The sequence below is a fragment of the Tuber melanosporum genome (assembly GCF_000151645.1).
Source record: "Tuber melanosporum whole genome shotgun sequence assembly, scaffold_40, strain Mel28".
NCBI lineage: Eukaryota > Fungi > Ascomycota > Pezizomycetes > Pezizales > Tuberaceae > Tuber > Tuber melanosporum.
This window is the reverse complement of record NW_003299085.1, coordinates 361,878-430,799: the sequence shown is the minus strand read 5'-3', so window position 1 is coordinate 430,799 and position 68,922 is coordinate 361,878. Positions and strand designations below refer to the sequence as shown.

At 47.6% G+C, this 68,922-nt stretch overlaps 10 protein-coding genes; 5 read left to right on the top strand and 5 right to left on the bottom strand.

The window, feature by feature from the left end:
* Nucleotides 1-955: 955 nt before the first annotated feature.
* Nucleotides 956-2,055, bottom strand: GSTUM_00007962001 (uncharacterized protein; the record flags this gene model as incomplete). The annotated part of the gene is made up of 2 exons (XM_002839764.1): nt 956-1,266; nt 1,425-2,055. 2 exons carry the CDS (start codon nt 2,053-2,055, stop codon nt 956-958), a joined length of 942 nt encoding a protein of 313 aa, XP_002839810.1.
* Nucleotides 2,056-26,622: 24,567 nt separating this feature from the next.
* Nucleotides 26,623-27,455, top strand: GSTUM_00007961001 (uncharacterized protein; the record flags this gene model as incomplete). Its single annotated transcript, XM_002839763.1, has 2 exons — nt 26,623-26,977; nt 27,037-27,455. 2 exons carry the CDS (start codon nt 26,623-26,625, stop codon nt 27,453-27,455), a joined length of 774 nt encoding a protein of 257 aa, XP_002839809.1.
* A 295-nt stretch (nt 27,456-27,750) lies between these two features.
* On the bottom strand, nt 27,751-28,642 carry GSTUM_00007960001 (uncharacterized protein). XM_002839762.2 has 2 exons: nt 28,506-28,642; nt 27,751-28,452 (listed from the first exon to the last, which is right to left on the bottom strand). The coding sequence occupies exons 1-2, from the start codon at nt 28,563-28,565 to the stop codon at nt 28,015-28,017; spliced, it is 498 nt and encodes a 165-aa protein (XP_002839808.1). The 5' UTR covers nt 28,566-28,642; the 3' UTR covers nt 27,751-28,014.
* A 4,527-nt stretch (nt 28,643-33,169) lies between these two features.
* On the top strand, nt 33,170-35,778 carry GSTUM_00007959001 (uncharacterized protein). XM_002839761.2 has 5 exons: nt 33,170-33,964; nt 34,189-34,315; nt 34,377-34,899; nt 34,959-35,198; nt 35,256-35,778. The coding sequence occupies exons 1-5, from the start codon at nt 33,770-33,772 to the stop codon at nt 35,410-35,412; spliced, it is 1,242 nt and encodes a 413-aa protein (XP_002839807.1). The 5' UTR covers nt 33,170-33,769; the 3' UTR covers nt 35,413-35,778.
* A 5,341-nt stretch (nt 35,779-41,119) lies between these two features.
* GSTUM_00007958001 (uncharacterized protein) lies at nt 41,120-43,306 on the top strand (the record flags this gene model as incomplete). The annotated part of the gene is made up of 1 exon (XM_002839760.1): nt 41,120-43,306. The coding sequence occupies one exon, from the start codon at nt 41,120-41,122 to the stop codon at nt 43,304-43,306; it is 2,187 nt and encodes a 728-aa protein (XP_002839806.1).
* Nucleotides 43,307-45,354: 2,048 nt separating this feature from the next.
* On the top strand, nt 45,355-47,733 carry GSTUM_00007957001 (uncharacterized protein). XM_002839759.2 has 6 exons: nt 45,355-45,798; nt 46,275-46,419; nt 46,600-46,672; nt 46,797-47,041; nt 47,094-47,159; nt 47,213-47,733. The coding sequence occupies exons 2-6, from the start codon at nt 46,345-46,347 to the stop codon at nt 47,297-47,299; spliced, it is 546 nt and encodes a 181-aa protein (XP_002839805.1). The 5' UTR covers nt 45,355-45,798; nt 46,275-46,344; the 3' UTR covers nt 47,300-47,733.
* Nucleotides 47,734-52,843: 5,110 nt separating this feature from the next.
* GSTUM_00007956001 (uncharacterized protein) lies at nt 52,844-54,400 on the bottom strand. XM_002839758.2 has 7 exons: nt 54,163-54,400; nt 54,089-54,101; nt 53,941-54,033; nt 53,613-53,872; nt 53,176-53,562; nt 53,048-53,121; nt 52,844-52,996 (listed from the first exon to the last, which is right to left on the bottom strand). The coding sequence occupies exons 1-7, from the start codon at nt 54,301-54,303 to the stop codon at nt 52,903-52,905; spliced, it is 1,062 nt and encodes a 353-aa protein (XP_002839804.1). The 5' UTR covers nt 54,304-54,400; the 3' UTR covers nt 52,844-52,902.
* A 1,809-nt stretch (nt 54,401-56,209) lies between these two features.
* Nucleotides 56,210-58,257, top strand: GSTUM_00007955001 (uncharacterized protein). XM_052355797.1 has 2 exons: nt 56,210-57,880; nt 57,935-58,257. Exon 1 carries the CDS (start codon nt 57,064-57,066, stop codon nt 57,319-57,321), a length of 258 nt encoding a protein of 85 aa, XP_052211763.1. The 5' UTR covers nt 56,210-57,063; the 3' UTR covers nt 57,322-57,880; nt 57,935-58,257.
* Nucleotides 58,258-60,948: 2,691 nt separating this feature from the next.
* GSTUM_00007954001 (uncharacterized protein) lies at nt 60,949-61,386 on the bottom strand (the record flags this gene model as incomplete). The annotated part of the gene is made up of 1 exon (XM_002839756.1): nt 60,949-61,386. The coding sequence occupies one exon, from the start codon at nt 61,384-61,386 to the stop codon at nt 60,949-60,951; it is 438 nt and encodes a 145-aa protein (XP_002839802.1).
* On the bottom strand, nt 61,386-62,805 carry GSTUM_00007953001 (uncharacterized protein). XM_002839755.2 has 2 exons: nt 62,496-62,805; nt 61,386-62,429 (listed from the first exon to the last, which is right to left on the bottom strand). Exons 1-2 carry the CDS (start codon nt 62,603-62,605, stop codon nt 61,862-61,864), a joined length of 678 nt encoding a protein of 225 aa, XP_002839801.1. The 5' UTR covers nt 62,606-62,805; the 3' UTR covers nt 61,386-61,861.
* Nucleotides 62,806-68,922: the final 6,117 nt, after the last annotated feature.

Here is a 68,922-nt window from a genome sequence, read left to right as displayed (position 1 = left end):
TGCTCCTAGCAGACTTTCCACGGCCGGAACCACAAACCTTGCTCCGATCACTGCGAGTTAAAGGGACTGGTGGGATCTATTGCGTGGCCGGATATAACCCTACGACGGCTCTTCAACCCCGTTGGGGGGATGTTCGATGTGGAAGCATCTCTATACTTTTGAGAAATGTTACTGTACTGCGGTAGTGCGGTCTAGCGCAGCGCATAGCAGTGCTGCACGGTGAAAAATTGGTATCGCTCTTGGGCAAGAATGGTACTTGGGTAGTACAGCAATTCCTGCATCGTCTGCTCTTGCGCTGCTCTACTCTTTACCCGTCAAAATATTTATCCCCATTTGGCACTCCGCCCATTTCACGAATAGCACGGGGGTGTGAAATTTTTTAAACCACCAGGAAACTCGTCCGGATGGCATCTCATTAATTTGCTGTAGGAAACTGAAGGTTTCTTCTCATTTGGACCCCCCTCTAGAAATGATAAATGAAAGGAGAAAACAAAAAACCTAATGGCACGAGCGAAGGGAAAGATGAGAGCGAAAAAATGAACTCCTGTAGCAAATTGTGAAAGGGAATAATAAATGACATGGCAAGAAAATTCCAGAACAACCATGCCAACTAAGGCACAGTCCTAGTAGCTTCCCAGGGAGTAGACACTAGGGATAAACTTTTCTCCTGTGAAGGAATCAATGCCTCTAACAAGCCCTTCGAATTTAATAAAAATAAGAAATGAAAATATGAATGAAATATAAACCGCGAGCGTAACGGAAGAAGCCTAGCTTAGAAGGGTCCCGCGTCTCGCAGTACACTGGCCGGACTTGGGGCACAAGGGTATTGAGAAACTGTAAATGAAAAACACCTAGCAAGACATAAAAACCCCGAAATCCTCTCCCACTGTCCTAAGGACGAACACAGGGGAAAAAGCAAAGAAAAAAAGCAAATTGCTTGTGGAATCCGGACCGATCAAGCGTCCTCCATCACTGCATTGGCGACATTTTGGACAACATCGGATTCACAGTCCTTGGTTGTGGAGTTCCCGTTGGCATGGCAGCGTCTGGAGTCACAGCGGCTCAAATCATCGTTGGCCTCCATCTCCTTCGGATAGAGTCCAGCCTCTGATTCGTCCAGCGGCTCACCGCTAACCCAGCCAATTCCCGCCTTGACGATTTCGAGGACGAGACCAACCTCCTCTTCGGTGCGTGGAGCATAGATCATCACAAACCCGACTGGCACAAACCGTCTGCACCAGCCGCCTCTGGCAAGTGGATGTCTCTCTATATGTAGCAGTACAGCCAGTCAGAATTCTTTTTCTTTTTCTTTTTCATTCCTTTTTCCACTTTTTCACCTCTTCGGGGGAACCGGGCAGCGGGGACAGAAGCAACTTTTGTCGAGCATTGCAGTGCAGGGCAAGGGTTCTTTTTGTTACACGTACCTCCCCATCCAGCCTCGATAACCATCTTGGCATCTGCCGGATGCAACGTCATATGCATTGAGCCATCACTAAGGTGGGCATGAACAATTTCGCCATTGCAGGTCTTGTTAACTGACTTCTTGGAAAACAGCCCCGGGCAATGTTTCTCGAAGCAGCTTTTGGCGATTCTTAATCTTCTTGGATAATCGTCCGCTAAATTCTGTAGCGAGCTGGAAAGAAGGTTGAATATTTCTCTTCTCGGCCTTTGATTCATCTGTCTGTGGGGTGCGATTCCTGTGACGATTGGGCGAGAGGCATTCCTTTTAGCTACCCCCGACTTGGGGAGGTAGCCATTGTGTTTTAGACCTTCCGGTACTGGTCCCGGAACACGGGGGTTTCGGAGAGCGAGCAATCGGAGCGAGGTTATGGTACAATAGCCATAAAAGTTGTAAGGAGTACCCCCTGGACCAAGCGAGAGGAAAGAGCGGTAGTCCTTGTAGGTTAAATAGGCCAACGGAGGCAACAAGAGCAGCGCAGCACAAAGATAATTGTAGGTGAGGGCGAAAAATGGAGGCAGCTGATCAGCCGAAGACGATGGAGAAGAGGGGATTGGGGGAGATATAAAGCTCGAGAGCAGCTGGGCGGTTGCCATTGCTATGGACTTCTGTGGTCTCTGCTTCCCGGAAAAGGTAAGCTTTTACAATTCATAAAGCCTTGAAAACACACAGGAGACATTGAGGTGGACATTAGACTTGATATAGGTTAGTTCGGGAGGTGGGAGATAGAAGCCACTCGTGATAGAATCAATGGTTATAGGAATGGGCATGGTGGGGTCAGGGTGATGCGAAAAGGAGAGCGAGTAGAAATAAGTGACGTACGCTTTTAATATTGAAGCGGGAGGCCCTGGGGATCGCGATGAGGGTTGAGGACAAATAGCGCCTCCGAACGAGTGTTCGTTCGGTAAACCAATGGTAGGAGATGGGCCTAGAAACTGCTATGAGACGGAGATCAAGAGCGAAGAAGTGCAATCCCTAGAGATTGCACCTCAGACAACAGGCACAAGGCGGAATGCTCAATAGGTGGTAGGTAGAGTAATGTTCTGGGAGGCTTGATAGGAAATCTAGGTTAGAGAGGGTGACACTAGCCGCCAAATATGCAAGAAGCGCGGGTGCGAGAACAAGACAGCACGATGCAACACGGCAAGTGAATCAAGAGGTAGAGGGAAAGGAGATATTCAATGGTGAAGATGCAAATAGAATTGAATTCCAACCCATCAGCATTGGGGGATAGGACCTTTAAATACATTTGACAGGGAGAGGGGTGAAGCCAACAAGGGAAGGAAGAGGAAGGGGATAGATTAGGAGTAAAGGCTCCATAACCGCAGCACTTACATAACAAAGCAATACCAATAACTCCTGAGCTGATCGCCACAATCCACGCAGGAATACTCCGGAATTTTTGCCAGCACGACGGTTTGCTAAATTTCTAGATTTCTGTCCTGAGCGGGGGGGGGCGAGATGAACGATCAACCCACGATGCATTGGAATTTTTTTACCTTCTTAAACTACTATTCCTTTAGATCTTCTCTCACCTTTTTCTCTCTCCATAGTATATCCCATGACCCCTCCCCCGTAACTCGCCCTTCCAGAATTCTCTCCCGTTTTCCCTCCTCTCCTGCCTACCTTAGCCCTTCCCTTCATCCTTCCTTATATCCCACCCTCGCATCGCTCGCAAGGGCGGATAGCAGGACGTGGAAGGGCAAGCAACCAGGAAGCGGGGGTTTGCTTCTCATCTATGGAATCCTGCTTCCAGAGACACTCTCCTTCTTCTGTAGGAGCCTAAGTCCTGCTTGGGAGTCTGGTCAAAGCTCTCGCCTTCGTGCACCGGGAACGGTAGTGGGTATTAGAATTAGGGAGATAACATGAGTAGGCGAAATCTCGAGAGGGAGCAGATATTGACTTGGATGGTAACGATCTAAGGAATTTCAAGCAGTCCAAATAGATATTGGTTGCTCTAATTTGTGAGTGACATGCGTTTGGGCATCTAATAAGATAGGGCAAGCAAGTAAGTACATCCCCCATTGGAGAACTTCACGGATACAAGTTCAAGGGGAACAATCGAAGACATAGGTCGGTAGCCGGTGAAACCGATAAAACTTCAGAACGGAGCCCTGCGGAACATGGACTGTTCTTTGCTGGGTCTAGGAAAATATTAATAAGGAGAAGAGTGAGGATTAACAGCAGGAAAATAGAAGGACAAACCCGAATGCCAGTGTGCTCGACTTTTAGAAACGCTATTTCGAGCGATGTCAAGAGACAGGAGAACTTGCCTCACGCGGACATCCGGCCCCCCACCACGCCATTGATTGCTTGCGAGTATTGGGAAGCGATCTTGGTTGGGTACGGCGGGGGTGAGAATTGGCAGTTGTACTGTACAGTACTCGTAGTTGTAGTGGTGGTGGTTGATTAGTTGGTAACACCTTTTTCCGGAACAATACCTCCCACTGCTTCTCTCTCCACTAACACCACATCCCCCATCACTCTCCCTCGGTTTTTTATTTACCCACCTCTTCCTTCCCCTATCATCCCGGATTGCCCCTTTGAAACTTGCAGTAGAGTGCAGCACACTAATTACGCTTTACAAGATTCTGAGATTTCCCTCACTCTGCGGAAAGGGTTCGTATTCGCTGGAGGTACAGACAGCACTACAATCAACAACGCGAACGGCCCGTGCTGTGTCAACGTGTTGGTACACCTGTGCTGCTGGTAGTGAGGCAGAGGTCGAGAGACCACGACCTTGAATTCTAGCACCTAATCAGAAATCGGCTCTTGCGTTTTGGCACCCTAGAAGTGGTGGTATGACCAAAGAGGGCCTCCTATAATGGGTACACAGCCACCTTTCCAATTGGTAGCTTCAATTGAAGAGCCTATCGTCGGGGTCGCTACCATAAACTTAATCACTGGCTCGGTTGCGACCACAAGTGAAGGGCGCATTCCTCGCAAAAGAAAGGTGTAGCATATTTTACGCTTTCCAAATAACCTGGTGCTGAATTCAACGCTGGCACTCGCCAGAATAAATGGCTTGAAAGACTACTCGGAATATTAGTCGCATGTAAAAATCCGGGTGTGTTTTTTTTCAGTCGGCGTTATTGATTTCCGACTACCCAACAGGTTTTGTACGAGTAAGAGTGCAGCAGCCTTATGAAGAAAGGGTAATGCAGCAGGCAGTACAAGCAGTAATAATCCTAAACCAGGCCAACAGCTACTATCATCATCGGTAAGACCACCCGAAAGCACTTGGTGTTTAGAAATAGGTTTAGTATCAGTAGGAAGTTTCTGCGTTACTATGCCCCGGACTATATCTAACGGGTCGTAGAATCTATCCCGAAGTCAAGACACCAGTCAATGCCAGGTACTGACTGGTGGGGCACACGACAACATACCAAGCTTGTGATGCCGGAATATCAGGTCTTATCTCCTTGCGCAGTAAATACTTGAGTACTTCTTGGAGGTTTGGGGGGCTTGCGCTTGTATCTTTTTGGCAAAACGATGAGCGCCCCTGTTTACTTTGGAACTTCAAGATGGTCAAGTGATGGGAGGGCCCTTGCGGTCTCCGGATGACCCACCTCGAACACAGTGACAAGCACACCCTTACACCTAGCAAGACAATCAAGGGAAGTGTGGGCAAATCAGTGGAATACTTGTGCTCGCCAGTGAGGTATCCCAGCAATCGCTCTACTATCAAACTCACCATGCGACAAAATGTTTTGCTAGAGTTTTGTCCTGAGCATAGCGGACCTTAGATATGGTGGCAGGTGGGGAAACCTTAAATGGGACCTCTAACGTCTTTCATTTGCTTAGTAATACATGTAAACTTCGTTTCATTGTGGTTAACCGTTAGTTAATCCTTGGAGTAGCAGTTTGAGTTTGGGCATTTTTTCGGGTCTGAAGTTCTCCGGCGAAAGAAATTCCCCCATCGTATGTTTATTGGCTGGCTGGTCAAGTGCTCGAGCACACTTTGTTAAGCGAGACCAAACGAGCGGAAAAATCGAACCCAGCAGGGAAAAAAGCAGGGGCCGCATAGTGGACGGGGGGCATCCACTGGGATGGACGTGGGATGACGAGCGAGGGCGTTAACCGTAGACTAATAGCAGGCATGATATGATAGCAGCTCAGTTTTCGACAGCTCCACCATAATTGGAAACCAAGGGGCCAAAAATTGCGCGCCAAGAGGACTGCTCTTTTGGAGCAGAATTATATGGGCACCTGAAAAAAACAATTGGAGTTCTACTAGCAAGGGTCAGTCCTCTGAAGGATGTTACGCCTTCCTTCCCTCCCCCACGGGCCTTGACTAACTAGAAAATAGCCTTCAGCACTAGATTTCTTGAATAGCGCTTGAGTACTTGAGCAGACTATCACACAGCTACCATACCGGCACTAGCAAGCCTTTATCTTTCCCACCCAAGGAGTAATTCTGAGTTGGCCGACCGGTGATAGGCCGTGATGGCCAGCCAGCCCACCGTATACGGTACACTACTTGAATTGGCCTCTCAACTATTGTGGGGGCTTTTCTTTTCTTTTGGCCATGTGACATGCAAGAGCTCTAGATCTCTTTTCCCTTTCGGCAAGAAGATCCTCATCTGTCTGCAGCTACACTCGAGGGACGCTCGCGAGTGCTAGTACAGCACAGTACACAGGCAAGCCGAATTACAGTACAGTACTGTACTGTACTGTACAAGTATATATGTGTCGCTACACTTTGGACAAAAGTTGCTTGCTGCCGGAATAAGCCCACACCCGTATTTGACAGGCGATAAACGAAAAGGGAAAGAGGGGGGGGGGAATGGCCATTCACAATTCGATAGCTTCCAAGCTTTCGCTTCAGGCCAAGGAGTGCTATACTCGAGTATATCACACCGTATTTAACCGGCGACGGACAGGATAAGTTAATAGCGTGGCCACCAGGCAGCAAAGGGTGGCTTAAAAGAAAAAGGCATTCTGTGCTTTCCTTTTTTCCCTTTTCATTCCTGGAAACCATGCTCCGCAAGGAATACCCGGTAAATCGTGGGGCTCCCATTACCATGGTTTGAAGGGTGGAGCACAACTCCACTTTGCCTCGTCCAGGACTGGCTTGAGGTGTATCCGGGCAGAGACAAGTTCTGCTGTGATCCCTTATATTTTTTATCTAACTGGTCTTTGTTTCTCTCTTCCCCCTCTGACCTTCGGTGTAAGGAAGAGGTTTGGAACCACGTAGGTGTTAACTTAGCCCCAGAAGGGAGACTGAACAGATTTTCCGGAGGCTCTTTGCTCGAATTTTCCGATCAACCGATCCCAAGAGCGAATTAAATACCAGCGAACCTTACACCTGCGGGCTGAGTACGGGTTTCTCGCCTCGCGGTTGGATTTTACCCTGAAGACTGCTAAATGTGGAGAAATACCGCCTTGAAAGCGTGTGTGGTTTTAGGTTCCGGCAGACCGTTGATTTTCGGAGCGTAAACCTGGGATTCTTTTCTGAAAGTTTCCAGCGCACAGACCCCAAAACAGGAGGACATCAAACTGCGATTTGAAGAAATCCAAGCGGGGGAAAATGGAGGGGGAAAAATGTACGAAAAAAGGTGATACGACATGGGAAGCCGGCGAAGTCTCAAGACCTTGTCTAATGCACTCCAAGTAATACAGTGCAGTGCTTGTCTATGAGTGGGTGGAAAATGATAAGCGGGACTTCGGATAGGTGGAATTGCGCTGAGGGGGCGGACATAAAGCACTTGGAGCCCTTTCTGGACGCATGCACACATCCAACAGTCTCTTTCGCCGATTGAGCTTGATAACCGATACGCCAGACTGAGATTGATACGGGGTGATGGGAAGGGGTAGGAATGGGAGAGGAAAAGGGTGAAGGGAGTGTGCATCTTGTAGGTTACGCTCGCAATGACGGGAACAAGAGCAAACGTTCTCCCTCTATCTGTAATATCTCCTAGGAGCCTGAATTCTGTGGGAGCTGCGATGGGGGTCTGGGAGTTCAGCCGGGTAGGGACCGAGGATCGATGAGATTTGGAATTTAGTTTGCCGATTGGCTTGCTTTTTCCTGCCCTACGGGGCCGTCTCCACGCCAGAAGAACAGACAAGCCAATTAGAAACTTCGATACATGAGTAGGCGTGCTCAATTTCTTGCAGATTTTGCGGATTTTTTTCTTTTTAATCGAGGTATTTTTATACTTAGCTCGTGGTGAGGAAAAAATGTTTATGTTGTTCATCATTAATAGCTCCATGATAATCTGCCCATCTTGCTGCTCTCGACCATCAATTACTCTACTCCGTAGGTTGTAACACGGTACTGTCATCGCGTCAGCCCATGAGCAGCCTTTGAGCTAGAACTCTGCGGTCCGGAGCATAAATCTGGCGGGGGACTGCCTGGATAGTGACCTTGCCCATCCCTAGGGAACATGTGAGCTAGGATACTCGAGTACGAAGAAAAGAAAGCGCGAATTTCACAAGAGAGAATATTCCAGTCAAAAGAACGATCTTTTCTGTTTGAATCCATTGATCACGCATTCCGAGCATCATCGTAGCTCCTGGAGCCGGGTCCGCACCCATGCCACAACTGGTACTTCAATTCGAGCACTCTCTATTACTCAAATCAGCCTTTGGCTCAACAAGAACAACCGCCCATTCCACAACAAAATACGGCGACCTAGCCCGTAAAAGGAGAAAGAAAGAAAAACCGAAACCCCCCGGTAGAGATATCACCTTTGCATATGAAAATCTTATCCTCGGTGAGTTCAGGAGAGCTAATTGACTTAAGCGGCAGTCGTCGATCCACACGCCCCTCTCGCTTACTCCGCGCAAAGGCGAGGAGGGGTTTCGCTACACATGTAAGCAAGCAGCAATGTCATTCCTCTGCGTCCCCGGGACCTGCATTTGGTGCGGTACTGGTCAGCCTGTATGTGGGAACATATGTAGGCAAGCTCGATTTGAGAAACACAGGTGATGGAAATATATTCCAATTTCATTTCATCCCAGCCTCTGAAAACCTACCCCGAAGCCTACAATTTGGGGGGGGGGGGGCATTCCATTTTGCTCTTCAAATTGTCAATCCCGCTAGGAGGAAGGAGAAAGCGCAAGGAACTAGCAGTCTATGTAGGTAATATAGCTCCAAGTTGGTGTCGTCAGGCTTCCCTGAGAGGATCGCCATGGTGATAAAAGTCGAGGCTTTTCATAGCCTAAAAATCGTTCAGTGGTCTTTCACGTATTCGTGCAGGTTCTAGGCCGTTCATGGGATTTCCTCTTTATCTTCGGATTTTCTATTTTGGGCTTTTCAATGTAGCTTATAGCTTTGGTGGGCTAGCTCACCATCTAGAAATGGCCGTAAAATTTAGTGGGGTGTTTTTTTCGGTGTCTTCTGGAGTAAACGTGGTAATGTCCATGCTAACACCTGGTCCCTTCAGTCCCCGGCATCATCCAACGCAAGGGGATAGAGAATCAAAGAGAGAAGTAGATAAGAACTCAGGGTGAGGGAAGATGGAAGTTGATGATAATTTTTTTTAATAACATATTTGGCCACCCCAATAGCTGTCGGGAGATGAGCACAGTAGATCGAATGTATTCCTTTTTCTTGAATTCACTCATCTCATGGCTCCACGAACCTTCTCGGGCAAATGCTCATATCCTCCGTAAGCCACCTTCCGATGAAAAGGTTATCTTCTTACTGGCGATTCTTCGAGACCGCCTTTCCGATTTAACCTGAGTAAGGAAAACGAGATGTGTTCTGGGCAAAAAAGGAAAAGGAAATTCCACAAACGCAGACTTGGTGGGCGCCGTGCGACAATCAACGCGGATAAAGTTGACATATCTCTAATCTTTCACAGTAACCTGATTCCTTTGCATGTCATCCCAATATATTGCGACTTTTTACCCGTTATCTAGAAGTGGCTGAAACCGCTTTCGTTCTATCGTGACATCCCGTGCAGCAAAAAAAGGAAAACTGCGCGAGTGAGGATATGTGAAGAGGGTATGAACCTACTGCAGTGCCCCTCCTTCTCTTCCACACAATTTCCCTCTATCGGCCTCTTCCCCCCGCGGAACACAAGCACTTTGTTAGCAACAGCTTACAGTACGATACCTCCTAGGCCAGCAATACATTGAAAACTTTGTGCTATCACACCCCTGCCAGTTTTAGAGACATGGATTTCAAGGGGAGATTGACCCTCTAGAGTACCTCAGCATTCATCGATGATTATAAGCCCAGGTGTGCTCACGCATAGTGAATGTTAATTACGGTCCGAAGTCTGAACACCCACGGGCGGCCGTATACTAGGATTGGCTGTGTTATAGGCTATTAGCTGAATATTAAATTGAATACACATCTACGAAATTTCGGTTTCGGCGGAAAGTTGCTTATTAACCTTTTCCTCAAACACTGACAGGGGTGGCACAAAATCCTCAATGTCCTGCCAGTCTACATACCCGTACTAACTCTCGCGGTTTGCTATCGCTAGCTCGCTGACCCCGCGACCTAGAGGCACGGGTTCTTGAGATGGATTTGTGCTTTCCGGACACGGTATGGCCTTAGCACTTTGGGCGTGGTGTATCTCATTAAGAGGGTTTTCTCTACTCCGTTAACTCGCCAAACTAAACCTATCATGGGCCGGCTCGCGCGATCCACCAGGATATTAGAGACCTAAGTAAATAGCAAATTGAAAGGGTTTTCACTGGAGGGGATAAGGGCTGGGGAAATCGAAATCTTGTATGATACTGGTATCATACCTTACAACCTTTTTGCCCCCTTTGACAATTTATCATACTTGACAGGATTCGCTAAAACACCGGGAACGTAGAGTCATCACCTCCGGGAATCTGCATGAACTTCCGCGATGAGAGCCATTTTCCTCCTTGATTCTCCGGTCAGATCTCGAGAATGGCGCCTTGCCGAGATTACCTCGCGTTCGGCGCTCACCGCGCCGAGCGGCTTGATCAATCAAGCCGTGAGCACGGCATGCCGCTTGCCTGCTTGTTCGAACCCATGGATACGCACGCGACCGTAACGAAGAGTCAGGAAGGTTTTTTATACTATACTGAAATCCGCATTACGCTTAGCTTCGGGTTCTTTCACTCTTCCCCGTTGGTGCGGATAGTTGACATGGACTCTACCGAGAAAAATTGAACCAACGATGGCCTTGAGCCCAAACAGCTGATATCTGCCAGATGTTTCCCGTAATCAATGCCGTGGAAAGGTGCAGGTTGGGGAATAAAATTCCTCACGTGGGGCTGATTCCCTTTTTTTTCTTCATCAAATGATCTGGGCTTTGTTTGGGGGAAAATTGAGCCGTTTCTGGCATATTTCTGATTTACAGGTGTTGGAGGGCTGTGGTGATCTTGTAAAACCTCTCTATCTCGTTCACAATCACGTGCTATCACTCGTCGATTTGTGCAATGGGTTTGTTCGGGCCGACCAGCTGATGCCAACAGGATGCTTATTGGAGAGTTCCCCGGCCCGGATGGGGTAAAGCCGGTACCCTGCTGTGATAGAACTACCGGCACGGCGCCCCCTACACGAACCTGGGCAGGGGGGTTGAGACTGCAAGAACTCTTCGATAGCCTTCAGGCTCAAACATTTATAAGTGAAAGGAGCTTTCTTCACCTAGCGCACCATGCAAATATCACTTACCCGTGTTAAAAAATCCTTGGGAGGACTTGAGCGTTCAATGGGCAAACTTCGAGAGGCTAGATGCCACCGCTGAACAATCTCTCTCTAGGAAAAGCAAACCTGATGGTCCAGAAGAAGTATGCAACATTTCCAGACCGTCACCGTTTACGGTACGGTGCATATCATACCCTCCCCACATCGACACACCCATCGCCCTTAGTGGACCCTAAACACGTGGGAGTGGGTCTCATGTCAAGCCGCTTTTGCTGTTTTAGACGAGTTTGAGCTGTGCGGGGCGAGCAAAAACCACCGAACACCATCGTAACTGCCAATCGACAAAAAAAGGTCGACTTCCAGGTTTCCCTTTCGTTCCCGCGGTTAATCGTTCCCGGGAGCCAGTAGTTCTCGTGCCAAATCTAGCGTCAAATAAAATTCCAAATTTGTTAATTGGACTTGCAACCTTATCCCGAAAGTGACAACTTGACAGCCGCCAACTTCACCCTTTAGTATTCGAAATCCGGGGTAATATTGTCTAAAAGATGAGTAATTGTTTGTTCTGGCTCACGGTAGACCACTCAATTAATCTTCCAGTCCCTGTTCGGTTTTTTGGGCGTGAGATCCTCCAGTGATGACCACATGATGGCTACCCCCCTACTCCAGATTTCAATACCGGCTTAGCTTTCGCAGAGTGTGTGAGGTTGCACTGTATCATAACGTTTGTAGTAGCGCATTTCAAATACATTAGATTGTTACAGGAGAGCTTGTCCTATATCATAGTAGATACCTTTAACCGGACAACCAGACCGCAGAAATACACTTCACTCTTTCTTTAACTGGAGGTTATATCGAACAGGCCACCTATAGGGCCTATATTCTCCACTTAAACAAGGAGACATATATTCACTGTAAGTCTGCATCACCAACGCTGTAGGCTATTAAATCGAATGGCTGGAAAGGCGGTTGTGTAGCTACAATAGGAATCGGGAACAGATATATATATATCCTTTGATACCCAGGATTTCTCCACACAAGGTATTTTGTTTGTGTCGGAGATTGAATCTTGAGCATGTCTTCGGCCGCACCAACGCTTAGCTCACTCTAATACCAAAATTCAGCCCGTGCAGAGTCCAGCCTATTCTCACAGATGGGTTTCCAATGATTGGAAGGTATTCGCAACACCCTTGGAACAATCGGAAGACTAATACGATACCCGTCAAAACGGGGACAGGGTAATAGAATGCCTGTCTTGGTAGAATTCCAGCAATAGACGTTTCTAACAGCTCCGCGTCCCAATACCACCCAAAGCCACAATACCATCCCGCCCCAAGGAGACACCACCCTAAATTCAAACTATCATACCCTCAAAACTCCTTACGGTTATTTCTAGCTGGTCTGTTTAGTCCTGGGGTTCAGGAAAAAAAAAAGGTTTGGTGTAAGTTACTTGTTATCATAACCCAAATTATACGATCGAAGCTCGCCCAGGCTATACGCGATCACCAAGGTTTACTGTAAGCACTTCCACAATAAAGCAAGCAAGATGTGTTTTGCGCAAGCCAAAGCGGAGAGCCCGTAAAGCAGTGAGGAGAAGGGAAAAGAGGGAGGAATGATGAGACATAGTTGCATGTCTTGCGGTATCCACATGTAGGCCAAGGAAGTTGCTCAACATCACTCAGGAGACTCCGACTACTCCGCCGACAGGCACTCCACCAACAAGGGCATTCTGTCTCCCTGTCTTCGTTTTGGCGGGAATCATATATCAGCTTTCAGTAAAATAGTCTCGATGGCTTCGGAGTCTCAAATGCCAAAGCAGATGGATCCTAGGAGAGTCAAACCTTCCTTCATTACAGCGTTTAAGTGCCAGCGTGTGGGCCCTTCCCTGAAAAGGAATAAACTCCTCTGGGCTCCCTATTCCGGCCTCGTTCTACATAGGAACGCAGGCATTGGTTTTGCCCTTTTGGAAGGTATCCACAGATTTTTCCGTGACCACCTCTACGCCTAACGTCGTTCTCGTTTCTGCAGGATTTGAACCCTCCTACTCTGGCCCGTAGACAGGAGTATACTATACTAGAACGAGCTTCCTACTGCGCTTAGGGTGTGCACAGAGGTCTGTTGGGCTCGGCTCTGGTTCGTTTAACTTATGTATGTATGCATGAATTATGCAGCAAAACGCTCCACTTAGGCTAATGTTTGGCGAAGGAATAAAGTCAGTCGAACTCTCACTTTAGTGGCTAGAGCGGAGCACTATCCGGATGGTCGATAGCCCGTCAAGCTAATGAGAGGTGGTTCGATAGACTTGCCGAGAGGCCCCGGTACTTTACGAAGCCCGGATGCCTTGTATTTGTAGCTAGAAATAAGTATCTGAAAATGTAGCTATTGTTACACAACGACTCAACCAAAAAAAAAAACGTCCCGTTCTCAGAAAGGGTAACTCTTATGTCAGATACCGGTGGCAGGTAGGGAGTACAGTACAGCAGGGGTGGTTGGGTCTCTGGGTTCTTGGCGCACTATCTACCCTCAACATTACTAATCCAACAGCAACGGTAAAGAAAGATTAACTTTACAACACGTCCCGATCTCAAACTCTCCTTGCTCCTCTATACCTGCCATGATGAACTGTCATATATCCGTCCTATAATTCTCTTGTTGCTCTCAGGCAGTCTCAAGAATAGTGCCGCTAAATCTCACTAAACCTCACGCTCAAGGACTTTAACTAATCTGGCTCGCCTCACCGCAGTCTTATTAGCGTACGTCGCCTTCCTCCATGCCAACTGCATCTGGCCAGTGGCAGCGACCTTCTTCCTTGCATAGTGCTCTGATATCAGGGTTAGTCCGTGAACACCCCCAATGAATGGTCGTTTCTGAGATGCAGCTAAACCCACCGATTGTAAAGAGAAGGAATTCCGTAAACTCTTTTCGGTTTTTTGATTTGCGAGAAGGGGTATCTATGGCAGTTTGACCAATACGACGATGTTCATGGATTAACCCCACCCGAGTGCAATCAAAACTCTGGAAATTTTGTGAATCCCCAGAAAGACCTACCTAGAAAAAGGCGGCCTTGCATATGCATAGTCCGGTAAGGGAATGGCAAGGGCCAACACAACAACATCGAGAGACAAGGACAGCTGCAAGCTATAACTCAGCTTCAGACATCCACAGCCAAGCACTCGATACCGTAGCGGTATCTGGCGAGATCCTCTCGTGCTCTCGGCAGATCCGCATCCGCTACGGGTAAAGATCGTTACAACCACAAATGAACTTCAATCAATGAATCATGACTGAAACAATTTATTGGATACGCGGCCAGCTACCATTGAATCCGCTGTGTGGAAGTCCCCTTCGCGCCCTGTATGTGCTGACACTCCCAGCCCCCTTGGGGAGCCGTATAACTACCTTCTCCGGAGTTTCACTCGCTGAACGCAGCGATGTATGCCCGTCGAGGCCCGATCCCGCATCTTCACTAGACACCCCGCAAAAAGCAAATTCCTTTCTTGGCGTCTTAATAGACGTCCCATATACAGGACATAAAAAATCTGCAACATCATGAAAAACCTCACCGCATTCCCGCAAAGGGCCTCCAAGTTCTATTTTTCCTCTACACTTGCGTCTGAGAGCTTTGCGCGTATTGGAGAAGCGCGCGAATGCTATGTTGGCCTCAGACAGCTCCCCATCCCTCTTGGGTGGTTTGGGCATGGAATATGGTGAGGACCGGAATTTTGGGAGGCGCTCCTGCTGTTTTAGGGGAGAAGGCTTTGAAAAAGCGGTCGCAGTTCCGGACTTCCTGAGCCATTTTTCGAATGTTTTTTTTTTTTTTTTGAATTTTTGAACTTCTTTGGTGGAATCTCAAGGTTCCCTCCGCTGTTTCCCCCCTTTTTTCCTAAAGCCGCGGGTGATTGAGCGGAAGATACACTTTGGAAGGGGGGAGAAAGAAATAGAAGAGAAAAAAAGGGAGGAGAAAAGAAAAAAAGAATATCGTTCAAGGATCCTAACCCAGAGCGGTTATGTAAGAACCAATACGAGCACATTACAGTCTAAGCAGCGCAGTGCATTGCAGGTTTAGCGGAAATTTTCAAGTCACAGAAGCCCCCGGTTAATTAATAATCCAATCAAATAAGATGGATTGATCCTTTTTCGGAGGGGGGGAGCTCTTGCAGCATGATACGATTGCTGGGTCTAAAATTGGGGGTATGCCCTTAGGTTACTCATCCCTTTACCTAGAGGTAATGCTGTGGGAAACCCCAACGGTCAAGCTGTATCCTACAACACCTTACCTCTAGCAGGTTCCGCAGTAGGGTCATCTAATCTACTACTTTCCTCCGATGTCTTCCAAAACGGTCAGGACCATAGCGATACTTTATGGGTCAGAGAGCAAAGCCGTTATGGTAGCGATGACCAATGTGTCAAATGGATGGATGGTATGGAACTCAACAGTCTGAACTGCACTACTGTACGCCAGCAGCTTCCGTTTGCAACATTTATTTCTGAGAACTAGAGCAAGAATAGGAGGACTATTGAGCACCATAAGGAAGATTCGAATGAATATTGTGCGCTACCATTACATTACAACTCTACACACCCGATACATAACTGGAAGCCTAATTACATTCTAACAAGCTGTTGGTAGCAAGCCTCGCACGTTCCATGAGCACACCGAAACCTCTAGTGAAAAAACTTTTCGTAACAAACATAGCATCTAGTGTCCTCGGGCATAGCCTCACCCCAGAGCGTGTCCTGAAACCTTATTGAAGATCCAGGACGAGGAGCACTGCCAAAAGTTATGTTAAGTCGAGGAATGGAGAAATACTAGGACTTCGAGCGATCTCCCAGGAAGATAAAAGCTTTGCTGGTGTCGACCATGCCCTCTCAGCTTCTGAATTTCCCATCCCAATAGTTACCACTACATGGCTGATCGAATGTGTTGCCGTGTTGTCGCTAAAACTGATGGCGTCTCTCTCCTTGGTATCATCTGCATTCGAGACACTCCGATTATCGATTCCCACGAAATTTTTTTGAAAGAGAATTAGGTCGAGAACTACCAGTAGCAGAGGGCCTCTTGCGGTTTCAGTCGTAGGTACCGGCAAGGTATAGAAGAGATCCGTAAAGACTGGTGGCGGGTCCAAGTTTCATGCGAAGTTCCTTAGAGGGCTGAGATTGAGTATGCTGCGCAGCCTCCTTGTCGCCCAGAAAACCAACCCATTTTACAAAACCAAGCCCAAGATTTGCCATAGAGGCACTACGTCGGTAATGCGTAAGTTGCTGGTGTTGACTTGGCGCAGGGCTATCCACTCCTCATTTTGTCCCTTGATGAGGAGCACCAGTAATCATGATCCCATTAAAATAAAAATACCCCCTGAAAACCTGATTAATTTCTGCTACTCGTAAAACCTCCGACCCCATACCCCCTTTTCCAAAGTGAAAACCCAAAGGCGTTCAAAACGGCTACACCAACCTCCTTCAAACGTTCAAAACCTACTCTTCCAGAATGCCTCCACCAACTCCACGAAGAACCATACCTCAAGATCTCCCATATAACTATAACAGTCTGGCAGGACCAAATTTTCAAGAACTCCACTTGGCCCCTCTGCCAGAGACTGGTTTGTGTTTGTGATGCTTGTTGTTCCGGGCCAACACGCTTTTACATCAGGAGATCGTTCGATAAAGGCTTGCAACGAGCGACATCTATACCCTAGTGCGGCCTCCATACATTTCTACGAGGAAGGCCCATGATATAACTCTCCTTTACAGTTACCGGTGTTCCAGGGGATTCAGGCCGTGGCACTTCATGATCGCGCATGGTGCAGCGTTAGGCATGTAAAGATGGACTTCGGATACCATATTTACTTGTGATATCCACTGCCTCGGCAGCACCGTAATCTCCGGATTCTGAGTCAAAGGTTCCTGAGGGATTAGCGTTTTCCCTACACGGTACAAGATCAGCCCACTGGATGCGTTGGATCCTATTAACTGGTATTCGCAATTCCCTTAACATGCCAAACTAAACCTATTGTTGCTGACAGGGTGATAATATGATGGCGGATTGCACGAGTAAATACCTTATTTCGGTAACGGAATTGGAGTGAGTGCGTCATTGTGCCTCACTCGAGAGAGCTTGTAGCGGAATCCCTTCCGAGGGATTCGGGGAGGTTCAGGGTTAGTAATGCAGGTATATTGCAAGGGAGGAGCCCAAAACAGGGAGACCCTTGCAATTACAAGTTTCAAGGTTAAAAAACTCACCGGAAGTTATATGATACCAGAATTATTCTTATCCTCGAATGGGTAACTCGGTGGATCGGACTTTAGACATTCAAATTCATCGACGTCTTGAAATATAGACAAGCGAGATGATCCATTTAGCGCATAACCCTTCAATATGTGTGGTATTTTCAATGTACTCTTACAGTACTCGAGTACTCGTACTCAAGTACAGTACATATTCCTTTTTTTTGCCTCGGTACTAACGTTATCTCAACTGGCGAGTACTCGTACACCCCCCAACAGCCCTGGGGGACCACGGACTCCTCCCCGCAAAATCCCCGTCCCACGCACCTGAGAGTGCGCGCTTCTCCGTTCTCTCGCTGCGCTTCCTCTTCTCCTCCACCTTACCCTGCAGTAGGGTCCCTCCACCTCTATGTCAGGGGGAAGCATGAGATCCTCCCACTGAGTGCGAAATTATTACGTAGAGGTTATAGGGAAATCCAACACTGTGGGAATTCGTTGTTTTCTCAGTACCTGCTCGCTCACCTTTGTTGATATTAAAACACAGTCTTATCCGTCGCGACCCACTTTCTAGGAGTACTGGGTTCAGAGGTGACGCGAAAGCTGCAATACCAGGAATTGAGGGGGTCCTCTTCAATAAGGACTCTATCATAACGAAGATTGACACAGAGGGTATAGGAAAGTGTCTATTGCGCAAGACACAATTGAAAGTAAGAGAAGATATTCTGCAAATAGTAGTTATACCCCAGGCCACGCCAAAGTAGCTTTCCTCTTATTTTCGCTTAATTCAACACTTTTTGAGTTTCGAAGACATATCTTAACGACAAGAATATTGTTTTGCTCAGAGATTCCCCCAGTATTTTAGATGCGCTTCGATAGTGGATCCCAATATAACCCAGGCCCTGAAAGAGGTTGTGGATATCCCCGGGGCACTCAATCCATAACCTACATATCCCTAGAGACACCATACCCAAACTTGGTTTGCGGCCCCTCCCATACTTTACTCGGCAGTCTGAAGGACGGCTTTACAAATCTAGATCAGCTCCCTTCACCCCACACTGAATAATTTCACATTTCGCAACTAAAACCCGGGGCTGCTCCAGTACCGTTCTCTAATTTCGGTCCGACACATCGGATGAGATTAGCTTACCTCAGACCCACACACTGTGGCTGAATAATGCGGTCGGAATAGGATTATCCTTGTGAAGGTATTTCGCATTTTCGGGCTACTGCAATTGGTTACAAATACAGAGTACATTAAAAGGCGTTGGGTTGTCTATGGGAAGTCCGGTTGCGAGGTGTTGTTTTCGCATCCTATGCTGTTAGACGTTAGTTATTCCATTTACCGGTATCATAATATTGTCATAATAATTATCATATGATAGTTTGTCCTTCTCCCATCCTACCCCGTTCAGGACAGGGCACCGGATTCAGGATTAATCTCCACAATGATGGTGTGTCGCTTGGATGAAGGCAGTTATTTCACTTGCTTTCCTGTTAATCGTACTGAGTTCCTGTCTTGTCGGAGTGTTTCCTTGCCTTTGATTCCTCCTTTAGAGTTCTTGAGGTTTCGTTTGGTCCCTAGAGTTGTAAGCTGTTTGGGTAGATATATATTTCCTGGTTTGACCTTAGCTAGCACCCTATCGATCGTCTATTTAGCGATTTCCAAGGTTAGTTGCCTCCTACCAAATGTAATCCACACTTGCTGTTTCACCCGTTAGCTGTTTCTTCATGCGATGGAGCTGTAATATGCTAGCTATCGAGTTCAATATAATTTATTAAACCGGGTGGCCCCGATGTAGTATTCCGAACTAAAGTGGTGCCTTAGGGCTGAGATTGAGATTAATCTACCGGTATGATAGCAGAGTGTATAAGTTTAACGCGATGTCTGTTTCTCATAGCCAATTTAACCTAGGGATTTGAGCGGGTTAGGAACTACTGAGGACCCCGCAGCTCCCTTGCACTCCTAGACAGCCAGCTCTTGCCCTTCGTTTAAGCTTAACTCTCACATTGCAGAGCCTCCGACTGTCCTAGCCACTATATATAACGTCTCCTCAAATCTATCTTCCCCTCCAACACTCTGGCTTTGTGATACGATCAGTGTTCCGAACCATCCGGGTGCCCTATTGGGACGCTCAGGGGCTGCCAAGAGAACGGGACCGGCCGAGACAGTCGAGTGCAGTCCTCAGTTGGGCAAACTGTTTGGTGGATTGCCGGGTTTCGCTATCATAGGACTGCTGGGCCCTACCTACAGAGCCTTGGCACAATGACCATGGAGGGTCGTAGAAGGGGATGCGAGAGGGTCTAGGAGATGGAAAGATGGTCGGGGACAGAGAGAAGGCAGGGGATATAGCGAGATAACTGGTCCCGGGCGGGGCCATGGGGTGATAATTTGAGACCATAGGGGAAAGCGAAAAGTCACAGAGAAACGGATGCGATCTAAACTAATAAATAACATCTAGTAACTTCACCTCTTTGGATCAGTTTTTCCCGAGTGCATATCCATCGAGAAAGCATCCCGTGTCCCTTACCGATGATCCTCCTGCTATGCCGACCCAAACTGCTGAAGCGGTAGACCTAAGTTGAAGATGGTATGGCCATGAAGTTGAGGGAGAAACCCAGAAGATATGAGAAATATAAGGACCATGAAAAAGCTGATGATGAAAATATCTCTCAGCTTCCAAAGGGTCTAAATTAAATGTATGGCAAGTAAATACCAAATACATGAGTGACGGAGTCCAACTAGTAGTCCGCCTTATCCTACCTCGGAGACAGACAGGACCAGTCGGAACACTGACTACCATCCTAAATGCACACCAAGCAGTGTATTAGGGATCCAACTCGGCTCTCCCCTAGTAGCGTCCTCCTATCATACATAATCCCCCCATATGCCACCAAATCCCCATCCCTAAGCCTCCCCTCTAACCATCCCCTAATCTCTGCAGGTCGACCATCTAATATCTGCTTGTTCATATGGATGAAAGTTAATATAATTGCCTTTTCCAGGCCTAGCCAACCCCTCGTTTTTTGGTGAAAGAGATTTCGAGTAGAAAACGCTCGTTCTCAGGGAACAGTATGGGCAGGTTTATGAAATACCCGTAATCCCAAACAGCAGAGTTCTAGCACAAAAATTTGAACTTCTTTTTAGAATCATCTCACCATCTCAGCAACCCCCGCACAGAATCGCCCATATCTTGGAGGTACTATCCCGAGCTCGTGGCACCACCGAGAGCGAAAGGCCTGAGGATCCGATCATTCTGTGATCGAGGTGTAGAGACTTTTCAATTTTACAACTCATTTCAAGGAGTCGAATAATTTTGTATAAGGACTACTCGGGTGCGGAGAAGCTGTATACAAACTAAGCACTCTGTGTCAGACCGCGTGAGCTTCTTCCTTTTTGCCTTCTATTTGCCTCCATCCTCCTATATTTTTTTATCCGCTTCTCTATGGCGAAGATCTGCCACTGTAGTGAACCCCATGGCCATGCAGGTCTGGCGTGGCCACTCCAACTCTGCATCAACCCAAAAGGAAACAAAGACATCATCACCTAGCATCAAACTTTGTAGTGGGGGGGTGTCATTTTCCAGTATTGTGTCATACCCTAAATCCCTAATCTAAAGCACCGTATCATATCATAATAATATTATTATCATACCTCATCTCACTAAATCGTGAACCATCGATATGATATTACTCGCATGCCATACAATCGCCCTAGGCAAATCACTCTGCTTCATAGGCACTGTCCTCAGGACTACTGACCTGAAAGTGGGACATAATTCCCTGTGCAGGCTGTGATAAACAGAAAATGCTTTGGTATCATATTTACCTTACCACCCACCCACCCGTGTTAGGGGCTTATGTTACGGTCTTTGGATGTCCGTCAGAAACACACGACCACGTTGACAAGTTTAACAGCTCCTCAATTAGTAAAGGTTAATTAAGCAGCACCTATCACCTCGGATATAAAACACGCTAGCCAAGCCCTTCAAGTGGCCCCAGCTATCAGTCCCTTATCACACATGCTTCCAGCCAGGCAGCACAGTAGGAAGCAGAACAGAAGCCAAACATCCACCAGTTAAGGGGTTCAAAGGAAGACGCATACGACCACCCAATATTGAGCAGAGTATTTCCACCACTGCGCACTCAGCTCCCCTTTCAGACCTACGCCCCTCAGATGGGTCGCCATGCCTGGTAGGGCAAGATAAGCGCATTGGAGGTTTTAATGGGGGTATGATAGGCCCCGTTGTCCGTGAAAAGCCCGGTTTGAATAACCAGAAACTGCAGATTTCAAAAATAGTACTAGATGAACAGCCGCAATGATATCTTTCCCAACAAATACAGTGGAATACAGAGTTCTATGTAAGCAGACTTACCATTCAGGTTCTCTCTCCTCTCGAGTGATATCATATGATCTTTACCTTCCTTGTGATAGGGCTCCGATATCCTCTTACCCTAATCTGAATTCATCCACCTATGATAGGCAAGTGCCCAAAGCTGGTTTCTGGGCTCATTGCCAAAGGAAAACCCTTCCCCCCAAAATAATAATACGGATGTGATGGTGCATAGCCCTAACACCTTATTCCGTTTAAATATTACCCATCTTCATTCTACCTTGCCATACGCTTGCTTCAAGAACATTGAGAATATCAAAGAATGTATATCATGGATCCGGCACAGGCAAGTTTAAAAATGGTGACCCACTACTAACCTTCGTACCAGCAAGCTCGGCCTTCTGAAATTCAAATCCTTATTCCCTATCCCAAGCATAGTAATCCCGGAGCTCAGGACCGTGGACCGAGCCTTAGAAAATCAAGCGTGTCCGGAGGAGAAACTTGGCTCAAGTTCTCTGGAGGGATTTCCCCCGGGTCTGCCGCAAATCCTGTTGGATCATCCATAGAGCAGACAGTCATGGAGTGTTACTTTCACATCCCATTCCATTTAGCATAAGGTGTCAATGTTGTGCGTTCCTCATCCCTACCGCTATCAGGTATCCGACACCGGGGCATCGCCTTGGTTTGTTGTTATGTCATCCTATCATATGTCATTCTACATAGGGAACTGCCAGGTTCAGGGCTTAGTTTCCGAGATAGCTGTGGATTGTTTGGAATGGTGATGCTTTCATCCGCTTTCTCTATGGCCCCACCAGGCTCCTGTCATTTCCCGCATTTTCTTTTCGTTTATCATACTTGATTCGCTAGGGTTTATTAGAGTCCCGTTTGGTTCCAGAGTTGTTGGGAACTCGGAAGATTATTCACGATCCCGCTCTCACCCCTGCCGCTCCACTTTTTATCTATTTTGTTAAACCCCAGGTGCCAAAAGCTCTGTTCTGTATTAGTATTGGTGGACAAAAAGGCATTTGTCCGGAGTTATGGGGGCGTTTGAGGTGGCAGGTTCCAACAGTTGTCTATGGTATCATATACAGTTGGGGGAGTGAAGAAGCATCCATAGTGCTCGACATGTGACTGGAGTACCGGTATGATATGTGTTTTGAGAATCGTATGATTCGTGCCATCAAAAACCTATACAGGGCTGCAGCTTTCCAATCGATCGTATCTCACTACTAAGGCCTCCAGTCACCTCAAAAAATAATCAAAAAAAAACCCACATTATTCTCCTTAGTATCCCAACAATCTAAAGGTTATTTTGAATTAATATTTTAGTGTGGTGATGGTATATAATCATTTAAAAAATGGTAACGTCCGGTGTAGATTTTGGATGACACGAATCTTGACATTAAATTTGCATGTCAAAGAACCCAGCACCATGCCCAGCAAAGCAAGCGCACCTGTGCCATTCTGCTATCATACTAGTATCATACTAGCGATTTACCAGCTACCCTAATGCTCAGAACCCAACTCCCGCATCACCTAACAAATCCTGCTATCATAGCTCGCCCAGCTCAAGTCAAGCCCAGCACATTACAAGTGTTCCTTTGTGTATCATACGATACCAATACACCAGGTGTCAATGCCCTGACGCAACTAGGCTAAAGGCAGACCTCAAATGGATCGATATCAAGGGACTCAAGGGAAAAGGAAGTAATGCTTAGTGAAGGGAACAAGACGAACGGTTCCATCATTGTCCATATCACACTGAGCACTTACCCCTCGCCGGGGGTGTATTCTGCAGGCATTGGTGGAGTTAGATTACCCTGGTGGCCGGTTACCCCCCGGAATCTCTAGGTTTCATGGCTAGCAGTAGGGACATCTGGTAAGGAGACTAAGGCTAGAGATCACCAAAAATTGGTACCCCTACATTACCGAAACTCGATAGATCCCCAAGAAACTGACTCCTAAATAAATAAGGGCCTGCCCGGCATGTCACCATATTTTTTTATGATACTCCTGAAAATAACATATTTCCTAATACTGAAAGCAAGCCAACTCCAAAGAAAAACCTAATCTAATAGTGATATAGCAGATGCTGCCCCCTTATTCTGTGGGAATAAAAAGCAACACAAGGCCCACAGGTTGAGAAGCAGGGAAAATAGTGGCATTGTAAAATACGGCGGGGCATTGGGTGAAATATTATGCATCACAATTTTCCTTTCTTCTCAACATCGAGACCTCTTTTCCTTTACATATAATAATTAGAGGAGCAACTTACCTACTATAAGACTACAGTATGAATTTTCTTTCTTTCTTTTGATGTACTTGCTTTGAGCATCAGGAAATATGCTATTTTCAAAAATATGATGTTCGGTACATGCCGAAGAGGCCCTAAATAAAAATATCACAAGTCCGAAATGCACGATTTCTTCCCCTTATTTTTGCGTGCTGCCCTTTGCAATCTCTTGCTCCCAACGGGTGGGGCCTTTTTCGATACATCCTCCCCGTGGAAAGAGCACCCTTTGGCTTAGTGCCATAGGGTGAAGGCACCATACTCCACACTCTTGCTGAATAACAGAAAAACTTCCCAAAAACTCCCATTTGGGTGATTTTGTCGTGGGGGACTTTCGAACTTTGTTCAGCAATAGTGCCTGAACAGAGGTGGCTTGAAAGCACTTCTCTTTAGCAGTTTAGCGTCCACCTCCTGGCAAAACGACCCCGATGGCTACTATAGCCCATTCCACCACTTCCTGGGGCTTCCCGGTAGGAAAGCGATAGACAACTTGTGTTATGAGGCCGGGGGGCAAAATATTGCGGTTGCTGGCTTCTACTTCGACCCCGCCACGCGGAAGAGCAATCCCCTGCGATTATGTTAGGTGCTCTTCTAAAGCAGGTTGTTAGCGGCTTAAGCAAAATTCCGGAGCCCATAGTTTAGGCCTTCGAAAGGCAAAAAAGTCCAAATGGCCGATAGCTGTAATTTCCAAAATGGTGAAGATCTTATACGACACCCTGTCATTGCACAGCGCCCTCATATGCGTTGACGCTCAAGACGTGTAAGCGACCAAGCCTCCTAAATCACAGGACTCCTTCTCCAAAGGGCCCCATGCACCCGAACATTCTTGAGCGGACGACCACTTATTGGGTGAGGTCGAGAAACACCTTGCTAAAAGAATAGTGACCATACCCATAGTTCCCCTCAAAGACGGTATTGTCAGCACGACGGCGCATAAGGACAAAGGCCCAGAAATAAATAAAATCCGTGCGCCAACCATCGTGCCCCAGAGACAACCTTTCGCCAAACGCCTCTCTCTCACGGGTTGCAGTGATGCTGTTATGGGGTCCAGGGGTTACAGCCACCAGGAAGATTTTGGGTCCTGAAAATACAAGCTTCGCCAAAATCTTTCGCGTTCAACCCTAGATGCACATAGCTTTCAGCACAACCCCATCGGCTTGACTAGCACTCAGTCATCCCCTCCTGCGATTCTTCCCTTATCGCCCTAGAATTAGTAGAGTATACCATACTCTCCCGTAGGCTCCAGTGCGTCTCTAGCACCGTGCCGGAAGCCCCAGCTGAGTACAGCACCACTGGGTCCGAGGGTAGAGAAGAGGGAGAGCAACTTAGTAAATCAGAACTGTACGGGAGCACCACTACCTCTTAGAGACGCCTGGGGTTGTGGAAGCTAGGAGTTGGGGTGAATATGTCAGAAGGGATGGGAATTCGTTCGAGGTTGGAGGCATACTACAGATGGTGAGATTATTCTAGCATTATTACCAGTCCAGGCTGGGACCTTTTCACTTCACTTCACAACTGCTCACTCATGAGCAGGAGATACTTAACCAAACAAATCCCTCACAATGAAAAAAACCGGTGCATAGTGCTTGTTTCCTACATACCTATCCCCCTTCAGCTTTTTCTCATATCTATGAAGCGAACCAGCCATCAGTATCACGAAAACAACCAACCCCTCACCACACCCCGACGTAAAAACTCAAACCCCCACAGGTTTCTTCAGAAAACACATAAGACTGCATATCTCGTCTTCGTTCAAGCGCAAAGCCTCAAACTCCGTCTAAGGATGACGATGCAAATGTCTCATCATTAAAGACCTTTCCTTTCCCCCTTCCCTCCTCCACGAATGTAAGAGAAAGAAAAAGCAAACCTACCAATCACCCCTCTCAATGGCCGGCCACAAAAAATTCTTTCCGGTCCCAACATCCACTGTCTCAATGACCCTGGGAACAGCCCGCTCTTCAGTAACCTGATCATCCCACCCATGCGAAGATGCCCACACTGCTGCTTGAAGACGGGACTTCATACGGTCGAGTTCCGTGACTTCACCCTCTTCTTCCGCTCCGGTCGATATTGGCATTGGTGGGTCCCCGTCCATGGACTGAGCTTCCTCGTCGCGTTGGGAGCGGCGGTCTTTGGCGGCTTGCTTCTTAGCAGCCGCACGGCGGCGTCTCTCTAGACCGTGTCAGCAAAGAACGTTGCAAGGAGAGGGGAGGGAAGGCCACTTAAGAGGGATTGGACTTCCGAAAAACGAAACATGGCGACTTGGGCGGAAGTCAGGGTGCGTTTTGTGCCATCGGGGTAGTAGCCGAGGTCGTCTTCTTCCTCTACATAGTCTTCGGGAGGGTGTTCGGGTCCATGTTCAGGCTGGCTTTCTGGGGCTTGGGGTTGAGGTTGGAGGAAGGTATGCGTAAAGTGCTCGTGGAGATCTGACGATAGATGGACTTTGTGAAAGTTACTAAGATCTTGCTGAAGTACGTTAGTTTGTTTGTAACATTCAAAATAGGAGAGGGCCCTACTGGCGTGATGGTTGGGATCTCAAAGGTGGACGCCATAACGATGTGATGGGTTGAAGGAGAGAAAAGGGAAAAGCTTCAAGCTGAAACCTTCAAATGTATCAACGCGACCACCACGTGACCTCTCAACCCTCAATGCTCGAACTGGCGAAAGCTCCAGCCTCTAATTATCAACTCCCGAGGCTCCATAACCCCGAACCAACCAATCCCCCCACCACAAAAACATAATGTCCATCCCTCCCACCCCCGCCATCTCGGTAGACTCCACCCACGTCGCCTCCCCACGTCTCCCATCCCCGGACTCCCGCTCCTCCTCGCGGCGCGTCTCCCTAGACGTGCTCCCCCAGCAATCACTAAACCCGCACAGCCCCAAGCCCCGACGCAACCGCTCCGCGCTCCGGCAGTTCTACGGGCTTGGGCAGGACTCCTCGCTACCAGAAGAAAGCCCTGAAAAGAAACAGGTGGAAGAGAAACTCTGCGAGATCGACCGCGAAGGGTTTGATGCAGCGGCTTATGTCGAGAAGTTTATCGCAGAGGCCGAGTTGAAGGAGTTGTTGAGGAGGGAGAATGAGCTTGTTAATGGTTAGTCTCCCTCTTCATTTCCCTCTAGCAAGGTTGATTAATGAATTGGGAGGGGATAGAAATCCGCGGCTTCGACGGCGAGCGAAAAGCACTCGTTTACGACAACTACAGTAAATTGATAACTGCAACAGACACTATTCGGAAAATGAGAGCTAATATGGAGCCCCTCGCGCCGACTACCTCCACCCTCGGCCCTGCAATATCTCATATCGCGCAGGTGTCTGCTTCGCTGGTGGAGAATATCCCGCCTTCGCCGGTCACACCGAAGATCCCTACTTCTAACAAGAGGAAGAAAGATGCTGTCCTCTGGGCCCTGGCATGTCCAGGCAGGATTGAGGAGCTGGTGAAGGAGGGGAAGAGAGATGAAGCAGAGAGGGTTTTTGGTGTGCTGGAGGGTATGCTAGGGAAATGGGAGGGGGTTAAGGGCACCAGAGAGTTAAGGGAGAAGGCGACGGCTGCGTTGGGGAAGGAGGAATGATAGGGTTGAGTACTGCTCATAGTAGACTCTAGCGTCGTCGGCAAAGCGGCTTTGCTCATTGCATCGGGTTTTATAGACTTTGGGCTGGTGTTTTCCTATCCTTTGATGCATCGCGGATGATTGGAGTTTGTGTTTGGATCCACAGAATACATTAAATTATGAATACCACAAAAATTTTATTTCCTCAGAAGATTCCCCAAAAGTCAGTACTCAGGACTCAAAAAACCGCCGTCAGTATGTGAAGACAGGCATCACCCAATATAGAACGTCACCAGATATCACACAGCACCCCATACCCCAACCCCCAACTTCGAAAGCGCAATTGTGTGTACGATACCAAACCCCCGAATATCCTCACCTCCGACCCTATCAACGCGCGAAAAGGATAACTGTCAGACAAAGAAAAAGCCTTATGTACGCTCCAAACCCTCCTTAAGAAACAGGGAAAAAAGCTGAGCAGAGAATCCCCAATCATATGATACACCCCCACTCCCACCCTCCACCCAACCGATTCCTCCAACCAGCCAACCAACCCCCATAAGAATACTATAATATAAACCTAAGCCCCATCCCCCCAAATCCCCACAACCCCCATGGCAAACCCAAAAGCTACCAAACCCCCCCTGACAAGGCCCCAAACCCTCCAAGCCTCCATCCCACCCTTCACCACTTCTCCATTAACATCCACACTTTCACCGCCTCTCTTCTTCCGAGTCTGCACATTAACGACGCCAACCTCCACGCCCACCATGCGACTCTTCTCTAGCGCGACGCCAAGAACGGGCATCAATCCCGTAAAAATGAGGTATCCGTGTCGTCCCCTGCGCCCGCCGAAGAGGAAGGCCGTGAAGAGCGAGGCTGTTGCGGCGATCTCTAATGGCCGAACAACTTGTCTTTGTTTTCCCAGAGAGATGGAGAAGGCGCGTTGCGCAGTGCTAGCGGAAGGGAGGGAGAGGATTGCGTCAAGGGTTGCAGTGGAGAAATTTAGGTGGACGCCCTATAGAGATCGGAGGGTCAGTTCTCGAAGGGGAAGGGGGGGGGAAGGGTTACCGAGAGGATTCCTAGGGAAAAAACCCCGGTGAATTTCAGGAGGGATGCAAGTGCTGGCATTCTGGTCTCGTTTATCGATTCTTACTTGCTGACCTGTTTGCTCGCAGAGCTTGCGGGACAGTTGATTGTTGGTGGGGTGATGGTTTTTTTTGCTGGGTAGGGTTGTTGTCGCCCGTTTATCTGGTGGGGGTTGTGTGGCTGTGGCTGTATGGCTGGTGGGCGAATTGTCTTGGTGCTCTGGGCACGAAATGAAGCAGGCGAGGTTGGGAATTGATTTTTACATATGACTAAGCACTCCCAGGGAGTATGATAATAATATTATTATCATAATATTATTATGATACAACAGTTGCGTCCGGAAAGGACCACAAGAGAAGATAAATTTAAAGCCTCAAGCAACAAACTTCCCGTAAAACAAGGGAAATAAGCTAATCTAAAACTAATACAAGTAGACACCCATCAAAGGGAGTTTTGTTCTAAGAACAGGACCTTCGTTTATCTTCCCAATCTCAAACTAACAAAACCAAGATCCAACTAGTACTGTACCGTATTCCCTGCTTTACTGATCGAGTGTCTTGGGCTTCTCCCGCTTCGGAGCAGAATGATGCGATATACGGTATGATATGTACTTGCGTGATAGCAGCAGGGCGCCAACCATTGTGCTTTATCCCACGAGGAGGACCCCCCAGTACGAGTACACTTGAGAAGCTCCAAGTTCGGTGCGCCAGGTAGAATCGTGAGATTTTTTTCGCCAGTGTTTGCGGTCTTGAACCACGCTCTGACCTTCCTAGATAGGAAGGCTTCTAACCCGGGAGAATTGCCCATCCTTTATACGAGTACTACCGGTATGCCACTAGATGACATCATGCCCGAGTGGACATCCCCACTAGATCTCCCAAAACCATATCATACCCTCCAACAGAACCACATGCTCAGAATAAAATTATCAAAGGCAAATCGGGAGCAAAAGACATGCCCACCACGGTTGTGCCAATATCCTAAACATCCATTCCAAAAGCTATATTCAGTCTAACCCTAAAACTCCAAGATACATCACCCCTCAACCACCCAACAGCTACCGCTCCTTCTTAGGTATAATCGAATCTTCGGCACCGGGCGTAAGTGACTAACGACTGTCAGTTAAACTTCGAAAACAATCAGAAAGAGCCTCACCTCGGTCGCACTCCGCATAGCTGCCCCATCCCTCCCCATATCAAGCTGTTGCTCTTCCCCAATAGCGACAGCAAACGGCACCCCAAGCACAAGAGCACTAGTCCCCACGACCCAAAGCACGCTCCCACCAAACTTCAACCCCCCACTAAGAACCATATGGGCCTTCCCAAAAACATTCGCAATTCGCGCCCGTTGATGAACCGGTATCATCTCTTTCAAAGCAACGATACGATCGTATAGCGACTCATCGCAGCCATCATCCTCGTCCCCGTCTTCCCCGTCGGAACCCACACTCGAAGGGGTGGGTGAATGCAGGTAGTCGTAATCATCGTAGGCGTAGTTTAGGCCCGGCCGCTGCTCGCTAGAGTATTGATCCTCGACTTCTTTTATGTGAACCATCCTGAGGGGCTTGATGATGGAGGGTAATACCACTCTGTTGGACGGGTATTTATGGCGGGGTGTGGTGTAGGCTAGATTGGGTAATGTGAGGCCCGATTCGGTTGTGATATTCTAATCGCGAATCAAACTTTAGCACGAGCACCGGCGCAATCGTATGCATGGCCAACCGAAAAAGAAAAATTATCTGCCACAAATACTGTGATAAGTATGGTGAGTTCTCCTCCAATCAAGGGGGAAATGGGCCGTTGCATTGGCCATTGGCCCACCCTTAGTATCATTAGTTTCAAAAATTCGAGTGATTGGTTGTGATTAGACCAATTGCCTCTTGATGGTCTTGACCCCAAGACTTAGTCGGTGGTCAGGGCAAGAAAGGGGAGAGGGAATACAAACAGCAAAACCTCACAGCGATGTCATCATGGAGAAGGGTGTGTTACATCGCAGCAGTTCCCTGTGGGGCCTTCGAGGGGGAGGGACGGGCACCCTCTGGTAATTCAGCCAACCAACTCACCTCAGTTCAGAAGAAAGATACCCTCCTATCATATATACACTGGAGGTCTGCTCGGGATCTCATTCACTGTGGTGATAAGTCAGCATGTGATTAACCCTCACTAGATCCCACTCCGGCAGATCCCACTGGAAATCCCATTGGCTAAACTCATCCTACTCAGGCTGATATGATGCTATAACCACTTGAGCACTAGGTCCCTATAGAGTCCTCTATTTATGCCATCACGCTTGGTGGCCAAAGGAAATAAGTTGGTTAAATTTGATTGCTGCCTCAATATTTTCTAGCTTTATTTATGAGCAACAATTGAGCCACCAATACTGTGCAGTATACAGTATATCTGGACACTGCAGTGCTATTCAGGAGTCAATAGTAAGCCCAGATATCGGCTCCTTGATGCCCAAGCCGTATCCCCTACTTGAGGCGGGATTTTTCTACATTTTTATAGTGATACCCTTCTGACCGTGGGCACTCTACTAGCATGCGGAGCAAAAACTCCGAAGCTGCACCCCCTCGTAAGGCCACCGATCTACCGACATCCTTAAACTCAATCCTCTCCCCAGCTCCACAATCAGCGGCAGGCTTCGTGCTCAGTGGAACGGGATCGGCGCGGCGGGAGCACCCTACACGCACGATACGGCACACCGCAATCACCCAACCGCCAGTGATCCCATGCCCTAGCCCCGTCCATCATGCAAGACAATACACTACGCGAGTACCCTATGATACCCAAGTATTGCTCCCACAACGTTGATCAGCGCGCACATATTGCACCCGAATCCTCGATGACCAAGTTGATTAGGAAACGCTACCAGTACTCGTGGCCTCTCGTTCAGCTCCGTTCCCACACTACCGTATCTGCTTAAATGCACTGTGCTCGTACTTGGACAGTACCATACGAGTACTTGTACAGGCAGACAAGGGCTGCCCAAAAATTTGCATTTTTGGCATTCTTGGCAGGAATTTCTTCAGCGGGTGATCTTTTGTGACAGAGAATTCCCGCGACAGAAGGCACAATAGTGAAAATTTTCCAACCCCAGCGATGTAATAATCAAACAGTCCCGTCTACCAACAGGAATATTGGTAGAAGGGGGTCAGATTTCTTCTTCCATCGGGATAAGTTGTGGTGCCGTTTTAGGGCGGCTTGAGGGATACCGAAGCTGCCCAAGTTTGTTTCATGCTTGGCTGCCGGGCCGCACCTGTACGTAGCAGTATGATATTGAAGGAGATAGCGGTGAGGCCGCATCTGGGACGCATCGAGTGCCGGAGACTCAGCGAGAAGTACTGTATTTATGTGACGGCGGCATACTCGAGTAGTCTCGAGGACTGTTTATTACAGGTATGATACTCGTGACCTTTGTAAGTGTAAGCTTCATGAGGAAACCTACTTACCGATACGTAACCTATCTAGACAGCCACACAAAGTCCATAACCGATAGCGCTGGCGAAAACCCACGATAACAGATACTGCCCCCTTCCCCGGTTCAATTAGTATGAAGTAGGACGATAAATGCCGACGGGATTGCCCTCAAGGGATCCCCCCTGGCCCACGGTATCCCAACTCCAGACCTTAAGCCCGACGGAAATTTTGTTTATCTGCCGGTGTATCGTAGCATGATGAGGACAAATTCTCGGTTTTTCTTTTTCCCTTTTTGGATCACAAACTGTTTCCTATCCTTATGATAGCCATTTGCGTATTCGATTGCGAAGCACGGAGGATGCCGGTGGTCGTGTGAGTGTTAGCAGAATAGGGACTCGGTAGTGCAGTAGTGCGGGGAAATAAGGCAGTAGGGAAACAAAAGCCGGGAGGGCCGAGAGATGGTCATCGATTTCTCCCTTTTCTTTTCTTTTCTTTACCAAGTTCTTGTGCAGCTGAGGTGAGGCATGTCATGCCGAGGAAGGGGTGCTGTTTGGCTCTCTCACAAGTCCACAGATCAGTTGTACTCGTACAAGTTCTCCTCGGATCATATCTATCATATCTGCAATTGCAAAGAATTTCCTTCAGAGGTACCGCACTTGCGCCTTTTTCGCCTCCAGGGTCAAATGGTGCCGTGTGGTTCCAAAGAAACACTCATGAGATGATAATGCGACCTACGAGGAGTGTGATGTGATAGCTCTCATAGGTTTGTAAGGAAGGACAAACATTTCTCATGACTCGCGGGATGAAGTACACCACGGTCAGCGGTACCTCTCAGTACGATGAGGCGCAGGTGTGTCCACGGTGGAATTCGCACTCTGTCCTTTGGAGAGATGATAACTTATACCAAATGGACTAAAGTATCATACTCCGTGCGACACCGTAGTCTCTGTACCGGCTCTGATGCCGTGGAACAAAGAATGTGCAATGGGCGATACTGTAGGGTACAGTGATACGGTGTGCCGGTTCTCCCACAGTACAAGTACAATTATGGGATTCATGGTCTCTGGATCCCCGATATAAATTTGTTTTGAATTTTCTTTCGGCTTGTGCTTGTGACACCAAACCGTGCCAAGGTTATGATACTCGGATGGCGAAAGAGGGAAAAAAAACATCTGTGAAGCTGAGATCTGAATGGTTGCCCGGTAGTCAATCTGCAGGACCGAAGAAGCCACTGAAAAAAAAGTTGTTGAGCCTCGCTACTGCACGTCGATAGATACATACTCGAGTTTGATAGGAAAAGACGAGCGAAAAAGCACATTGGCATCAGGGATCTCTAATCTCCAGGATCTATCTACCACCCAACGCTAACCATAGCGTCAACAAAACCACGGCACACTCTGATACTCGAGTATTGGCGGGAGGGGGCGCATGTCGTTCAGGACACCCCAGAGGGCAAGCACGAGACACTGTGTTCTTCCCCCATCATTCCTCTACCTTTCCATGCCTTCCCTCTCCTTCTCTTCTCCCCTTCTCCCCTTCTCCCCTTCTCCCCTTCTCCCCTTCTCCCCTTCTCCCCCTTCTCCCCCATCCTCCCCCCTTCCTTTCCTATCTTCGCTGGGCCTATTACTCCAGCGTCGCTCGACCTGCCACTACCATCTCCACCATTACTATCCGGATTTCAATCCCTCGCATCAATTTCTGGGGCACACCGTGCTGCAAACCTTACCATAGAACCTCCCCCGCCCCCCTTACACTCTTCTGTTAGTCCTTCCGTGCGAATTGCCCCACAACGTGCTCTCAAATCAGCCTACTATCATCACTTTGAGCATGTCTACCAAGCCATCATCTATAATTACCGCCTCGAAAATAGACGAGCTGCCGAACATCCCGCTATCATACAGTGTAGCGAATTCTCAAACCTCCGCCTCACAGCTAATATATACTCTTTTCCCAGAGTGGGCTCCAGAAAGAGGAGGCCGTGGTTTGAAGTTCGTGAGATTTACTGACGGAATTACGAATACTGTGGGTACCTTTGATCTCTCCCCCCCCTCCCCAGTTCATTCCCTTTTGGGGTACTATCATAGTGGTCTTAGGGCCCTACAACTACCTATCCCTTCTCTAACCAGGAATGTGGGATTTCGTGGTGCACCACCCCCCATTCCTAGCTCCCCGCAGGTTTCAGTGCAGCTTGAGTTGCTCATCCCTCGAGTCGTTGGTAAATTCTAGTGCTGACCATTTCTACCCAGCTTCTCAAATGCATTCATAACCCGCCCCAAGGAATTTCCTCGTCCGAAGTTAGAAGAATTGAAGACGGCGAATCTGTTCTCTTGCGTGCCTATGGAAGGGATACAGGTATTCTAATTGACCGTGAACGTTGGTCTCCCAGCTCCGGAAACAGCAACCAGGGTTTAGACACTGACTTATGTTCACTTAGGCGAATGTGCTTCCCATCTTTTACTCTCTCGCTTCAACCTTGCACCCGAACTTCTCGCTCGGTTCGCCAACGGTCTTCTCTATCGTTACGTGCCTGGGCGTGTTTGCTCTGTTCAGGAGCTAGCGGATCCTGCCATCTCGAGAGCCGTTGCAACACGCTTGGGGGAATGGCATGGTGTACTTCCTACAAGTACTACGCCTCCACCGTCTCCTGCGTCCTCATCCTCCGCCTCTTCCGGTGAGCCTGATGTCACGTTGTGGACCGTTCTTCAGAAATGGATTTCTGCGATTCCTAGCGATACAGATGAGGAGAAGGCTAGGAAGGAATCCTTGCAAGAGGAGTATGAGAAGCTACTTACCAGCATTGATGAGGGTGGGTATGGCTTGAAAGGACTAGACGGGGGTGTTGGCTTAGTTATGGGTCACTGCGATCTACTCAGCGGCAATGTTATTATACCCCCCCAAGAAGGTGGGCTCTCAGGTTCCCATGATGTAGTCCGGGAAGTCCACTTTATCGATTACGAGTGAGTATTCCATCCCTTACCCAATACCAGGCAACACCCTAATGAACCAATACTTTTAGGTACTCTACTCCCTGCGAGCGTGCCTTCGAACTCGCAAACCACTTTTCAGAATGGGGTGGATTTGAGTGTGATTATAGCCGCTTGCCTACACGGTCTGTCCGCCGCGAGTTTATTAGTACATACCTCAGTAGCTTTGAGCTGCACCGCTCAGGTGCAACAGCAGCAACCATTAGCGCAGGTCAGATTGATGATCTCATGAATGAAGTTGAACTATTTAGAGGTATCCCGGGCTTCTACTGGTAGGACATTCGATAATTAATTGTGGATGTGATGAACACTGAACTGAGAAATCACAGGGGCGTTTGGGCACTCATCCAAGCCACCATCAGCCAAATCGATTTTGACTATGCTTCTTATGCGAATGTCCGCTTGGCTGAATATTGGGCCTGGAAGGAGACGTTCGAAGAAAGGGCGGTTAGCACACCGCGTGAGCAAAGGTGGTCCCAGGAATGACTATACCCCAGAAATCCTAGCGGCCGGTGATGACATTATGAACAAAAAGCCTGATCTATGTTCCCTGTCCCTTCTTTTCTTCCTTGTGTTCTCGATCTTAGTTCGCTATGTTCGCGTTGATTTTTTTTTTTTTGGAAACGAGTCGGTGTTTCAACAACAGTAATTTCGACGGGAGATCTTACGACTGTTTCTTTCTTTGTTGGCGTCCCCCTCTCCCGTCTTTTTTGCCTATTAATAGTTCTACTGCTTGTTTATTCGGCGTACGGTCCGTTTTTTCAACTACGACGATAACGAGCTCGTCAGATGTAACGTACGGTAGTGGTTAGTGATAGATGTGGAATTTATATACGAAATTATGGTATTACACATTTTCAACTGGACAGTGGAAAAACGCCAATATGTTGGGCGCTCTCCTCCTTAAATTAGGTAGATTATCTAGCGTATATAATCACATCTTATCACTCGAGTAATGCTTCCAGCCTCCGTAAGTTGTACCACCTCTTATGCAGTTGAGCTGGGACTGGCTAAATTATGCGGCTGCTACTGTACTAACAAATTTCAAAAGTATTCGGACACCTTGGTGCCAAGAGAATCTGGTGCCAAGACTTTTGAGTAAATAGGGTAAATCCATTCTGAGTTGACGAATACCTGTATCACAACAGTCTTATCCAACCATGAGCCCGATCCATCCAACTGCAAATCAGAAGTGAGGTAAGAGAACTTATGTACTAGTAGAGATATATGATAGGCTAATTTATAATAATTAGAAAAGGAGATTACCCCATGGCGGCATGCTGTGATTATCGCCTATTATTGTCTGCATATTCTTATAAGCTTCTGGCAAATTCAAGCAGTTACTGGGGTTTCAAAATTCACTGCCAGTGATATCTGGAAGCATGCACTTTCTAATGCAGAGAGAAGCTCGGCTTCAAACTCAGTCTTCAGTGCTACCTCTTCTGGCAGTACTTCCTTTAGTGTCACCTCCTCCTGTGGCACTTCTTTCTGTACTGCCTCTGGAAGCAGTACTCTCTTTGCAATTACCACCTCTGATGGTACTTCCTTTTGTGCTGCCTCTTCAGGCAGCATACTCTTTGGCTCTACTACATCCGGCAGAGCTTTCTTCTGTGCTGCCTCCCCAGGCAGCATTCTCTTTAACTCTACCACCTCTAGCGGTACTTCCTTTAGTGCTGCCCCTTCAGACAGTACTCCCTTTGACTCCACTACCTTCGGCGGTATTTTCTTCTGTACTGCCTCTTCAGACAGCACTCACTTTAGCTTTACTACCTCCGGCAGAGCTTCCTTCAGTGCTGCCTCTTCAGGCAGTACTACCTTCAGCTATACCACCTCCAATGGAGCTTCCTTCTGTGCTGCCTCTTCAGACAGTACTCTCTTCGGCTCTACTACCTCTGATAGTACTTCTATCTGTGCAGTCTCCACTGACAGAACTGCCTTCAATGCTGTCTCTTCTGACAGAACTTCCATCAATACTGCTATCTCCTGACAGTACTATCTTTGATACTACCTTTTCTGGCTGCACTCCCTTCAGTGCTGCCTCTCCTAGTAGTACTCCCTTTAATGCTACCTCTTTTAGCAGTACTCCCCTCTGTGCTGCCTCTATCAGCAGTACAGCTTGGCTCAAAACAACTCTCAATAATATTACTTCCCTATATACAACTTCCTCAGGCAACCCTTTCTCTAGTACTCTCACTCTGTAACGATCCCTCTCTGGATAGTTAGTTATTGGCGATGGGGAACGATACTTCTCGTTTCTATCTCTTTCTTCCTTTGTCTGACGATAGCTCTAGGCCTCTGCCTACATTACCAATAGTGCAAGACCTTTGTCTTCTATTGGGAACGTCTATCGTAAGCTTTCTCTAACTCGTCTTCGTGAAGAACCTTCCTTGGAGTAACAATAACGTTGCAATAAAGATAAAGATCGTAAAGATGTTTTATATTCGTTAAAGTAATAAGTAGGAAAAGTACTTAGAACAAAGCATAAAGAACCTATTCTCCTTGGCCGCATCAGCCTCCTTATATAGTGTTCTTCCGCCCATAGTCATGTGACCTATAGTGGTCACATGTGCGAAACAAAATTATAACAAACTAATCATGTGACCATGTTGGTCACATGTTCAAACCCCATGACCTCCTAGCGAGGTCAAGTACGAAAAACTCATAAACCAATCATAACACAATAAACCAATCATATGACTCGACCGAGTCATATGTGCGAAACATAAATCATATGCATAAGGCTTACCCGCAAGACATACTCGCAAGGTACACTCGTAAGGCACACTCACCCTATGTATGTCCTATGACTCATATTTAAGCCATGTGCGAAAGCGTCACAAATCCCACACATAACCAATCATATGACCTGAAAGAGTCATATGTGTGAAACAATAACATACCTGTGACTCATAACTATGCATCATGTGAAAATCCTTTCCTCGCTAAGCCACTTTCGTGACACACTCCCTATTCATATAGAATATAACTAACAATTTTCTCTCCTTGAATTAATTAAGACTAATGTATTAAACCCTGCTCTATGCCAGGGTCACACACAACTTTTATCTGAGTCTGATGAGGATAACATTTTCAAATTTGTAAAAAGTAACTTGGTCTTATGATGTTTACGGTTGAGGGATATACGACGAGAATCTGACTTCACTCATGTAAGTAATTCAACAGTTTTTAGAACATTGGCTGAGCATAGCATACATGCCTATCAGGAAGTTTTTAAGTTTATTTTAAGCGCAGAAAATGACATCAAATATACAGTCAGTACATTTCATTTATCTACTAGTATAATTAAATGAATAGCTAATAGATAATCTTAGAATTATTGTATGCCTCATATGAATTGGCTTCCGGAAACTGAATAGGCCAATTATGCTTTTACCAACAAGATGTCTATTGAAATTGGTGGTATTTATAGCCTCTCTACAGTAGGGTGAGAGAAAGGCGAGCAGTGGCATGATAATTGTATTAGAGTCAAGAAGAAGAGAGAGACTATGGTAAGGCACTGGAGAATGATTGGTTGGAACTAGAAAGAACTGTTCTGGGTGTGAAAACCAGAAATAGAGGAGGAAAAGGTCACTACTATTGAGGCTATAAGAGCTTACAATACAAATTGCACAGCAGAAGAGAAGCAGTTGAATGTTTCTTAGAGGTTAAGCGCCAGGTGAAGGCAATTAAAAGAGCAGGAGTTGAAGGCACTATGGGAGGCAAAGGTTGAAGCTCAGAGAACGGGAGTTAAGATTAAAACTACTCAGTCATAAAGAGGAAAAAAAGTATAAGGTGAAAGCACTCAAGAGAGAAAGTGACCCTTGTGGGGTAGATTCATGAAGGCATGTTACTACTCTTAACTAGCCACTGCTTTGGCCCACTTGTAAGAAGCGTATAGGTCAAAATCCTGATTTTCTTTTAATGGAAAACAACACCCCTGCTTATTACTCAAACTTTACTACATTAGAAAGAGTTAAAGCAGGTATACCGAAGATGGATTGACCTCCCAATTTGCACAATTTTAACCCTATTGAGCATTTGTAGTAGTTGATGAAGTTATAAATACAAATATGGTGGAAGCTGTAACGATCCCTCCTTGGATGGTTAGTTCTTGGCGACAGGGAACAATACTTCTCTCTTTCTTCTGTTTCTTTCCTTAGTCTTATGATAGTATTAGGCCTCGGCCTACATTACCAATAGTACAAGACCTTTGTCTTCTATCGGGAATGCCTATCGTAAGCTTTCTCTAACTCTTCTTTGTGAAGAGCTTTCTTTGGTGTAAATATAGATGTTGCAATAAATATAAAGATCGTAAAGGGATTTTATATTTGTTAAAGTAATAAGTAGGAAAAGTACTTAGAATAAAGTGTAAAGAACCTATCCTCCACGGCCGCATCGGCCTCCTTATATAGTGTTCTTCCCACCCGTAGTCATATGATCCAAAGTGGTCACATGTGCAAAACCAAATCATAACAAACTAATTATATGACCAAAGTGGTCACACACTCAAAACCTGTAACCGGTACGGGTACTCGGTTATTGGTTTTGTTTTATGTTTTGTTTTAAGTATCGCTTTGATACTTGGTTTGTTTTAAGTATCGTTTGATACTTGGTTTTGTTTTATGTTTTGTTTTAAGTATCGCTTTAATACTTGGTTTGTTTTAAGTATCATTTGATACTTGGTTATGTTTTGTTTTAAGTATCGCTTTGATACTTAAGAAGTTTTACCAAAGTATATCGCTTGATACCTTTGATTAGTTTCGTTCATGCTAGACATGAACAGATTTGTGTATTTAAAGACCGCCTGTTTCTACGATAGAAGAGGCAGACTTCGACAGACAGTATTTCAATATACTTGGTTGAACGGTTACTTCTTTGTTCCCCAGTACACCCACGAAGCCTCCTTTAGTTCTCAGCTCTCGCCTCCTCTCTGGAAGAGCAGGCCACCTGCCGTATCTATTATCGATAACGTGATTAGCACCTTGCGAACACGTTACAAAACCCATGACCTCATAGTAAGGTCCTGTGTGAAACATAAATCATATGCGCAAGGCATACCTGCAAGGCACACTCGTAAGGCATACTCGCCAGGTACATGTCTCATAACTCATAATCGAGTTATGTGCGAAATATAACAAATCATAACATAATAAGTCATATGACCCAAATGAGTCATATGCGTGAAACAATAACATACCTATAACTCATAATCATGAGTCATGTGAAAACCTTTTTCCATGCCAAGCCACGTTCATGACAGAAGCATGAGCAAGTTACAAGTGTAAGTGAATTGAAGGAGGTATTACAGCAGGAACGGGAGCAGATTACAGTTCAGGAGGTTAATAAAAAGATATCTAAGCTTCCTAGAGTTATGGCTAAATGTATTGAACAGCAGGGTGGAAACAAGTTTCATGGGTAAATAGATGGGGAGCTGGGCAGCAGCAAATTCTAAGCTAGTTATTTTGTTGAATATACCGGATTTTAGATTACACTAAGTACCTGTGGCCTTGGCGCCAAGGTGTCCGAATACTTTTGAAATTTGTTAGTACTAGTACTCAAGCACTCGAGTGTCGTAGCACAGTACGGCTTAAGTTGAAAGGCTCTTTTGTTCGGACATGACCCACACGTGAACGTCGAGACCGAGTGCACCATAAAGTTACCGACTTCTAACAAACTTGGGCTATCATGGAACACCGTGATGGCAGATTTTGGGCGGAAGAACATGAAGCCACTTGGCTCACACGTACCGCAGTGACAGAATACCAAATTTGCGTTAACCCAAGATTCCACAGGCACGTGAGGTTGCTGTCGGCTCGGGGTTCAGACTGTCTCTGAAGACAGTTGCCGTGACAACGATAGCTTGTTTATAGCACTAACAAAAACTCAGTAGCTGCCGGTGCCCCGTCTCAGCCCGCTTGTATCGATATCTCAAACACCGATAACCTCTCAGTATTCAGTTTCCTTTCTACCGCTTCATGAACATTACGGGTGAGCTTCCCTACGTTAATCACGAAATTGAGACACCCCTGACGTGTGGATTTTTATCGAACAGTTGCGCCGACCAGCTGTCTGTCTCCCTTCTTCCCCCGACACTCATCCTCAACCACCCATGTATCCATAGAGGACCAGAGAACACAGAATCTACTTCACCATCAAAATAATAATAAGGTATACCCTAACTGTGAAAATTACAATGTCGTGGAATCCGTTCATGAAAGTACACTCCTACAGCCCCCTCCCACTCTCGATTCCAGCCGAACCCTCGGAAAAATGGCGATTCTCACGAAATGGCACGGTTACCTCCCGATTGAAAAGGGTCATGTGTAAATTCGTGATCATTCTCACGTCAGTTACCGCCATAATCGCAGGATTCTCGCTGGTTGCTATCCGCCATCCTACGAGTAGGGTGATCACGCAGGCCAAGGCTGTAGCGGAGAAGCCGAGGTGGGAGGGGTTTGCGCTATTGGAAGGGTATTATTCTGGGATGGCGAGGTTGGTGAAGGATAATAGGCCGGAGTATCCCCCTTTGGGGGATACTGGGGTTATTGAGGATCTAGAGGTTTCGAGCGAGGGGAAAAGCGTAGTCTTCAATCCTTACCCCGATTTTGGGTCAAAGGAGTATAGGGGTACTTGGCGTGGGACGTATAAGGAGTGTTCTTACGGGGTGGATTTGTCGGGGAAAAAGAGGGGTAGGCCGGAAGTTAGAACTTTTGAAGGCATTCCCGAAGGTACGGGTTTTGGTCATTTTCGGGTGGAGATGCGGGCTAATGAGAGTGTCTTAGGTATGCCGACAGCTGTGTTTGGAAGTCATTCCTTATTGGGATTGAAGGATGATTTATGCTTTGATCGATATGGACGATACGGATCTTATGGCTATGGATACAGCAAGGATAATGGTGGTCTCGGTGTAGCAGAGTGGGATGGGAACATCACAGATGGAGGCGAGACTGGGTGGGGGCAGGGGAGTATGCCTGTGAAAGAGATCGATTGGCGAGGGATCGACTGGGGGAAGCTACAAAGGGAGTGCGTTGAGAAGAACGAAGACCGCTTCAGCGCATCGGACCCAGAGGATCTAGATCCGGAAGGGGTTTTAGCTGAGAGCGTGCACTCATCGAACAAACGGTCCGAGAAATCAGATGGGAAGAAGCCTCGCCCCCGAGCTGCTGTTCTGCTGAGAACGTGGACCGGTTACGAGTACAAGCCCAGCGATATGGCATCTATCCGATCGCTCATCTCGGAGTTGAGCATCAATTCTGGCGGCGAATTTAACGTTTATCTCCTCGTCCATGTCAAGGACAACGAGCTTCCAATCTGGGCCTCCAAAAAGCTCTACGAAAAGACTCTACGGGAAAATGTCCCTGAGGAATTCTGGGGGATTGCGGAGCTCTGGAGCGAACGCATGATGGGAGCGATCTATAACAACTTGGAGGATAACACTTTCCATGGCGCGCGACTTCAAGGGGTTTACAGATCCAGTTTCTTTCCGGTTCAGGACTTTGCATATCGCCACCCCGAGTTCGACTTTGTATGGAATTGGGAGATGGATGTGAGATATATTGGGCATTTCTATGAGCTGTTCTCTCGGATGGATGCTTGGGCTGCCAAGCAACCACGGAAGCACCTCTGGGAACGTAATGAGCGGTACTACGTTCCTTCTGTCCACGGAAGTTGGGAGGACTTCTCTTCGGCGGTAGCGGCTAAATCGCCGAAACCGATATGGGGACCTGTTCCGGTGGAGAGTGTCAAAATATTTTCAACGGACCCGAAGCCCCCCTTTCTGACCCCAGAGAAAGACACGGAGTCTATGTGGGGAGTAGACGAGCCAGCTGATCTCATATCATTAAACCCGATTTTCGACCCGGAGGGTGCGACCTGGTTTCTCTCTGGCGATAGCACCGGCTATGGACCCCCTGTCGAAGACACGCCCCCTAAAGGTCCACCACGCCGTACCGCCATCGTAGCCGTCGGTAGGCTTTCCCGAAAACTTCTGATGAGAATGCATGCCGAAAATGCCCTATATGGCCATGCCATGTTCTCGGAAATGTGGCCACCATCGGTTGCGCTGCAGCATGGGCTTAAAGCTGTTTTCGCACCGCACCCTTTGTTCGTTGACAGAGCATGGCCGCTGAGGTACCTTGAAAGGACGTTTAATGGTGGTGTAAAGGGGAGCGCTGGTGGGAGAGGAAGTGTCTTTGGGAAGGGAGAGCACAATTTTCAGGGAACAAGTTGGTACTATAACGCACGGTTCGCCCCAAAATTGTGGAAACGGTGGGTTGGTATGGAGGTAGATGGCGCGGGGGGTGAAACGTTCGAAAGCGTACAGGGCAGAATGTGCCTAAGGAGTATGCTGTTACATCCGATCAAGGGTATGGAGGTTTGAACTACACAGTCTAAGACCTGTTTTTTTTCCTTTTCCTTTTCTCCTTTTCTTCTTCCTGCCTGTATTTCCCCCTTTCTATAGCATATCTGGCGTTCCTGTGGGTTAGTCGTATCAAACTGTAAGCAACTCTCGTATTATAATGACCGAGGATAGTCACGTCATACCAGGTGTTCGAGTGATATTTTATGATGGCGGTCTTAAAGTGGTGTCTTGGATGCCTCTTTGAGGCGTTTTGGGATCCTTTTTTTGATCCTCTTGAGCAAATAGTCGCTTCCTCCAGATACTGCTACCACACCATAACCCGGCATACGGCTGCCACCCGCAGCCTTGTGGATGGCTACCAAATCATCCGTCCCCCTGTATTAAGGGGGGCAAAATGTAACATTGCATTTACTAGGACCATCCACTATACAGGCCTCTAATCTCCTCAGTCAGAGACAAACCAGCACGAGAAGTAACAGTGTTTACGCAAATAAAAATAACACCAATAGCATTCAAAACATGAATTGTCAAAGTGGATAATTGACGCTTTATCGCATATCCTCTCAGGCAGAGAGCCAGGGCTTTAGTTGCACCCCCCTGCTTTGCTACTTGAGGAATGTAAATTTTTATTTCCTTCCTACCAAGACATAGTGGAGATGCAGCTTGGGCGGATCAACAGCAAAATCCGAGGTCTATTGCATCATGACTTACTATACTAGTGTCAGTATACGCAATATTAAATCTTGGCGCAGAGATACAAGCCGCACCGGGACCAGCAGCCAAGGTGAGAGTATAGTATGAGTACTTTATTCCTTGACATGGGATAGGGGAAAGTCTGGGAAAAGCGGCTCACAGGATTTCCAAGACTTCGGACTTTTGCGTTCCTCCAAAGTCGCCGTGCTCAAGTGTGTATATATGATATCATACCAGTACAATGTATTTGCGCTGTGACTGACCAATTGTGTGCGTAGGTAACACGCATAACCCATAATAAACTCGGCCTACGAGAGCACTTGTAGAGTACCGTACGATAGACCTTTGCGCACACCCTACAAGTACTGTAATGACGAGGGTAAGATACGGGGGCACCACTTTTACGATCATAAGTTTTGTATGTTACTTGGCGATTCATAAAGTATTCGGACACCTTGGCGCCAAAACATACCAACCAGCACCTAATCATAAGAATATAGGCGCCAAGGCATCAGAATACTTTACGGACCGCCTAGTACTACACACAGGCTGCTCCTAAAACATCCCCCTGCTAGTGTAACATACAAAACTTAAGCGCTGCACTCGTACTACCGGTACTGTACTCGTAAATTAGTACCTCTGAAGAGTTTTTATGTGTAGGTGCCTGGCGAAAAGATATCTTATGTCAGCTTTTTAGGGGATATGGGACGTCTGGTCGGGGGGGCAAAAACTTGACTCCAAGAGCCTCTTTATGGCAAACTACCGATTTTTGGCACTTTGGAGCATCCTCCTCATATCATAGGAGTGACCTTTTGTGAGGCTTCCTTCGGTTGTTTCGATTACCATATGATACCATGATGTTCGGGCGCATCCTTGTTGTGGCAATGTGGCCTTTTCAATAACGCCCTTCGATGGACACCGTCGATTTCAAAGAAGGCGGTGCAGGTGGTCATGCATCACCCTCTGTCCGGGTTTCGGGTGGAATTCAGCGTCATGGGTCCTCACTCGAATTGTGAGGCACCCTAGCAGACACAGGGAGTCATGCAGAGGTTGTTAACACGTTTTGGTTTATCGTAAGCAAAAGTGCCCAATCGGTGACAGGATCCAAGGATACCCGAGTATCACCACGACTGCTAAGAAAATTGGGATGACTGAGGGGTTGAGGGGCACGGTGCGGTAGCTGCTGCTACCTAGCTGTGGCTGATGCGAGGTCATGTCAGATTCGAGCAATAAAAAGTGGATTAATTGACTTGTTTCTGGGAATTTGTGGCGAAGGAGTCATCTTCTTCACAGAGGTGTCCTCTCCACGAAATCCCCTGCCCACGGAAGGGTTCAAAAGGAGGGAATTTGCGCTGCACGCAATCTCCAACCGCAACCTCTCTCCCTTCTATCGGTACTCGAGTACTTGTATTCTCACCAGTACAGTACAAGTATTACTGTAAGGTGTTCTCAACTTTACTGCTGTATTCACATCTGCTCCCTAACAAGTCATCCAATCTTGGCACCTTTCCCCGATAAAGCGTGTGTAACCGGAAAAAGCAATTTAATTAGCCTCTCCAAAACCCTTTCTCAGCGAAGCAGCACAGGTCCGCCCCTTTCCCTTCCCTTCTCTCGCGCTTTTCCCAACCAACCTCTCCATCAAGGTCATCGTCAACCTTTCTTAACACAAACCTCTTTTCTTTCTTCCCCTCTCCCTCTAAGGAATACAAGAGACCCCTACAGAGTAACGTCTAATTTTTCTTTCTTGTTTTTCCCTCTGCCCATTGCTTGGTATATTCTTACTTTGTATCATCATCATCATCCTTTTCTTTTTTTTTGTGAGTGGCCCTTTTCCCCTCGTTTCCTACTTTTTCCATTTTTGCTCCATCCTCTATTTGCCCTCATTGCCCTGACCCACCTACCTACGGGTTGAATCTCCCTTACCAAACCCCCCCCCCCATTCTGTTGTCATCACACAAAGCTTCCCATTCACTACCTTCTCCTGTTCCTCCTTCCGCCTCACCACCTCATATCTTATTCACCGCGCCTCCCCTCTTCGTTGCTTTGCGGGAGAAAAGGCCATTGGTACTTTGTTTCCCTTATCTAGCTTAGCGAGTGATTTTTTCCTATGTGACAAGAAAAAAATCTTGCTTTTTTGACTTGCTCGTATCACGCTATCCCTATCCCCTCAGTAACCCCGTACCCCCCCTCATCTCTGCCTCATCACCGCTCTTTCCCTTGGCTCTTCCAGCCACGTATCGATAACGTCCGACATCTCACCTTCAACTGCTGACGTTTCTCATCTGAACCGTAGAGAAATCCTTTTTCTACAGCTCTTTTTCACCTCACGGAATTAACGGGAACACGCTCGAACAACCGCAATCATGGGTATGTCAATGTCGAAGCTTTTTACCGGCCTCTTTGGCAAGAGGGAGATGCGTATATTGATGGTCGGGTTGGTATGTTCACCTTTCGTTATTTTCTTTGCTTCACCTCCCTCTTGCTTGCTTCCGTCTATGAGCATCTCGGGTTGCTTGGTGCCGGTTTCCCATCTTTCTTCCCTTGCCTGAGTGATGTGCATGGTATCGGGATGGTTGAGGCTGACTGTATTGCTGACATTTTTGCCTCCTCTCGCGTAGGATGCGGCTGGTAAAACTACAATCCTTTATAAGTTGAAGCTCGGAGAGATCGTTACTACCATCCCCACAATCGGTAAGAAGCATCTTTTTCCCGCTCTTTGCTTTTGCCGGGACGTTCCGCACGCGGAGGGGTCTGAGACATGGTAGTGCCATGTGGCTTTTTTTAAATCCCTCGTCTCGCTAACGGTCAATTATAGGATTCAATGTTGAGACCGTTGAATACAAGAACATCTCCTTCACTGTCTGGGATGTTGGTGGACAGGACAAGATTCGTCCCCTTTGGCGCCATTACTTCCAGAATACTCAAGGTATCATTTTCGTTGTCGACTCCAATGATAGAGAGCGTGTCAGTGAGGCACGTGAGGAGCTTCAGAGGATGTTGAACGAGGATGAGCTTCGGGATGCTTTGCTCTTGGTGTTTGCCAACAAACAGGATTTGCCGGTGAGCATTGGTGAAAGAGTCATTTGTTGAGCTTTTGCTAACTCGGTGCTAGAATGCTATGAATGCTGCAGAGATCACTGATAAGCTTGGTCTGCATAGTTTGAGGAACAGGGCTTGGGTATGTTTTTCCACTGGGCATATTCTAAAATTTGCCACTGACAGCTATTCTAGTACATCCAATCAACCTGCGCTACTTCTGGTGACGGTCTCTACGAGGGATTGGAATGGCTCAGTAGCAACTTGAGGGCGCGCAAGTAGATTGTCGGATTTCCCTTTTATCCTTAATTTTCGCAATCTCCTCCGCTATTCCTAAAACTCGACCATTCCAGGATTAGTGTTCCTTAGGCAGTCAATTCAAACTTCGTATCGTTTTCCGAGAGCACTTTTCAGGGCGTTCAATTAACCAAAATTCAAAAAGAAAACTTAATGGGTGGAAACGAGGCATGGCTTTTCCTTTTTCTTTAGTTTCCTTTTCTGTATCTTTTTTTTTTTTTTTTTTTTTGCGAAATTTTAGTTTGATGTGTTTTTAAATGGTGCGGTTTGGGTTGCAGTGGTCCTGAGGTGGAGATGGCAATGAGCAATGAACGCAATGGATATAAAATTAGCTGTGGCGGGAGGGGTGCATTAGTTGTGTTGTGAGGTTGGTCGCGTCCTTGAGTGTCAACTAGAACTTAAGTGATGTGATACAGATGACAGTTGTTACGATATCATATTTGAGAGCTTTTATCATAGGATACTGCTATGCCTTGGCCCATCGATTTATTTCCGATGACGATCCCGTAAACGGTGTTTTGTGCCCTTATCCGTATCCATAAGCCAAGATCCGACAATGGTAAAGTAATCACGCCCAGACCTCCTTCCTAACCTTACCCATCTCCAGCCCCTTACATATATTCACCTCACTGCATGTCCTCCTCACCAAACACCTCAGACCCAATCTTCCGCAAATGCTGGAACCGCAACGCCTGCAACGACTGTCTGTCATCAGTTGATCCAACCTGCGGCTGGTGTCCTTTCGTACACCCCCCCCTAACCTCCCTCCCTCTCTGCTCCTGTTCTATTTACACAGCTAACATCCCCCCCTCCCTCCAAAAAAAAAAAACAGACACAAACTTGCGTCCCAGCAACCTTCACCACCCCACTGCGCTCCTCCTCCTGCCCCTCCCTCTCCGAACGCTGGGAAATGCGCACCGCGCCGCTCGGCTGCCAAGTCTCCATGATAACCCTCGGCGGCGTGCTCGTCGGCGCGGTGAGCGCACTGGTGATCATGCTGCTGGTCGCGGGCGCGATTTGGACTTGGAGAAGGAGGCATGGTGGTACTACTGATGCCGCCGATGCCGAGGAGGGGGATGGGTTGTTGGGGGCTGGTGGTCGGGGTGGCACGGCGGGGGAGGGAAGGCCGGGCCTGGGGGGACTGGGAAGGAGGGTTAGCTTTTGGGTTTATAATGCCTTTTTGCCTCGCGGTGTTGGTGCGGATACTGGTGCTAGGAGTGGTGCTGGGGGGTATGGGACTATGAGTGGGGGCGGAGCGGGGGGGTATGGGAGTGAGGGGAGTAGTGGGAGTTGTGGGGGTAGTGGTGGTGGTGTTGGAAGGGTGGATTCTACCGAGAGTTTTGGGAGTGGTGGGTTGGATAGCGGATTCGAGGAGAGGAGGAGGAGGGTTTTGGAAAGGGGGTAGGGGGTGGTAGTGCGTTTTGGCCTTGGGTCGTTTTCCGGTATCAATTTCTTTACGCTGAGGGTGGAGCTTATATGAAGGGTTTTGTAAGAGCGGGTGGTACTCTAGTCTACGTTTTCTTCTGGAAAGGGCGTGCGGTAGTTACTATGCTCGCTTTTGTTTCTCTGCTCCTGCGCTGTCCATTCCGTATCAGCGGATGCTGTGCAATACCTGTGATTGAATACCTTCCCTAGTCGAGCCTGTTTCGAGTGATATTCGTGTCCTGGCCTAAGTTAATGGCTACCATACCAAAGCCCATATTACACAACCGCTCCTGAAACCCCCTGTCCTGTATGGTAGACGGGTTCTTGCCTGCTATTAGCTCTCATCTCAGTTGTGCCTGACACATATTCTCCGATCCCTTTCCTATTCCGTGAAGTAAGTAAGATATGCCTCGCTCTGGTTTTTGTATGTGCTATGCTCACACAACACCAACCCCCCCGGTATCAACACCCATTAACTTGGCAATTTCCCACTGAATTAAATTCCGTCCTTGCGTGTGTTGTGTGTCATTCACCAGAGGTCAACACATCGCGGGTGCAGTGCTGATAGAAGATGGGATACTATATACCCTCTACTTCCTGCTGTTGATAGGGAAGGAAAACCGGATTGTCATGATATGCTTCTAGTGCGGCCAAACAATTCTCGACAGCGGGCACGGGTGTTTCCGCGTTGATTATATGATTGCTGGAGTGGAGGATGTGTTGGAGAGGGGAGGGGGGGGTAATGCCTTGGTATGGAAATAAGTCGTAGCAGTGCACACAAGTTGGACTCCAAAGAGTTGGATAATGCGATTGCTTAATGCCGAGGTGGCCGAGGTTCTATTCCTCTTTTGAGAAATGGGCCGTCCTGGTGAATAACGCCGGGTACGTAGTATAGTACAGGTATAGTCGCTCGAAATCTCTGGTCATCCATTGCACAGTACCAAAAATAGTTGAACACGCTCTATTGTCAGGAATCGTGATGGCATTGTACTCGTACATACTGCTCGGAAAGCAAGGAAGCTTCTTCAATAGCAGCTTTTTCGATCGACCCGTGATCATAACTTACGTTCCACAGCACCAAAAATGAATAAATAAGGGATTCCAAGGTGTCGATACAAAATCGAGCGAAAGAAGCAATATCATACCACGGGCACAGTACCAAGGATTACTTCTGATTTCCGCCTGTGGGAGTTTAGCTATGTTTGATGGGCAGCATTCCTTCCACCCGCCCTGTCTTTTCCATAAAGAATGTAGAGTACAGTACTGTACTGTGCTCCGCACCCCGGGATTACCCTCCAAAAACTGCGACCGGCACGGACATATATCCCCCGAACGGCGTGAGTTGACTACACTAGAAGGATAATATCCATTGCGCGATACCGGGGGACAGACAAGGACGCACGTACTGTCCAGTGATCGGGAAAGCTGATTCTTAAGAAACAAAGAAAGAGGTCCTATTTGTGGGATCTCGGGGAGGATTGACGTGGGGACGGGGTCAACAGTATTTATTGTAGGTGCTCGGGCTAGGGGAACCTTGTGGGGATGGGGGGGGGCTTGCTTGGTGGTACATGTGCTGAGTGGCTACTACGGTGTAGGTAGAGAGAGAGAGTAGCGTGTTGCGCGCTGGACAATTGTGGGAGTTCTCCCGGTATGATACCAGTCTACTACTTTAAATACAGGCACCACACTGCAAAAACACCACCACCACACGTCCCCCTCGCTAGAAATTCCCTACGCTAAACCATACAGCTTTCCAAGCCCGTCTCAGGAACCCATCCGTCCCCTCTCCACGGCGAGGGGGGGGGGGCAGGGGACCCGAGTGACATACTATGATTTCCTAACCACCAAGCCCCCCACTCTTTTCACAGACCAACGAAGAATCATCCCGACAACTGAAACCACAAACCAGGGGCCCTCCATGAGTCTGGGTGGAATCTCTGAGAGAGGTTTCCTCCCAGCTTCCGGGGATCCGGAGGAAGAGGGGGAGAAGGGGTTTGGGTACTTGTGGCATTGTTGGGGCCGGATGCGCTATTTGTTTCTTGTTATGCTAATAATATACGGGGTCCGGTGGCTAGCTGACTGATTGACTGGCAGAGTTTGCTCCATGGATCTTTATCATACCGAGAGTCGGCTTTGTGGGGGTTGGGAATTGGCTGTTTCGGCTCGTGCTTTTTAGGTGGGATGGGAAATGAATCTTGGGTTTATGGCGTATGTGCTGCGGGTGTTCTCTCCCTTTGCCTCTGTATGGGTCCCCGGGGTTAGTAGATAGAAGGGCGGTTTGTGGTTTAGGGCGTACTTATTCTATCATTGAGCTGCATACCATATCATATCATATCTCGTATCCGTTTCGAAGCCTTGGCCCTGCGGGACCCCTTCGCATACTCTCTACAGTTAGTGAAACGGAGAGGTTTCTGAGCGTGGGCTGGCGGAATGAGGAAGTTTCGGCTGCTTGATTAGCATGCTGTGCGTTGTGGGAGCCTTTTTGTAGAGCCTAATTTCCTACGGGGATCGCAAGTACGAGATGGAGAACAATTCTCGTCCTTCCTACTCGAAAGCTTGTTCATGATATATTGGGCGTCCCATATATATCAGCCTTAACCTTAAATATCTTGTGGAAGACCAGGGATCTCCTCCGGGGAGATAGATATCAAAGCAAGTTGATATGACATATATTACATCTATCTACTCGCTCCTCATCCCGCGATCTTGCCCCGACTGCACTGTTATCATGGACAATCCCTCGATCTTACCGAACCACCCGACCCGAGCAGTTCCTTGACCCACTCTGGCGGGAGGTGGATTGGCTCAGGCTGGTTGCTAATACCTTCCCAGGCTTTCCATCGTGGGGGGGGGGGGGGGTTTCTCCCATGTTTCTTTTCCTCTAGCGGGGGCATGGAATTCCACTACAGAGTGTTATCAACATATACACCATGCTAACGAAAGTTGTCGACCACTAGGCATCGAAGTCAGAAACACCGTGCACCAGGGGGCAAACTCCGGCTCCGATACAAAGCTCATCTCGGACAGCATAGCAACTGGGCTCGCCCACTCGCTTCCCCTCAACATCAAACTCTCATGCAACCTCAAATGTGCTTGGAATGGGTAGAATAGAATGAGCCAATTCAAATGGTCAGTTTTATATTTAGTATGCCATCCCCCCGCCCCGATAACTGCCCCAACCCCCCCAAGGAATACCACCTTGGAGCCTTCCAGTTAAAGGGTCCGGTGTTAACTCCCAACCATGAAGAAGAGCTTCCTCTATAAGTGACTTCACCCGGTCCAGAATACCTCCCCCGTGCACGATAGTGATTGAACACATCTTGAGTGCGGTTGCGGGAGCTATTCGCTACCAGGATGATTGACTAAAGGACATAGATGGTGGTAGAAACGGTAGTCAACAGAGAGGACTTGACTTTCTGGATGGAAGATTGAGGTTGGGCCTGAAATGGGGATAGGGGTTAGAATTGAGGTCTAATCCCAGCAGTGCCGGGATAGGCCTCTGTTATAAATTTTAACCTATTTGCCCAAAATATTATCACAGTCTATACCATGCAGCACTAAGATACTTGGACACTCTCGATAAAGTCTCCTGGTGTCCGCCAAGAATGCATTTTTTTTACTTATGTCACTTGCCCTCCAACTATCCCACCTCACTGGTCTTTCCACCCTTTTGACCATGAGCGAGTGCTCGTACTGTACAAGTTCGAATCCTGGCAGTAGACACATTATCACATGCGTCACGTGGTTGTTTTATCCACTGAGTGGACCAGCGCTGGAGGCGGTGTGATGTTGGTAGTCGAGTGTCGGCTACCGGTAATGTGTCCACCACCCATTACCGTACTCGAGTAGACTACAGCTCCAAGTGCTTGCAAAATACCTCATGTCACTCATCACATGGTTGTTTCGCTATGAGGTTGGGTCATAGAACGCCAATTCTCTCTCTCTCAAAAAAAAAAAAAAAAAAAAACCCCCGCCCGGGTGAGATTAAATTGAATTAAGCATTTATCATGGCTCACACACCCCTCTACATAACCTTTTTACTTCTACAAATACCTCGTTGCATGATACCATGAATAACCCGTGCAAACACCACAAGGCCTAGGGCCAGGAAAAATAAGGCGTAGAGCCAACCTTAGATAAACTGAAATCGAGACATCATTAATTCACAGCTCTTCTTTGACTTCTTCCCTCTCCCCTTCATTCTCCTTGGAGAGAAACTGTGTGAGGATGTTCTTACGGCTTAGGATGTCATCCAACCTGGTTTCTGTAAGCTATATGCACGAGCATGAGTTGGTGGAATACGCCTACTTCTCTGGGGCCAAACCACCCTTGGCGGCAATTCCCTCCAACCTCTTGATCTCCTTCTTGGGATAATCTGCATTCTTAGAGAGCTTATCGGCTGCCTTAAGGTAGTATGCAGCATATTTCTCCTTGACCTCCTCGGCAGCCTTTGCCAACTCCTTCTCGGCATCTTTCTCCCCCGAAATAAGTTTCTGGACAATGGTGTCCAAGGAAGCAATTCTTCCTGCCGCATCATCAACACCTCCACCAACAACACGGTGGGTACCGGCATGCTTGTTGATGAACTGGGTCAATGCCTCCTCGGACCTTGCAGACTCATAGAGTATGGGTTCCTTGGCAGAAGACCCCTTAGGGAACCACTTTAGAGTAGGGAACCCGGTGATGCCATACTTCTCAGCAGAGGCCTTCCCACCAGGAGAGTCGGCGTCAAGTTTAGCAACCACAACGTTAGTCTCGGAGGCGAAGTTCTTAGCAAGCTTCTCGTATATCGGAGCAAGGTTTTTGCAGTGACCGCACCATGGCTAGGTTCTTGTTAGCATGGCCTCATCAGAGACAACTCAGGTGACCAAACCGCATAGAACTCAACCAAGACATCCTTCTTCTCATCATGAACAATCTTATCGAAGTTGGCGTCACTAAGCACAATAACATTGCTTGGCGCTTCACGTTTAGCCTTAAGCTTCAACCCGCCAACTTTCTCCTTAAGGAACGCTTGAAGTGCTTCCAAGTCCCGACCGGATTCATATGGAATAGGATCGGCAGACTTCCCGTCAAACCATTTCAACGTTGGGAAGCCGGAGACACCAAACCGTTTTCCGAGTGCCTTGTGATCTGTGGGTATTTTAGTTTGGAAAATCGGAGCCCGGGAAGCAAGCGGCCCTGTGGTAATAGTGACATACTATCGGCATCGACCTTAGCAATCGCAACTTTGTCCTTCTGACTAGCAAGCGAATCCGCAAGCTCCTCATAGACGGGGGCAAGACTCTTGCAGTCTATTCCATCCCAAATTAGCCCTTCTCCCATATCGATACGACCCAATTGACTCACGTCCGCACCACGGCTATTAAATAAATAACGTTAACACCGGATCTCGAGAATTCGCAAACTCAAAGAAAACTTACAGCAAAAAACTCGACCAATGCCGGCCTTCCATTCTGCAGAATCTCTTTGTCGAAGTTATCGGGAGTTAAATCGATGACATTACTAGCTGTAGCGACCAGCAGGAGTGAAGCGAGCGTGAATAGAGAGCAGAAATCCTTCATTTTCAGTAATGATAGCTGGTTTTGATATAGCGGTATGATAGGTAGAAGGTGTTGTTGAGGAAAGGAAAGGTAATCTTGGGTTGGGGAAGGGTTGCATGATGGAAAGGGACAGATATCCCGTGGTTAGAAATTGGGAAGTGGCGCGTGGCGGCTGAGAAATCGGCATCCTGCATCAACTACTGCACATCCTTGGACGGATTCCAGTACTGTATGTGTATTAATAGCACCAAGTAAATGCTGAAACTTGAGCCATCTGTGGCTGAGTCACTGAGCCCCGTTGGTTTCTCCGGGGAAAAATCCACATGAGAAACAAGGTGCTAGAATCTAGACCTCGAATCCAAACGGCGTTTCTCAATTTGTTTCTTTGCCCTTGGGATCAAATCCAAAATACCATTGCCACAACCGACCGACGCTTGACTTTCGACTCAGACTCCTACTTGTAGTATTTAGTGAGTGACCAATTATGAATTCTTTACGGCTTAGCACTTCGAAAAATACCATTGCTAGAGGAGGCGCCGATGATAAAACTCATATAATGCCATTAGGAATAGTGGATAAGGCAGTGGTTTGTGATTTTACTTAGAACCCCGCATACCGGTACGCGCCCACCATCAACTCTCCACCATTCGAGCACAGTGGTAAAGTTTACATACCACCGAGCAGCCTTCTACATAACCTCTTGTTCTAGAGGTTAAATTAGAGGGGCCGAAACCTCGACTAATTTCTCTTGGAGCAAATAATAGATGGCGCGCGGTGGAACGAGCGGGATCGTTTGGGACTTGGAAATTAAGTAGAAGAGGTAAGAGAGGCGTGGTCATAAACTTACTTCTCTTGCTCCTCAAACGAAACTAACTCAAAGACAGTGGAACACCAGTATATGGAACATGTTAAAATAATCCTGATCCTCCCGTGGATCCCTGTCTACACCCCCGAACAATCCTCAACACTCTCTCTACTTTCACAGTCAACTACAATGCACTAGTTTCCCTCACCAACCCTGAAGATTTCATGGTCCTCCCTTGCCGGTGAAGTCCTGTGCTGAAATATATGAGCTGACCCGCTCGTTATACCACTCGGGGCAAGTTCTTGAGAATATAAACGCGGTCCAAAAGCAACCACCTCGGTCAGGTTGAGGCAAAATTCTGCCCCCTCATATTCCTCTTCGCCGCTAGAGCAACACACTCTTGATTCAAAAGCTACACCGTTTCTTATCATACGAAATATCCTGTCTTTAATCCCGATCTCGACCGGAGAAGCCGAACTGGTTGGTTTTTCTCTCTTCACGAGTGACCCCTGATGATCGCCCGCGCTCCTTCACTTCACCACAAAATCTAAGAAATGTCAAAAAAAAAGGGCACAGGTTAATATTAGAGCGCTCAAGTCGATAACCCCTGGGCGATCCCCGCAAATATGGCGTTTCGGCAACCCCGAGACCGCGTGATACACTTGGTGAACAACTCTCCGTTTTCCCTCCCCGGACTTGTGCCTGTGCGCTGAGAACTGGTATTCCACTGCGTTAATCATGCGCAGTATCTTGGCTGCTACACAAAGCCTTTAGGAAAACACATTAGTACGGCAGTGAGTTTCCATATGGTAAAAAAATATAGGTCATATTCCTCAATATTATTTACTCTGCGTCCAATTGAATCGTGCTCACTCCCCACAAACCACCCGCATCGATCGGTCGACCAGGTCTATTCCAACTGCCCCCCACCTGGTGGCGATAGCACAATTTCAGTCACTAGATATACGTAAATCACTGAGTTAGTATTCAGTGCAATTACCCCAAGGAACGCATATTAATCATACAGAGTAGCAGTCCGGTTTCGAAGATTATGTCTGAACAGGCCGCCGGCTGGCATTAACTCCGCATCTCCTATGTACAAATCATTCGCCTGATTGGGAGAACCCCTTCGTTTGTGTGCGTTGATATACTTGGATAGGTGAGTTAACCAGTGGACGCCATGATATTGGTCAAACTTCCATATGTACCCCTTCCGGAAAAATGAAAAATCGCAAAGCATTGACGGAATTTCCTCCCTTTGCAATCGATACACCCCAGCTGCATAATATTATTAGAAACGGCCATTCATTAGGAATGCTCACGTCTAGCCCTGGTATCCGAGTACCTCGGGAGGCCCTGCTACAGAGTGATGGTTATGGTTAGGACTTCAATGGGGGATATATTGATCGTGCGATTGTCAAATCGACCTGATCAAACACCTCCCAATCCTTCATAATATCAAGTAGGCAGAATTAGGCCACGGTACCGTGACGTTCCACCCCCTTGCTATTACAGCTTTTACCCGCTATCTTTCGTTGGAGAGCTTTATTCCCCTTCACGACAAGCCCACCTTACTCCCCTATCACCTGATACGCAGGATCAAGCCAAAAACCGTACATCGACTCTCGACAAACCATAACAAGCACGATGACATCGAACTTCTGACACCATATCAAGAAGCCACAAGACAGATAAGAAAATCCATCCCCCACGCCCACTCCATATTACAATTCACACCTAACACACATGACACCATGGCCCACCGAAACCCCAAAAGGACGTCCAATAGAAGAGAGATGAACTAGGATCCACAGGTCAACCTTCCTAATATGATACCGTAACCAGCATATCCACACGTTTTCCCGCTACCAAAATCTAAAGCACGACACGCTACTAGCCGCCCGCTCCCGATCCCAATCCCGATCCCAATCTCCTGATTCACGGTCCCACAACCCTAGAGAGACTTCATAGGAGCTATGCTACTACTACAGAAACAGGGTGATACTGCCAGCGGACTGCGGGGTGTACGAGCGCCCAGAATGCAGCCACTCAACCTATTTAATTCTACCTTTGTTGCAAAATCCCTCACTTCTTATAGCTTTGAGCTCGTTTTTATGATGGCGTTGATAAGGACTAGTTCAGGTGAAGACATACCCCCCCGCTCCACCAAAATCAAAGACGTCAGAGTGTGTGAATCCCTAGAGCCAAGGGGGAAGGATCGGGATACTATATGACCGCCGGATAATGACCTGGGTCCACTTGCAGATTTGCACATCGCAGGATGTGAGGGTTTTTAATTACCGGTAATATTATTCAAGTGCAGAAAAAAACCCCAGGATGTTGCGGATTCCCCGGTCACACAACAGGCCACCCGCTGTCTTATCGTTACCCCGCTTCCTTCCTCTCTCGATAAGATCCCTACGCAGCGGGGTCGTTTCAAATGGCTATTGAGGTAATTTAAGAATGAGTTGATGGTATATAATAATTCGACTTTCCGCCTCTAGAATGCCACACATCCGTCTAATCGCAACTCAAGTCGCCTTGCTGCCCCGGATTGAAGCTCCAAGGCAAGAGCCAAAAGTTCGGACAGGTGAGAAATCCACTAGAGTCTCTATGGGATAATGGCTAATCACTTTGCTCAATAAGAACGTTAAAAAGCGACCCTTTTAAACGTAGACAAGGTCCTAGGGAGCGGCGCCACTCTGTCTACCACTGCCTAACTTTCAACCTTCTGAATGAAATGGCCTTTAGAGACGATACCAAAGGCTCATGAAAGCAGGAGGAAGCTACGGGGTACCCACCTACCCTCTCTCCATATACTAGATCCAATCTGACATCCGGCACTAGGCCCAAAATATCAACGGGAGAGGCGCTTTGCGAGCAAAATGCCAACTACGGACCAACATCGCAGACCCGGACAACAAGCTGCCAAAAGGTCCGAAACGACTATCTCGTGAAAAGGCCGGCTTTCCGGAACAGGAATGGAGCGGGTCAAGAGAACCCATCCAGCCCAAAGGGGTCGAAGTAGAGAAAATATCGGGGGTGGGAATCTGAGAATCTCGAATCACGAGGATGCGGGGTGTGACAGTAGGGCGGGGGTAATGGCCCCTCTGCCAGCATGAACGACCCAGCTCGATATCAGACTACACAATACACACGATCTACATTTGCGCCGGAGGGGGAGCACTTCTTGAGGGGGCGGGGAAATGGTGAAGTCGGTATAGGGGGAAGCGGAGGCCGCCAAACCTTTGCCAAGTGATGAATTGCGAAGCCCTCATGAAACCAACCCATTCGATCATGCACTTTTGTTCCCGCCGCCGTCGTAAATTTGCCAAATCGGTTCAAGAATGAAGAAGTGACTATGAAACCATTATGACATCGTGGCCGAGCGGTTAAGGCGAGAGATTAGAAATCTCTTACTTTCGGGTGCGCAAGTTCGAATCTTGTCGATGTCGTTCCATTTCTGCCGTCGTGATTATGTATGTGTGTGTGCAGTAGTGAATCCTCTTTTTTTTTTCCTCTTTTTTGCCCATCCTCCCATGGTATCTGGGTGCAATATTGTAGCCCCCACCCCCCCAGGTTAAGTTATATCAGGCCAGCCTCAACCAACCAACCACCAACGGCCCAGCAATGCGGAGACCGGTACTGTACTCGAGTACCGTACTTTTTACTGCATGATAACTCTCCAATAGACGTAGACTAGGGAAGGCCATCACAATCCGGTCCAACATATCGTTCACACAGAGCAAGCGTCTGCATTTGCATCGCTCGTGCAAAACGCCCTTATGGTACCGCACTCATGCCGCAGAGACTTCGATTTGCCAAGTACAGTAGTTACACTCAACGGTCGGCCTGCACGGTGTCAATCGAATGCCAACATAGCCTAATACTCACAGGCAGTCTGTCATACACGTATGCCGGTGTAACATATGGTACCGTACAGTACTCGTACTCCCGCATTCATAAATTTCTCACACCCTCCCTTGTACCCCAAGAACTGTAGACTACCAATTACTGTACGTAGCAAGAGAACAAGAAGAGCCTTCTAGATGAACTGTTTCTAGATATGCCTCTAGGGATATTGTAAACCTTTTCGTCACAATCCGTTTCGCCCGAATGATGGGAGAGAAGAGGGGGGGGGGGTATTACGAGAACTTTACGGAAGCGTCTGTATCACAACCATACCGCAACTTATCCAGCGACAAAAGCTTTTATGATACTTGTGTACTGTTACGGATGAAATTTGATTTTGCTTTCTTATATTATTTTTAGCTAGTTTCGCAAATCTTTAGCTTAGCTTCACAATTATTTTAGTTAGCTCTTTACTCAGAATGGGGAATCATATATTGTTTGTATTTACTGGGAGCTGAATAGGTCGTGTTCTCAGTGGGAGAGGGTTTTCTAGGCTTGGCGGACAGGGGGGTGGAAGTTTAGTCTATATAGCCACGGTTTTCTTCTCCTATTTTATTTTTTTTCTTCACCACTACCACCACCACCACCACCACCACCACTGCATTTCAACGGAGGAACGGAGGAACATGGAAAGTGGGGAAACGGTTTTGAATTTGTGTCTTGTAGCTAGATAGTTGGACAACCAGGACAGGTTGGATTTTTTTCTCTGGGGTTTTTCTTTTTTTGAGGTTTGTCTTGTGCGAAGAGGTTGATTAGCTAGCTTGGAGATTGAAGGTGATCGCAATTGCAAGGCATTTTCTTACGGTTCGAAAGTTTCATCAGTGATAGTTGGTGACTAGCAGGTTCTCATCCTGTGAAGTACACATACCATTCCGCACACATTTTTTGTTTTTCAGTACGAACTGCCAACCCCCCCCCCCGGCTCTCGGTACCGTACTCGAGTAGGTTTTCGAATAGAGCACCAGTCCAACAACGGTACTGGTGCTCGACCAATCCCCCACCCCCCCCCCGCCGAACGGAACAGAACAGAACAGGGTTGCCGTCGAATAACTTATTTGGCACAAACAGAATCCCCAACGAGTGATACGTAATGAACCGCTGTCCACCATTCTGCTTATCCAAGCTACGGTAGATAATCCTACCCCCCCCCATTCACCGTGCATATGATATCGTACCAGGCGTGGTGTGGAAGTGTGCTATACACCAAGAGACATCCCCATCGCGAAACACCGAAAGGCGAAAAGCAAGCTCTAACTTACCGCAGTCTAACAAGTTCCTCTCGGTGGGATCTCCGCTGGCCGGTAGGCGGAAGTCGCTCTTGTACAGTATCGTACTATGATAGTATTATAATACCGTCCAGCATGATATTCCGCAAGCAACTCATGTGTGGCACGGCACCGTAATCACTCACGATCCCGAACCCATCGGAATGGTCCCCATCGCGGGCTTATCCACCGACGGATACATAGCGGATCGCGAGTGATTTTTTTACGATACTTGTACTAGTACTTTTATGGTGCGGTATGATAATGTGCTTTGTGGGTGCATAAGGGGTATCATAAATTGGTTGGTTAGTGAGGGGGGGGTTGCACGGATTCCCGGGCCACCGGTAGGGTTTACCGTCGGTGGACGGGGTGAAAGCTCCTATCATACTCCTCCTAGTACTCGGGTATGGACGTAAGTGATGGGACGAACAGGGGTTTTTGAGTCTGGGTGCTCATACTATCAGAGGGAAAAAAAATATTTAATTTGGTAGGAGCGATGCCAGGAGGGGTAAGAAGCTTTGACATAGCGAACCCCTGTCCGTCCCATCATTTTCGTCCATACCCTAGTAAGGTACGGTCCGTTCAAGCAAGCGCCCACAGGTATATATATACGGCGCCATCATATAACGGTCGATGGGTTGTTTACATGACACCCGGAATTTCGGCCGTACGTTCCTGGTTTGTTTACCGTGCCAGTAGGTACTGTGTATGTAACAATACCGTAAGACTACCGTACAGTATTTTGGTTCCGGGCCGGGTGAGGAGTGTAATCTTACCGGCAACTTGTGCCGTAATGACTTGGCTCCTGTTGAATGAAGGTGTGAGTGACAATTGCGCGGTATCCTTGCTAGGTGATGGATGACCGGTGAGGTTCAACATACTGTACTTGTACTCGTACAGTAATTTATTATCCTTGTGAGGTGAGCTGGGTGAGGTGAGGAAGCGAGCGGATCTTCTCTCTTCGGAGTGCCGGGATTGGTTGGAGCCTATCAAGGTAATCTTAATCAACATGGGGGCGGGTTCATAATACTTCATATGATAGATTACAGTAGGGGGCAAGATCTCCAACGTCTGCAAAGGATAAAAAAAAAACCAGGCCGCCAAACAAACGCGACGCATCATTCATTATTCGGATGAAAACTTTGGTATAGTTTTGAGTGGTATGATATGATACAGCCTTTTACAGAAAACCCCGTAACATGAAATAGGAACAAGCGATAAGAGAAAAAAACCCCCGTTTAGAAAGATGAATAAACAAAAAAGGAAAAACCCCGCAAACCCGCAAGAATGAGAAAACAAAGGGGAAAAAGGTGAATTATAAGAAGGTAAAAAATGAACAAAAGCATGTACAATTCCCGCGCCCATTACTGTGTGACTCCCAGAAAGAAAGTGTCATCAACACAAGTAACAAAGCCGCAATCCGCCAAAATCAAGAGCACGCCGATGATAGCGGTGGGAGAACAGTCATTTTTGGCCCAAATGACCATTTTTCCATTTTCTCTATGCTCCGATTACCCCTCCCTCCTCCCCCTGTAATTACCATCCCTCCGGATCGCCGTCTAATCCACCCAATGCTCGAAAAAGAAGGAAAAAACATCTACAAGGCAAGTGCACCAATTATAAAGGCCGTGAGTCCAAGGAACCCAGAAACGGTGACAGCCGAAGCCCCCGAAGCCGGAGAGATGGAGCCGGAAGGCGATGGCACGGCAGGGCTCCTAACACGGATAGAAGTGAGATTGGCACAGGTGATGCGACCACCAGCACTATTGTGGATGACAATAGAGCGGTTACCGATGTATGCACCGATTCCCTGCTTGGTGGAAATGTAGTTGTCGACAAAGACGAGGTAGACTTCCAACATTGTACCGTTGGAGCTGGGGATCTTGCCATGCTTCCCTGCCAAATCACCGACCTCACAGGTAGCGGGGTACTTGGGGTCACAAGGGTCGACCTGTCCACGCTGGTAGGGGTCTAAGTGAGCCAAAGTACCGTTGCAGTTTCCACTCGCGGGTACGGGCTGGTCGTGGATGTGGTAGGCGTATGGGCCTGTGGCTCCCTTGAAGCCCTTCAAGTCGAGAGACACCTCGACACCGGTTCCGTTACCGGTGGTGGAGAACTTGGCGGAACCGGTAATAGTGCCGTTGGAGGGGAATGTGGCAACATAGCTAGATGGAAGAGAAAAGGTTAGCAATTTGGCGGAATGGATTGCGTGGCGGGGGCGAGTCAATTACCTTGCGCCAACCGGGTTGTCAGTGATGATAGCTGCGTCACCAAGCTTACCGGTAATGGCAGAAGCGGAGGCAGCGAAGAAAACGGATGCGATGAGAAGTTTAAACTGCATATTGATGTGATGGGATCTGAGTTGTAGTGAAAGTGATTATTCGGAAATCAAAGTTGGAAGATGGAAAGTTTGCTCGAATGGTGGATGATGATGGTACAGCGAGTGACGATAGTAGAAACAAATTAATTGGATAGAGGAGGTTAGGAGAGTCGAGGAGATGGAAAACAGCCTTGGTGGAGCAGGGGGGGAGAGAAGTTGAAGGGGGGGGGGGGAGCGGCGGGGAGTTTATATGTAGGGAGCCACACATGGGAGGTTGAGCACACCCACAACCTAGTATGCAGCACAGTCAAGGACAAACCACCATGGTAAGGAAATGGTAAGGAAGGAGCGAGAGGAAGGAAAGGTGTGGTGGCCACTGCACAAAGCCTTCCCCTGTCCCTAATTTTCTTTTTACCGATATTTTCCTATGGTGTCTCACGGTGGTACTGTATCCTCCCTCTCACACCAGTTCAAGTACCTGTTCTTGGCCTTCCGTTTTTTTTTTCTTTTTTTTCCGCCAGCCTTGGACAAATGCTATTGGGGGAAAGAATGGAGGACGTGGAAGTGAGCGTGTTGGCAGTATCAGTCAGTACAAGCGACAGAAAAGGAACAACGGCAATGTTGTTCCTGCGCCGCATGTTTTCCCCCATTGAAGGGTTCATGATGAAAGTGATGATGCTGCTGTCCACCCACCAGCTTTTGATACATATACTACCCGTATGTGAGGCTGCAATTGCAACGCATTGGCTGCACAAATCTTCTATTCCAGCCATGTTTTTTTTTTCCCTTTCTTCAGATTTTCTTGTCTCTTTTCCTGTGCATGAACACCGGTACAGTACAGGGCTACAAGAGGGAACAAGCAGGAGGATAAAGGGCCAGTACGGTCGGTACAGTACCGTAAGGTACCTCACAAGTATTGCTATCTCTCCTTCCCGCATATTATCACACAGCACAAGAAGGGTGCCGGTATCATACCAGCACTCCAGCAGAATACTATTATCCCACCCCACCATGAGGCACGGTAACAATAGCCACTCACGGCCCAAAAGAAGCAAACAATCCATCTGTCGCGAAAAACGCAAGTGAGTGGCTTTTTTTTACAGTAAGGCTCGCGCTTCCCAGCATGGTCCTCACTCTGTCTTCCCAGTCCATCAAGATGCACATGTCCATCTCGCCCAATAACATCTTTGCTCACCTTGACACCACAATCATCCGCCCCCAGCGTCCTATCCCATCGGGAAACGAAATGGACCAAAATGGAGCACAATAAGCTCCCAATCCCCGTCTGGGGCAAATCAGTGCGCAGAAGAAATGCACAGCCTCTTCCCAAAAAAACCTTCACCCGTCAGCTCGAATTGGGGCCTTTCCCATCAATAGTCTACGTACCGTACCGGTACCCTCTTCCAAATAGAATGACGGTTTCAACTTTCAACTGAGAGGACATGTGGCTCAGCTATCGACTAGTGAACCACCTACTCCAAGTACGGCAGGTTTGATTCCTCCCTTTCTATCTACAGATAGACTATCCCCGATACCCGAACACGGTAATGCTTTGTAAATATCATGGGGCAGTGGGCAATCGAGATCCGCCCATCCATTCCATCTATCATAGGGTGTGCGTAGCCTCTATCACGCCGTCGTTGTGACTGAAGGTTTGTACTAGAAGATTTACGTCGGGGTTGAGGGAAAGGGCTGGGTTCAATGAACCGGGATCTCATGTTTCACGCTTATATCTATTCACCGAGTCAACGGGGAGCTGGACGCACTATTTTTAGCCACAACCCGCGCTCGACCATTCATCTCCTTTTCTCCCCTTTCCACTTTCAACTTTGGTCACCCTCTCCCCCCAATCGGTCCGCCCCGACCGACCAACCCATTGCTTGTCAGCACCTCTTTGGTTGAAAATGTTCCCCCCTAACTTGTAGACTACCCCCGAGACCGGACATGGGGATAAAGCGATACGGTACTCGAGCAGTGAGTATCCTGGGTACGATAGACTATCATATTCGCAGACGCATACTTGCACATGCTATAATACGGGGTACAGTACCGTACAACAAGACAACTTTTGTTGTCCTCGCCCAGTCTACTCCTTTTTTCTCTCCCTCTCTCAGGAATACGGTAGGGGAGGAGAGGAAAGATGGAAAGGAAACCCACACGTGCGGTACGGCACTCACCAGATTGATCCGCCATGGAGTGGCTGGGAGACAAAGTCAGCGGGAAGGAAACCTCCCTGCTGTAATCCCCCGCAGCCCGTCGTTACAGATAGGGGAGGGGGGAACTCAAAATTTTAGTACCGGTACTAGTACTCGTACAGTGGTGCACCCTTGCATGACAATATCACGACCAAGAGCGGGAATCGTGTCACCGTCTGGATATTGCGATTCTGGGGGGGGGGCGCACCGCATACCCATGGATGCAAGCTTGCACCTCACAAACACCGGGACACTAACTTGGCGACATTGAAACGGGTAAGAATGGGGTTGTAGGAAACAGCAGAGGAAATGGTTGGAAGGTGTGATAAAATTATTTCAGGGGTTTCCATCATAATCCATTCCGAGTGTTGGGCTCAATTGTTGCGCAAGAGAAAAAAGGTGCATCATACTGCACTGTACCACCGCACATCTTACATTGTAGCAAGCAAGCAAAAGCTACCGCATCGCACTGAAAAGTAAAATTGGCAAATGGTTGTTGTGAAAACAAAAACAAAACAAAGCATCTTGTTTTAGAGTAAGATGATCTCTTGAAAACTTCCTGCTATGTTGCCGCCGGTATATATACTGGTATTCTTCTATTTTCTTTTTTTCCTCACCATCATGGAAGGGTGTCGACGAAAAATATCTTCAAGTGCAGGTGTGTTTTGATCCAAGTTTGTATCGGTGATATGAGATGGCAGGTAGGATGCTGGCATTAGATATGCCCCTGTCATGCCAGTGGATTGAATTTCGAACCTTTGTCTCTCAGGCATTGCCTTACGGCAGCCCACGACGATTACGAGAGCCAACAGCTACCGGTGGTGCACAGTACTGTACTCGTACCAGTGCTAGTGCAGTGCCGGTAACGAGTGAAATATCGAATATCATATCCCCAGACTTGACCTCGTTCTTTGTCTTTGAAGCAGGCAGGATCGGCGGACAAGGATAATAAATTATTCAAGTTCCGGTTCACAATCGGAAAAAAACAAAACAAAGCAATGTCGGTAACCACAATCCAGGCTCACTAAACATCTAACCAACTCCAACCAAAATAAACTTACTCATTGCCATAATATTGTACCAAACCCTCCAATACAGAACGATAAGGTATTTGTCGGTTCACATCCTGCGCCCTTCCCCCGCCTCCATGCTACGGTATCGTGCTATCTCGAGCAATAACCACCAGCCCCCAGCCTCCAGCCCAAATCGCGCAAGAGAAAAAAAATAAAAAAATACCGATATAACCGATTGGCTGCCACGGCAACAGAGCTACACGAAAAAGAAGAGGAGAGAAGTAAAGTGCACATTTGTCACCCACTTTTCTAGGAGCGCTAGCCCCCCTTCCAACCTCCACACTTTTCACTTTTTCACTTTTTTCACTCTCGTGCCCTTCTTGCTTCTTCCCCTTCTCGGCCGGAACGCCACGATTGTGGGATACTGCCCCGTGCTGCACAATGGTTCAGCCCCCTCTCGCTAATCAATATCCAGCCCTACCGGTCTTGCCTGTCTGCTCTCTGGTCTTTTACCGGTAGTCGGCACGGAAGCGGCAGGGGCTGGGGTTGAGGCTCCAGCAAAGTGGAGCTGGGCTGGTGTTTTCTAGCTACGGTAGGGCTTGAGAAAAATGAAGTATGATATGATACCGTAGTATGATAACCAATGCGGGTGGGGTTCGAAGCATACGAGTAGTCTAAGTTGGGTCACTCTCACCGAGTGATTGCTTGCTTGCTTGCTGATTCCTGGGGAAGAAACATCAGCGTACCGATCGGCTGCCATAACACTCTCCCCACCCATCACTCTAACATGCATATCGCTCTGTTTGTCCGTTCGTGTGTGCAGTGTGTTCGAGTATCGTACCATATAACCGTTTGTGTACGAGTAATAGTGTAATATTTCAGGGTAAGCTAGATCCCAGGTTGTCCACACTCTACAAGTAGAGTCTAGTTCGTTATTGCCTCTCCGTGTGGATGGGCAAGTCCACACCATCCCCACCTATTATCATAATTTACCATACAGTACTCGAACGCCGCGGCCCATGCTCACGAACACTCACTCGCCTATACGAGTGGAGCGGAATTCCGGTTGGCAGCCCCGTTGTTTACAGTCTCCAACCGGGGCAAGACGAGTGTGGACGAGCCGGTATTTTGGCAGGGCAAGAAAGTGAATTTGTAAAAAGCAGGGTAACGAAAAAGGAATACCGGTACCCTTCACTAATCCCTGTTGGTCATCCGCCGGATTATCCTCCTGTCCCCGCCGAAGACTGTGTCAGTACCGGTATTGCACTTGCTTTACGTGCGCATCTGGTTGGCTGAAAAAGTGAAAGAGGGCTTGCCGATTTGCCCCTTTGCTCGCAGGTGAGTTATACTATACTTAGCCGTTGAAAGCTTATTTTGTGTCCTTCAATATCATACAATGGATAAGGTATCGAAGTGCAGTTCTAAGTTTAACATACCGGTACCGGTACTCCACCCTACGGCGCCGACATGAACACTGACATGAACGGTATGAAAATACCGTATTGGCAATCCCAACGCCTCTGAAATGATACCGATTGCGTGCGTATCGTGTGATGCTTGAGTTCAAGTTCTTTTTTTTTTTTTTTTTTTTTTTTTTTTCCTTCCTTCCTTTTTTCGATGATGTAAAGGTTTCCGCATTTACTCGAGTACTCGAGTATTCACCTGTATCCCAGGCAGGCAGGGAGCGAGGAAGCGTGGGGGCGGTAATCGAAGGAAGATCGATCTTAGGGGATGTGCTGTGGAGTACCGTTCTCGACTCTGGAGTACTGTACCGGTACTATACGACACCGGTATTTAGTTACACTCACGCTTGTGGGGGATGAATCCCTGCCTACCGTTACCGGTACCATACTCTCTATATAAGAGGTTTGTATGGGATCAGCAGGGATAGTTTTTTTTCCGATTTTTGCCGGCAGACCTGGGCACTTTGTTCCTATGGCCTTGCAATAGGGAGGTTTGAAGTTCTCAGTTCTCAGTACATGGGAGGTACAGGCTCTTTGGCAGAGGTGTGTTTTCTTTTGGAATTAACCATGCTTTTTACTTGGTTTGCGATACTACGAGTACGGTAGGTAAGATGGAGAAAATAAAAGTGGACCCATAGAATATTATCATATGAAATCAAGATTGGTCCATATCACCGTCCACTTGCCGTACCACACAATGCCATGCAGATTCGTTGGGCACGGATGGCACTGTACAGTACTGTACTGTACTGTACAGTACACATACAGTATCGTATATACCGTGCAGTACCGCAAACTTTGAACCTCCGCCTTCGAACCTCCGCCTCCCAGATAATAATTATTATTATGGTAGCGCGTGGATAAAATGAATACCCGCACCCGCACCGCCGTTTCAAAACCTACATTTTTTTGTTTCAAGACTTTTCTCTCCTTCCCTCCCTACTTTCCTCTTTGTACGGAAACGTTACCGCCACTACCGGCGATGCATGCCGTAACCCGTGCGCGCATCATATGGTACAGTACAACAGTGAGTTCCCGCCGGGCGGGGTGAGCGTTCTAGGAATAAAAATATCTATGATGACCGAATCAACTGTACGTACGTATATGATACTACCCTAATTCATTATCCTTGTGGGGCGCTGGGGGTTAAATTTATTATCGCATTGGTTGTTGGATATATATAGGGCTCTGCACTGCAATGTGCTCGTGGTCACGTTTATTGGTGCGGACAGAATGGGACATTGGTACAAGTACAGTACTCGTAGTCAAGAAGTACTCGCTGCTCGTAATAAGGGTAAGGAGTGGGGAGGAGGTGCAGCAAAAAAGATGGCTCGAGATTGGTCACGTGCTTAACTGTTCTGTGTGATAAGTTGGCCACGTTGGTTGGATTCGGTGGTGGTCTAACTAACCGGAGGACTGAAGTGGACTATGATATTCATCCAATACGTCTCACCAATCGCACCACCAATCGACCTCCCCCATCCGCCAGAATTTCTGCCCGATGGGTAGATCTACTTACGGTAGGTATCATACCCACAAAGAAGAACAATCCCAATGAATGGGTTACGGGTGTTTCCATCATCGAGTGCCTGTTTCACCAGCAGACAACCCCCACCATCGGTAGTCTATCACGCACCTCCCGTCATGATCATGTCTACTTCTATTTT

What these genes read in the sequence shown, in the direction of transcription:
- GSTUM_00007956001 (XM_002839758.2), bottom strand. Translation starts at nt 54,303, where the DNA reads ATGAAGGATTTCTGCTCTCTATTCACGCTCGCTTCACTCCTGCTGGTC. An exon ending in TGCTAAGGTCGATGCCGATA is followed by an intron (nt 53,873 to 53,940) that starts GTATGTCACTAT and finishes AAATACCCACAG; the next exon opens with ATCACAAGGCACTCGGAAAA. An exon ending in TCTTGGTTGAGTTCTATGCG is followed by an intron (nt 53,563 to 53,612) that starts GTTTGGTCACCT and finishes ACAAGAACCTAG; the next exon opens with CCATGGTGCGGTCACTGCAA.
- GSTUM_00007953001 (XM_002839755.2), bottom strand. Translation starts at nt 62,605, where the DNA reads ATGCAGTTTAAACTTCTCATCGCATCCGTTTTCTTCGCTGCCTCCGCT. An exon ending in GACAACCCGGTTGGCGCAAG is followed by an intron (nt 62,430 to 62,495) that starts GTAATTGACTCG and finishes TCTTCCATCTAG; the next exon opens with CTATGTTGCCACATTCCCCT.
- GSTUM_00007959001 (XM_002839761.2), top strand. Translation starts at nt 33,770, where the DNA reads ATGTCTACCAAGCCATCATCTATAATTACCGCCTCGAAAATAGACGAG. An exon ending in CTGACGGAATTACGAATACT is followed by an intron (nt 33,965 to 34,188) that starts GTGGGTACCTTT and finishes ATTTCTACCCAG; the next exon opens with CTTCTCAAATGCATTCATAA. An exon ending in GGTATCCCGGGCTTCTACTG is followed by an intron (nt 35,199 to 35,255) that starts GTAGGACATTCG and finishes GAGAAATCACAG; the next exon opens with GGGCGTTTGGGCACTCATCC.
- GSTUM_00007957001 (XM_002839759.2), top strand. Translation starts at nt 46,345, where the DNA reads ATGGGTATGTCAATGTCGAAGCTTTTTACCGGCCTCTTTGGCAAGAGG. An exon ending in GTATATTGATGGTCGGGTTG is followed by an intron (nt 46,420 to 46,599) that starts GTATGTTCACCT and finishes CCTCTCGCGTAG; the next exon opens with GATGCGGCTGGTAAAACTAC. An exon ending in GTTTGAGGAACAGGGCTTGG is followed by an intron (nt 47,160 to 47,212) that starts GTATGTTTTTCC and finishes CAGCTATTCTAG; the next exon opens with TACATCCAATCAACCTGCGC.
- GSTUM_00007955001 (XM_052355797.1), top strand. Translation starts at nt 57,064, where the DNA reads ATGCTACTACTACAGAAACAGGGTGATACTGCCAGCGGACTGCGGGGT.
- GSTUM_00007960001 (XM_002839762.2), bottom strand. Translation starts at nt 28,565, where the DNA reads ATGCCAGCACTTGCATCCCTCCTGAAATTCACCGGGGTTTTTTCCCTA. An exon ending in TTTCCCTAGGAATCCTCTCG is followed by an intron (nt 28,453 to 28,505) that starts GTAACCCTTCCC and finishes CGATCTCTATAG; the next exon opens with GGCGTCCACCTAAATTTCTC.